Source organism: Molothrus ater, chromosome 3 (genome assembly GCF_012460135.2).
Source record: "Molothrus ater isolate BHLD 08-10-18 breed brown headed cowbird chromosome 3, BPBGC_Mater_1.1, whole genome shotgun sequence".
NCBI lineage: Eukaryota > Metazoa > Chordata > Aves > Passeriformes > Icteridae > Molothrus > Molothrus ater.
The window spans coordinates 22,166,549-22,227,496 of NC_050480.2; the positions used below are offsets into that span (position 1 = coordinate 22,166,549).

General features: G+C 41.3%; 2 protein-coding genes across 3 annotated transcripts; one reads left to right on the forward strand and one right to left on the reverse strand.

The window, feature by feature from the left end:
* Positions 1 to 31,387: 31,387 nt before the first annotated feature.
* Positions 31,388 to 39,272, reverse strand: NENF (neudesin neurotrophic factor). Its single transcript, XM_036379915.2, has 4 exons — positions 38,948 to 39,272; positions 37,736 to 37,796; positions 36,693 to 36,796; positions 31,388 to 36,120 (listed from the first exon to the last, which is right to left on the reverse strand). Exons 1-4 carry the CDS (start codon positions 39,125 to 39,127, stop codon positions 35,944 to 35,946), a joined length of 522 nt encoding a protein of 173 aa, XP_036235808.1. The 5' UTR covers positions 39,128 to 39,272; the 3' UTR covers positions 31,388 to 35,943.
* Positions 39,273 to 41,417: 2,145 nt separating this feature from the next.
* Positions 41,418 to 60,441, forward strand: PACC1 (proton activated chloride channel 1). Of its 2 annotated transcripts, none has more exons than XM_054514296.1 (8): positions 41,418 to 41,545; positions 45,101 to 45,197; positions 46,802 to 47,011; positions 49,039 to 49,193; positions 50,047 to 50,189; positions 55,335 to 55,479; positions 58,939 to 59,043; positions 59,747 to 60,441. In XM_054514296.1, the coding sequence occupies exons 1-8, from the start codon at positions 41,510 to 41,512 to the stop codon at positions 59,906 to 59,908; spliced, it is 1,053 nt and encodes a 350-aa protein (XP_054370271.1). In that variant the 5' UTR covers positions 41,418 to 41,509; the 3' UTR covers positions 59,909 to 60,441. The 2 variants fall into 2 exon arrangements, with proteins under 2 accessions (XP_054370271.1, XP_036235804.1); XM_036379911.1 differs by having other exon boundaries at positions 41,439 to 41,545; positions 45,038 to 45,197.
* Positions 60,442 to 60,948: the final 507 nt, after the last annotated feature.

Here is a 60,948-nt window from a genome sequence, read left to right on the forward strand (position 1 = left end):
CAGAGTGGGAAGTCCCTACCTGTCTTAAAAAAAAAAAAAAAGCCAAACCAAACCACCAAAAAACCCCAAACTCAAGCTCAAATTTTGTAATAAAATATATGAAATATTCTTATTTTCATAGCAAAGTAGAATTGCTGTCCTTTAGGTATGAACAGAACCATACTGACCTGGCTTCAGTTACTCCTGAGGTACAAAACAATATTATAAAAAATAATAATTTATTTCCTAGATGCAAATAGTATTTGCTTAGTACTTAGGATACTTGCCTATGTGGTACTTTCATTCTAGATTTGTAAGTGTTAGCATTATTATCATTAACGATGTTACATTCCTAATAGATGGAATAAATTGAAATTGTCACCAAAAATATCAATTTGTCATCAAAATATCAGTACTAGAAAGTACATTAAATGTAAACAGAATTTTCATGCTAACATCATTTCCCAGGAGCACAGATGGACTGAAACACTCCTTGCAATGACTAAGCAGTGTTTGGTGAGTAAGGCACTTCCTAAGACCTGAAGAGCAGTTCTAATTGCAATTTCAGACTTGCATTTTGCCACTCTTACACAGTTGTAAGAAAGATTTATATTGGTATTAGATAGCATTTCTTAATGTTTAGCTTTCTAGTTTTCATCATACAGCAGGGGTGAGCAAAAATTAGTCACCCCTGGCTGCAATCTGAGCATCTGTGCCTCAGTCACTGGAGCTGTATCTGTTTTATTTGATTTCTTCCCCTCTGTATTGAGTACATTTTCTTTCCAGACTGCATTGTGATCAATTGCCATTGCGTTTCTTGGATTAACTTGGATTTCTCATCTTTTCTCTTCCCATTTCCTTTTTTCTATTCCAGTAAGTGCTTCAAAGTTTTAAATGTTTAAATAGAGCCTCTTTCCCATAAACCCTGGAATTTGCCAGGATCCCTTCTTACAAGAGAAGCATGGTGTAATGGTGAACAAGCTGAGATGGACATTGCTGTGTTTTTATCCCAGCCGATTTTCTTTTGTGGTCTTAGGCAGGTCTTTAAAATACCTGCCAGGAGAGCTGTGAGGATTAATTGAGCAGACAAAATGCTGTGTAATGCTTAACATTGTCTGACTTTAACAATCAGTGTACATTTAGTGCCAGTCTTGAAAACAAAGTCTGTGATGTTAGTGGGTGAAATTGTTGGATTTGGGGTTTTTTGAGTGATCTTGCCTGTAGAATGACAACAGGATTCTTGACTCCAGCCATACAAATTCATAGTTGCACATACTTCAGGGAAAAATCTGTCATTTCTGTTTCTCCTCGGTAGCTGGTATTTTTTCTAAAATTTCCTACCAGTCTCAGAGAAAAATATTAGTTTGTCTGTCTTTGTGAGGATTCATGTTGAAATGAATTTCAAACTTGTTGCTATCCATAGTTCTGGAATAGAAGATTGAAAAAAACAATATCCAGAAGAAAAATATGCAAAAACTGATTTCTAGAGAAACAAAGCAGTACATAATGTTGTTCATTTTAAATTGTAATCATTTCCACATAAAGGATATTGTAAAAGAAATATTCAAAGTATTGAATTTTTTCAGCTTGTTAATAGTTAGTTAATAGTGACTTCTTAATAGTTAATAGTGACTTCTTAATAGTTAATAGTGACTTCTTTCATAAGAGTTGATTTATCTACATCCTTAGTGTTTATCTTATTTTTATTACTGTGTCAAACTTCTCTGTAATTGCATTATTTTGACTTCATTTTTCTTGAATATGAGTGGCCAGATCTTGCATTGTTTCATTCTGATTAGCACTTTGTATCCTGACACTGCCTTTCCTGGCAACGTCTCACCCAGAATATCCCACTGTTCTTTGTGCCACATCACAGTGATTGCTCACAGTCATCCTCTGATGCACTAATTACAGCCTCTTCTTTCTCCTCGTTTGTAATTTCCAGGTTGTCACAGGAATTCTTACTCTATATGGGTGACCATGCACTTCATCTAATTTCTTTCTGTTTCTGTTAAATGCAGAGTTCTCTGCTCCCCCTTGGTGTGGAATACAGTCTTTCTTTGTGCTAAGAGCTTATCACAAAGCTAGTTTCTCTGCCAAGATCACAAGGGAAAATATTAAATGTGTCTCATGCCAGCTACTTGAGGAATTGCCCTTACAGTTTCTCTCTAGCCTGGTATTGGAATTGTTTGAAAGGCTTTCTCTTTAACCACAGTGTAGAAATATTAAGTGCATATATTCCAAATTTTCCTCTTAACTATATGCATGGATCTTAGATGTTATAAATCACACTGAAGCATAAAAATGGATTGCCTTACAGTAATCAGAGAAGCTTCTGAGAGGTTCTAGATGTTCTTCAGGTATTTGCAAAACAGCTCCACTCAGCCCACTGTGCCAGCACAAAGATTTCCAAGGCAAGCATCACATTTAAGAAAGCATCTCTGCAATTGTTACTCACTTCCAGTCTGCCCCCTGTGTAACCAGGGCTGTGATTTGGAGCTGCCAGGGCTGGCATGTGTTTTTAAGCACCTTTCAGTAGCTGAACAAGCCAGTGTTAGTGACAGAAGTTCAGGTTATGGCATCCATATGCACTCTGAGCTTTATCTAGTCAGGTCTGGAGTACTGCCAAGGGTGAAGCATATGCAACCCCCTTGGACAGCCTGCTCCAAAGCTTGGCTGGTGAACCATGTTCATTCTGAACTCAGGCTTGCCTGAGAATCATCATAATTGTTTGGGTGTGTTGTTGCTTGGGCCTGATGTACTTAAGCTAGCATGTACATTGTTATTTTAAGTATCTGTGCCCCTGTGTCCTGATTTATATGTAAAATACGTAGCCCACACAGAAATTTGACCAAGTTATTGGCTGTGGACTGATAGTGGGGCCTTTTAGTAACTGGATATTTGAGTCTGAGCACATCTTCAGTTCATATTTCCCAAGGCAACCTCCTGCTTATGTTTGGCTCGTGATTTGGGAAATATAAATCAAATTATTTGGCAAACTGTTTTTCTGATGTCATTCACAAATGAAGCAGATGTTTAAATGATCCTGTTTACCTTAATTGTAGTATAAAAGGTGAAGAAGGAACCCCTTTAAAACTAGGCCCTGAACATTTTTTTCTTGAGTTTCAATTGAAGCTGAAGCTTTTGGAAAATTTGTCTCTGATGTCAATGGGAATGAGATGGGGCATGTTTATAGAATAAAGGCATTATGTTGGCTGCTAGTGGTACAATGTGTATGAATAAAAAGGGTTTATCTCACTAAATGTTCAGAGGTTTGCCTGAAATCACTTTCAATATCCTTTCTTGTTCTCTATACAGTAAACTGTGTAATTAGGGAACATGTTATACAGCAAACTCAGTTTAAAAAATTGATTTTTAAAGCATAAAAGAGGCAGTGACTGAAGTGCTGCCAGGCTCTATTGAATACTCACATGTATTATATTGTAAACATAATATGGTTATAGTGTATGTTGTCATAATAATTGGCAATGGTACTGGAGGCAGTCATTGAGTGCTTTGTTCATGTGGTAATAGATGACAAGGGCTACAACATTTGTTGGCAGCAAAGTTGTTTTCCTATCTCTTTCTCTTCGTAAATTGTTTTCAGAATAGTTTTGTGGGTTTTTTTTCAAGCTGACTGTCTTAGGATCCAGATGGCTTTATCTCTTTTTAATGAGATTTGGGATATTTTCCTTACAAGTGGTGTTCACTCAGTGCTGCCACAAAGGATGCATTCTTCATTTTTCTTAAAGCATGGTACTGTGATGTGGGAGGGAAGGCTCAACAGAGACCCACAGCACAGAGGGGTGGATTGAGACTCAGTGGGATCCAGGGCTGAAAGGTAGCCTGAGTCAGGAAAGAACATAAAATGCTAGTCTGGAGGCCAGTAAATGGTTTTAGGTTTGTGGGTAGGAACAGCCTAGTTAGTCTGTATAGGCTTGATTCCATGATCCTAACTCATGCTAGGCATGTTACTGGTGTCCAGCAGGCTGATGTGGGATGGGATGGGATGTATTCCTTGTGAGTGACTAGAAAAACTGCCCTATCCATTTGCAAAGGTTCTGAAGAGGCACTCAGAATAGAGAACAATTGGGAAATTGCCATTTTCCCTGAAGAAACTCCCAGAGGGTTTTTTTCTTCTGTTAATTGCTGGACTTTCATGGGACATTACCCTCTTCAAATTATTTCTTTTAAGATCCAGACCACATGTAACAGGGCTCTGCAGGATCCTTAAAGACAATTTGTGGTGGCATCAGGCATTCACAGTAGGCATTCATTTCAATTGTAAGGGAGTGAATTTCACCTAACACAGATTTAACAGCTGAAAAGGTTGTCTGTGCCAGCATTTCACCTTCCAAATTCAGACTATGAGCCTCAACTTAGCTTCAGATTCTTGTTAAATCTGCACCAACACGCAACCTGTGCATCACTGTGCTTTTACCTCTATGTATATCTTTCACTTTTTGCCAGTTTGAGTCAGCTCTTCCTGACTTTAGTTTCACATGATGTAGTGATGTGCTTCTACCCTTTTCAGGCTCCCATGCCTTCCATCGGACTGTTTAGGTCCCTGTCCTGCTGTCTCTGGGTCATCGTTTTCCGTCTCATTTCACACTGTGCACCACTCACTGTCTCAAAGCCCATTTGTGTCTTGTCTCCATTCACAGTGTCTTTGGACTTCCAGCTGCAGAATGTTCCACCTGCATGTATCTCTACTTCTGCCAGCAGGACAAGAGTTGCAAAACAATCAGTTCTACAAGGATGTCTTGTTCCCACAAACAGACACAACTTGATTATGTCTCGTACTGATGTGTGGGTTTTGGCTTTCTCTGTTGTCTACGCGGGCATTCTGGATCTGTAAAGCTGCTGCCAAAAATCTGAACCTAAGGCAGGGATTGTCTAAAGCTCTCACTCAATCCATAGCAATATCTCAACAATTTCCACTTAGAAAGCACACAAATTAACACTGTCATGTTTTCTCAACATTGTAAAGATTTTATTTAGTGGAGTCTGATGAAATGGTAGCATTTTTTTCTTACTGATATGTAGCAACAAGTGCATGTGTAAATTCTATTTCACAGTGGATTCTCATCTCAGGTATAATCATTGCAAACCACAGTTGTCCCAAGTCTTTTCTCATCAATATTCTGATTGTTTGTTGTGTGACTAATCTGGATTTAAAAACAATATTTACTCATAAAGAATTACTGATTAGGACATGCCAACAGGTCCTCTCCCTACACCAGTGCTGTGCACAGTAAAAGGCATGCATTGGCTGCATGGGATCAGCACAGAATCAGAACAGGAGCGTTTTCACAGCACACAAGGGAGCTGAAAATTGTTTTTCAAAACCACAATGAACTTTTCTTGGTGTACTTTACACCTTGTGAAGGGAAATCTTCATGCAACCATGCTCAGTACTGTAATTGGGACTGATTTAGTTTGTACTTTAACCAACAAAAAAGTCCTGATATCTGCACAATTTTCTTTTACTCTTGTCCAGCCTGTTGCTTTAGCAGTCAAGCTTTACAAACCATGAAAAATCTTACAGGTAGGGCTGTACTTACCCACACCTCTTAGTCTGGGGGAAATGGCAGAATCTGATAGAGAGGTTTCTGTACTGGAGTAACCAGAACATGGGTGTGTTTATATCCTCTGCATTGGAAAATTCAGAAAAGGGTAGTTTTGCCATTCCTGAGATTCTAAGGTGATATGCTTGAAAGCACACAACAACCTAGCATAGGAAAATCGCCTCTCCAGGTGTTTTCAGCTTTATCAAACCTTATAGCAAAGAAGGAAAGGAGAGCACAGCCACAGTTTTTCCTTGATGAGTCATCTTATTATTACAATTCTCCCATTTGATAGTATTATTTGCAAAGAGGCTTGAAGCTTTTGTTTTCTTCAAAGTGGCACTGTTTATTAGAAAACTGAAATATCATGCATTGCCTTGTATGTGTACATCTTACATGAGAGATCATGTAAGCTGCTGCTTCTTGCACATGGATAAATTCACACCTGTCTTGTTCTGGAGGCTTCTCAAAGAAAGGTGCAGAGTTTGTGAGCATGAATTTGGAGTCATGCTATACTCTTCGTCCTTTATAGTACCCTACCCTTTACATGAGTGCCGTGGAAAATGTTGGCTGTCATCCTTTAAACAGCACAATGTTTGCATTTCCCTTGATCATCATCTCAGGGCAAAGTTCAGTAGGTTGAGGAAGTCTTGTTTAAGTGCAATTGATCTAAAAATATATCAAAAGGAAGGCTACTGTATATGAACAAATCATGGAGAGGCTTTATATAGGCTTCATGATATCTGTAAATACCTAAAAGAAGGAAGCAGCAGCCTATGACATGGTTATTTCTGGAAAGGAGGAAGATCTGACTGTTATTATTAGACCATATACAGAGCCAAGCAGTTGCTCCTGAAGAAACTGTGGAATTAAGAATCCCAAAATTAGAACCATTTTCATAGGGTTGTGAACACTCTGCTCCAGATCTTGCTGCTGCAAATTGATTGCAAATCACATATTAATGTCAATGGGATCAGGCTTAGGATTTCCACTTCCCTCCACCTGCACCCTTTTAACAAAACCCTTACCTTTCCAGGGAATACCTGTTCTGAAAGGAGCCTGAAGACCTGATAATCTTTAGTGAATTGTGGCAGATCTCTACAAAGAATATTCCAAAATCAGTGGTGTGTTTATGTCAGCTCAATTCTTCAGATAAAGAGAGGAAAATATATTTACAGTATCTGCATGGGGAAAAAAAAGCTAGAAAAAACTACTAGGTCAGTTTGCTCTCTGTGTCACAGGTCATTATTACCAGTTACCTCTGTAAAGATTATTTTATGTTCAACTGTGGTGCTAAGCAGGCAAATACACCCTGACCTACAACACTCAAAAACGTGTCCAGCCTTGAACTGAAGAGGCCATTGAGATTTCCCATGGTAATTTCAGCTATAAATAACTTCTTGTTTAACAGGCCATGTTTCTACATGAACTTTGTGTTTACACTAAGTAACCATTAGGAACCAGCATTTTCTGTTCTATTAAGTCAAGCTAGTTAATAATGTTAACATATGAGTCTTTTCTTCAAATATGTCACTGTTAAGAGATTTTAATCTTCAAATAATTTTGTCTGATTTTTTTATGTTTAAATTCTATTTTGAAAGCATTCTTTCTCAACTGTGCAACTTGCTGTGGTGATTCACAGCACATTTCACCAGTGAAAAAGCTAGTATTGCTTTTTGTTTATACATACAAGGAATGTATTAAGACTGGTTTTTGGTTTGGATTTTTTAGCTACAATGTCAGCTGTTTGTCACCTGTAATTCTTGGTACTTTTCATACCATGTGTTTTCCAGGGAGAAGACTTGGAAGTTGCGGAACTTTTATTTCTATTCCCCTTGCAGTTTGCTGTATTAAGACATGTTTAATTAGAACTGGCTTAGTTTATGAAGTGCTTCAAATTATTCTGCATTAAGATCTTCATCTTTCATCCTCAGTCTTATTGATCTCACAAACCTTGTTATCATGGATGCATATATTTATTTTCTTCTCATGAAAGCCCTGAAGTTTATGTTGCAAGTCTCCATTCATTATTACTTTGTTAGATCTTTCAGTTTTCAGTTCATTTAATACATTTTACTGATAGTGTTGTGCCAATAGTCATAATGAGAATGTCATACACTATTAAGTCAAGTGCTCTCCACAGATACATTGCAAATGTACAATTACTTTCATCATCCAAATACTTGTCTCATCAAACAATGCAATGACTTGTTTTACAAGATCTGTTTGCCACAAAACTGGGTTCACTGGGATGATATTAATTATATTCCATCACTTCCATTCTTCATTAAATTTGTAACAGCTTTATTACCTGGAAGGAAGGTCAGACTCACTGTCCATTAGCTCTGAGTCATCCTGCTGGCCTCTGTTGTTATTGGCACAACATTAGCACTTTTTCAGTCAAATGGGATTTCCCTGGAATGCCTCAATTTAGTAAAATAAACATGATTAGCTCTCAAGTCTTCTCTGTCTTAGCTTTTAGGTGTGAGGTAGATTAATTGGCTGACTTTAAAATGTTGATTTCTAATGCATGTTGGATAACATCCTGCTTGGTTACCAGGGGACTGGAAAATAGTTTAAATTCATCATGTGACAGAAGAACAGCTGTCCAAATATGGAATAAAAATATTTCTAAATATGTCTGTCTCTTCTATTCTGCATCACTTTTAAAAGTTTTATCAATTCCATCTGGCAAAGGTTTTCTATAGCTGCTAGAGTATTGTAGTCTTGATAAGTTTGAGGGGTTTTTAATTCTTCATGTTACATTGGTGATGTCAGCTGTGGACTTTCTGCTGATGTCTCTAACTTACTGATATTTTCCCCATTGTAACTTCTAACTCATAGGGATTATTACGAACTTCTGCTTGCACTTGAATTGTGAAAGAAACCAGCATTTTTAGGCAAAATTATCCTTCCCTTGACTGTGGAATTACAAATTCATGACCTTCCTAAGATTGATTTAAAAAACTTCTCACTTCTGACTTTCAATTCAATTGCAGCCATAATTTTAATTACTGTGATAGGATTCTGAACTTGCAGGCTACTGACAACTGCAGCACATATATCACTCTCATGTCTTTATGCAACAGTGTCTCCCTCATCTCATCTACTCATTATACATTGTTAGTGTGGTTTGTTGGGGTTTTTAGCACTTAAATCACATTTTAGCATTTAAATCACATTTTACATCATTGTGCAGTGTTCACTAATAATAATGGCATCATTCTCTTGCATTGGTGGTAATTTCATGATCTCTGGTTCATTACCTCTTCCAATTTCAGTATGTAAAGGACCAAAAAGGTCATATTTTAACCCTCTGCCATGCTAGTTCAAGTTTGTCAGAGCCTGAGCACATACTGAGTTTGCTTTCTTGCCAGCTTCCTCAGGTGTTGCTGCTGTAACATCCTCCTGCCTACTCCAGCTTATCTCCAATCAACAGAGGTAAACACTTGCACTGTCCCCTTTTTGAGTTTTTCTGAGAGGTAAGGTTACCACAGGGAATGGATTTCCATAAAATCCCTGTTTAAGAGGTCTTCCCAAGTCATGCACTTGTTTGTTATCCATATGATCATATTTACTCTGAGGATAATGTCATCTGTTCCAGAAGTGATGCTGCAAAAGTGAGATTTCAGATACATTTCATCACAACATTGTTCTCTATGCAAAATTTTCACCAGCATATCTCCCACAGTAGAATACCATGAATGTATAATCTGTGATTCTATCAGCAGAAGGCAAAACTAATTCTTTTTTTCCCCTAATAGTCTTGTACAGCAGACCCTCATTTTAGTTTAGTGCATTTTGACTCTGTGGTTCAGAGTCCCACATGGCTGGAGGATGTGTCAGCATTTTGGTCCACACCAGTGTATATTTTTCTTCCTTTAGAATAGCATGTTGTAAATTAAAAGGGATGATATAAAGGGTGTTGAGGGAGCTATAGATCTGCTCGTTTGTAAGTGATGCTAAAGGCTGCTCCTAGGAGTAAAGCACACTGCATGTTTTACAGTGAGAATTCAAATTTAGTCAGCATTCTGAAACAATAGCTGTTCAGAGGTGATAAAGCAAAAATGTGGCTTGGGCATGCCTCCTTACTTTTGTATTTTAAATCAAATGCTTTCCCAGGGCAGGGCCCTTAGCACAGTTCTCCCCTCTGACTTCCTCTTTCCTTCCTGAAATATAATAATCACTATAGGTTCTCCTGTCTCCTGTACTCCCAGGAAAAACTGTTCCTTAATGCACATACATTGCAATTAAACCTCTTAAACATCATTTTAGTAATAATTATTTTAGGGATATTCCTGATTAACCTGCCAATAAGCACAGACTAGGAGGAAACTATAAGTAAATAATGACTTCTTGCAGTATGTTTTCCTATCCAGAATAATAATAGATAATGAGCAGAGGGAAAGACAGTGGGCAAAATTCTTTCATGGGCTTTCAGTCTGGTTTCTAACTAAGAGAGGAGAGGAAAAAAAAAACCAAGCAGAATTAGGATGTACAAGGGCTTTTAAATGCAGGCTTTTATTTTTCTAATTCTTATCTATTTTATACTCTGTTAAAGTGATCATCTTACACATACTTAATCTCGTGTTCTCCAGTGATAGAGACAAAAATCTCAATGATGCCTGAGTGTCACACATTTAGCCTGTGACCTTAATGTCATTTGTCCAGATCACGTTGCTAAGGGAATCTTTAGGGTCCTGTCAGTACATAAGGACACTTCTTCTGAATGAAGATCATGGAAGGAGTTTCTGTGATAAACCAGTACAGTCCTACTGCAGGAGCAGTGTTAAGTTGGACATGATAAATGCAGAAAAAGTCCTAAGAGTCCCAGTGGCTGAGCCACAGAGTCTTTCTGAGTCTTTCTGAATCCAGACTTGTTTGGATGTTTTGAAAGAGAAAATGAAATTGTCACGTGCTTGCTGATTACATAGTGACTTAATTGTTTGAAACTCGTGTGTTTGGGAGTCTGCAGCTGGGAAATCCCCAGCATGTGACTGGTACAGCTGTGTTTGGTAGTGTGGTTAAACTTCACTGCAGGCCTGAGTATTTCACCACATTGCATCTTCTACCTGCCTTAGAAGATGCAGTGTGGTGAAATGTTGCAGCATTCCAATAACTGCCAAACATTCCTGGTCTTTCAGAATCTGCATCAGGGTTTGACCATCTGAGCTGCTTGAACTGTGCTAATCTTGTGTGGATAAAGCTATGGGGAAAGAGTCCCTAGTGAGGCAAAGGCAAATTTCTCATTAAGGGTGAGCACATTCTCTTTCAGTCATCTGCATTTGTGCTACACTGCCAGAAGATATAAATCAACAGTTAGGAAAAGGGGAACTTCTGCACTTCTGCTTTTCTTCAAGCTATTTTTGTGCTTATCCATGCCCATCTTGTTCCTGTGTTTCATCCTCCTGTGGCATCTTGTCAGCAGTGGATGTGGTGTGTTGTTTGGGATGGGAGCTCTTTGTTACTTATGGTACAGTGCCAAGAATAAAGAGACAAAATCCCTTATGGGGTTCAGAAGACTTTTTTCAATACAAATCCAATATCCACTATTGGTTCCCTGGCTGACTTGTTTTGACCCACTGTGTTGTGGCACTGGGTGGTGCAAACTGCCACCACATTCCCATGGGAAAAGGGAGATGCTGCACTGTGGCTCTGAAGTGACCTCTCAGAGGCCTGCAAGACAGGCTTCTAGCTACTTCCTTGGAAATTTGGATCATTAACCACTGTAAACCATCCTGTGGTGACTTCAGCTGATCAGTAGTCAGCCTTTTCCACACTTCTGCCACTCCCTGCAGGTTTCCTAACACTCCGTGGGCTCCTCTGTCTCTCCCAGAGAGGAACTCATAGCACAACCTGGCAGCAACCAGCAAGGAACCACCTCTTCTGGAGCTTGGGGCATCAATTATGTGGTCCCTAGAACTATCTATTGAATGGTCCCAAGAACACTGTGCTCCCTGACCAGAGGAAGCTACTAAGAAATAACTGATCTGATTTAGGAGAAAAAAAAATTTAAAAAATCAGTGAGGCACCAGGTAACAAAGTCTTACATACTGTGAGAAAAATGCACAATTTTTCCATTGTTTACAGAATATTTGCAGGATGGTGTCCCTTGAAAATATATTTAGCCTTTGCTTCTCAGATTTACCACATATTTCTTTCACATGTGGGATGTCCAGGCAGAATCCAGCAGGGCTCTGATATTTCTCCTCTCTCTCAACTCTGCCAGTTTGGGGTTTGGAGAATAATGCCACTTTAATCTTTTTGCCAAAGCTTTGCATAAAATTTAAAATACATTTTCCTCTTGGTGTGTATCATCTTGTGTTTCTAGAGACCAGATAAGGGCTTTTTCTCTGATATTAATGAATTATTTCAAAATGCCTAATGGAATGAGATATTGCCAGTAGCTTCCTGAAAGGATTTTGTTTGTGTTTAATTTTATGCCTGAGATTTTTCATATGTGGTGGCAAAAACATCTGTGATGCAATACTGTAGCACATTAACTTTGCCTACTCTAATTCTCAGTATAAGTTGTGTTTGTTGATAAAGTTCAATCTTGGTGCTCAGGGTTGCTTGTTACCAGCTTTACACTGTAAGGGGCAGAAAGGAAAGGTGTGCATATATGTGTTGTTACTGTTAAAATATAGAACAAGATTATCTGCAAATTGGTATATTATTTCTATGAAATTGTTTATTTTTATAGTATTTTTCAAAAAACTTATCCCTTTGTGAGGCCTTTAGGTATTCTCTGCCTTTACTTCTTTCATAACAAAGAGCAACCTCTGCTTTAGTGGATCTGGTGAAGTAGTCAAAGGGTAGCAGGAGATGACAGAAATGTTTGAGAAATGCAGAGCCTGGAGTAAGGATTAGCTCAATAGCAAAAAAATAATGAGATAAGCTATTATTATTCCCCCAGTTTGTTGGTTCCTGGTTTCCATATGTTATTAATATTCCTCTGTATTTTGTTTGAGGAAGTAGTCAGATGAAAGGTCACAACTGTTTTATGAAAGTGGGTGAATCATTTACTGAGTCACTGTGTACAGGCAGTGAATGCTCCATGTATTTGTGACTGTGCATTCCTCTATTAGTTTGCCATCTGTTCTGTGGAAACCTAAATTACTAGAGATGAAGAGGGCTGCAAATCACTTAAACAGAAATGGTGTTGCAATATAACTTGATGGACTTGGACAGGAAATTGCATAGTTCATTTAAATCACACGCTCAGTGAAAATTTAGGCTGCTTTCTCCCATGAATATTTGAGATAAAAGTGAAATGAGCAGGTATTTACTAGGCAGAAGTAGGATGCACAGTCATGCCCAGTGCTTTGGTCATGGGGTGGAGAATGTGCTCGCTTCAGACTTTTGTGATCATATGCAAGGGCTGTATCTTAAACATGTGTTGCCTCCCCAGATTCACACTAAAAACCCCAGTTGGGCTTGGGGTCAGGGTCTCTGTGACAGCTCATGTGACCCAGAACAGCAGTTTTGCTCTTGCTTTCCCATCACTGGCACTGGAGATGGGGAAATTCCCACAGCTGAGATTGGACAAAGACAGAGAGGGAAAAATCACATTGCAGACAAAAATTCAGAGGAAAAATAATCACCAAAGATTGCAATCAGGATGATGGAAGGGTCTGGGTTAGTTTTGTTTGCTTTTTCTCTAAGATTGTCCAGGGGCAAAGTTGACACATTTTTAAATGCCACATCTGCTCAGTCATTTGGCAAACACGCCCACTTCTGTTACCACCAAATGATATAACGTGGTGGGATGGAGGCAGCCTCACGTGCTTCGCCACAGCCTGGTGGGTCACTTGACAGGATGAGGAACACAATATGATAATCAGGGTATCTTATCTTTCTTTTTTTTCCCCCTCCAGCAGAGACAATTTCATGCTGGTGGGAAGGTGCTGTGCTGGCAGTTGTGGGAAGTGACACGCTGTCCCCGAGCAGGCACCGCACACGTGGTCACACCGCGCTGATCCCGTGTGTGTGCGACACTGCACACTTCCCTCATCCTCCTGGAACAACAGCCTCATTGCCACATGGAAAAACAACCTTTAGGGCTGAAAAAGTACATCAGGCCAGCTCAGGTGTTTGGCCTTTGTTACCACACCTTCTTGACAAGACTGGCAAAACTTTAAAACTGGAGAATTCCCTATAATTTGAGCCAGAGCAGACAAGAATCCATTTTACCAATACTGATGGAAATGAAGGCCCATCTGCTGGAGGTACTACCTTTTAATTGAGGCAACAACTATAATTCTCACAAATCATTTAGTACAAAGCTTTAAAACTGCCTAATATGGCTGCAGGTGCAGCTGTGATATGGGCAGGGGGCTGCATGGGTATTACTCAGCCATACTCAGCCATCCATGGCTGAGTACTGCTGCAAGGAGTGAAGTAAAGGGAGAAACAGTCCTGCTAGAAATGGAAGTGAATCTGCTGCAAACTACTTGGAATCCCAATGCAAATCTAGGATCCTGTCTAGGAAAGTACTGCTGACCTTTTGTACAGGACTCAAGCAATTGAAAGCTAAGCAATTTCATTGATACATTTCTGGAGTGAGGCCTGAGTTTCTTCTAAATGACAACTTTAATTACAGCTCCTCTGCTCTGACCTTTAGTTGGCTTTATGTAGGCATCCAGGCTTGCAAGTTGTACATTGTACAAAGGCACTTCGAGTTTGGTTTTCTCTTACTACACCTACAAGTGGAATGCCAGTCTGATGCACTCAGAAATGAAAATAAACACTGAGCAGAGCAAGCAGAAGCACTGTGGTACATGAGGATTCAGTATAATTTCACTTGTCTAATGCCATCCTGAAGATTGATTTTTTTTTTTTAACAGAAATCAGTCTAAATAAATGTATTTTTCAGTCTTTTCAAGTGATAAAGGATTAATTTATGTGGTACTGAGAACATTTTGTAACTCTTACGGTGCACATCTTTGGAATTACCTTACAACCATGTATTGAATATTGCTTCATTCTAGCAGCTGCTGTGTTTTCTACAGCTAAATGAAGGCTTTAAAGCCTGATTGGAAATATGAACTGACAAAACGGTGAAGAGAGAGAACGTCTTTGTAAAATATCTGTAACTATTTACCTTCAAATGTACAGGTATTATGCAATATAGGATCATAAATGTTTTATGCCCTCTTGATAGACATGGAGCTTATATCTTTTTGAGATCAAAATGTACAACATGCAAGGGGAAAACTAGAACTGCTGATTCTCCCTAAGTCTTTTATTTTTTTACAATTATTTGTATAAAATCTCCTTTCCTATGACCATTTTAAGCTGTTTCATGTGTGACTGTATGCAAGGGGAAGAACCAGCTGGGCTAAAGAGATGTGTTTGTGTGTTTAAATATTCCATCATTAACTAGCACCTAGTGAAGTGCTTTCCTGAGATCAGGAGGTTTTACTGATGCCCTTTATTTCTTGTAATTGTATGTTAAAGAAATGCTACTGTGTTGTAAAAGATACTTAAGCATGTCATCAGTTCTGGGAATAATTAGCAGAGGCTACTTGAATATTTGAACAAATTGTACTGATGGGCAATATTAAGTCATCTTGATGGGGAAGCACGTATGCAGAAGGAGCTGGGATTGAGAACTTAAACAGAAAAACCACAGAGTGAGTAGGAAGCTTATCTTGGGTAAGAGTAAAGAAAAGCTGAGCAAGAGCTCCCAGAGCAGCATCCTGCTTTACCCGCTGGGGGCACATTCAGCTGTCTGATTTGTTTGATCCTCGCACAGCTGGGAAAGATCTGACCCTGTAAAAGGCTTGTTAGTTTTATCTTGAAACTAGAGCTGATAAATAAATTGGGAGGAAAAAAAAAAAAAACAAGCAAAGAGTAAAGTCAGTTGTTGTTTCTGCCTTCTCTCTGTGGGAGATTTCTCACCCTTCAGCTTGAGTGCAAGTGGTCAAGGAGGCTGAGTACCTGGAGCTGGCACAGCTGAAGCTGTGGTGTGGAGCACAGCCTGGAAACAGTGTCAGACACCTCCTGAGAGCAGTCAGGAGGATGGATGGAAAGTCCCTGTGCTTTCAGCAGCAGAGCCACTACTCTGGAAGGGTAGTGGGAAGAGTCCCACTCCTTCCCATTCCTCTGCTGTGGCAAAGGCTGATCCAGGAACCTTTGCAGCTGTGCTGTGAGTGATGGGCTGAAAAGCCCAGTGAACAAGGTGGAAGTGGAATGCTTTGAAATTAAAAATTAATGCCAGCTATTAAAACTAACAGTTAAAACTAATTATTATTTGTGAACCTAATTAAAGCTGCACTATTTTGGAGTTCAGCTCTATACCAGTATCTTTTAACTGGAAAAACCACCTGAGTTTTGGCAAGGCACTCAGGTTAAAATGTTCACAGCTGAGTAGTTTGACTGGTGCCAAAGTCAAATGTGTTTCCTCAGTGATTAATGATCAGGCTCAGCCTCCATGAGAATGTGGTTTCACAAGCCCTTCTTTCTTTCTCACAGTAGTGTCCTCTGCGTGTCACTCATTCCTGCCTGCTGCCACCATCACCTAATATTCACTTGTGCCAGTGTAACAGCTGGTGGGACTGCACAGTGAGTTAGATGGGGATGCTAATTAATTCTTTCTAAAAACCTTTTCTGGGGGAAGGAGAAGGGGTAGGAGAGGTTAATTTTCCTCAATACTGTTCAACGTGTGCCTGTACCAGCAGCTGTCCTGGCACAGGTTAGGTTGTGATGTAAGGTGAGAATAAATTAGAGGGACCAAGTTGTTAAAGCCAGCACTGTTACTGAGAAGTTTGTGAAAATACACATTGTTTTTGTGCAAAACAGCAGGAAAGAGGATATAACCAACTCTTCTGGGAATTTCTGGGTTACATGTGGTTATTTTGCTCAGAACAGAAACTTAGCTCAGAGTGCCTATGGATCCCCATTCAGATCTCTTTTTTCTGTAGCAGACTGAACAGAAACCACCTTGCTTCTAAATTCTGGAAGAGCAGGCTGAGCTGGAATGGAATGGATGTGACTTTATTCACTGGTAGAGAAGAAAATAACCCCTAACCAACCTGAATTTTTCTGTATGGTACTGTTGATCTTTGGTGTAGTTATCTCATGTCCCTTGTTCCCTGGGCACTGCTGCTACAGGAGACAGTGCCAGTGGCCTGTGGTGCTGTATAGATGTGTGTCCCTTCCAGGCACTGGTCTCAAATCTGCTTTTTTTGTGCTGTAAATCAGCCATCCTGGACTGTGTTCTTCACTGCACAGCCTGTAACTCCTTGCGTGGGTAAATCACAACTTTCCCTGAACTTTAGTTCCCTCTGGTATAGAGGTTCCTCACCTTCCTTTTTCCAGGTGTAGTACAGTAACATTTTGCTCTTTATCCAATGGTTTCTACTAAGAGTTCTCACAATGAAGTGTGCACCTCCTCATTTCTTACACAGAAAAATAGATATAGGTGATGGTAGCAGTGGAATACAATCACAGCCTGCTTTCCATCAGGGTGTGCAATAGTTAAATTGCTGTCCTGGCTTCAGGCCACTGCTCAAGTAATCTGCATTTTAACCATTCCTTTTGGCAGCTTGATTTGCTTATTTTTGTGTTTTGTGTATCATGTTTCGTGGTATGTGAATCCAACCAAGTCCTGCTGTGTACCTGCAGGCATCTTTCACTGCATACCTGAGACCACACTCACCCATATCACTTCTGTTTTCCCAGTCCCAAGTTGTTCCTGTGCTGTTGCTGCTGGAGCACACAGTGCTGTCCCTATGCAATGCAGATGGATACCTGCCCAACCCCTGGGATGTGTGAAGCTCCCTTCACCTGGGATCTCAAGAAACAGCCTCAGAGTCAGAAATCAAGAGGAACCTGCATCTTCAGTGACGTGATTCAGAACCTAAGGGGGATCAGGGTTGTGCCATGTGACACAATGAGAAGCTAATGATATTAAAGAATAAAGAACAGTAATTATGCCCTTCTATTGTAATTCTATTATAAAAACTCATCGATGCCTTCAGTTCTGAGTATGAGCTGTTAACTGGTCAATTGTCAGAAGCCTTTCTCCAGATTTTATTCAGTTCTCAGGTGGGCAGTTTTCCCATCTGCTTTGGCCTGAGAAGAGGACCAGGAGGGAGTTTTTAGAGTCTGTGCCACGCAGCAGCATCAGGAGCCTCCAGGACTCCTCTGTAAGCCCCAGGCTGGCAAAGCAGCAAATCCAGCTCTGCCTGACCCTCACAGCCAAGGTGGCTGTGTTTATGTGGATGTCCCAGTAAACCAGCAATCCTTCTGGGCCTAGTATTTTGTATCAAGAAAGGTCGATGTTCTCTGCTCCTCACTTGCCTTCAGGAAGCCCTTTACGTGGAGTTTGCCGGGTTCCCACACCGGATGGCACGCAGGGTGTCCCGGCCGGCCGGCAAGGCAGCGTTTCCCTGAGGAAGGTTGTGTTCTGCCGGTTGTGTTTCCCTGCCGGAGGCTGTGCTTGTTTCCCTGCTGGGTTGTGTTCTGCCGGTTGTGTTTCCCTGCCGGAGGCTGTGCTTGTTTCCCTGCTGGGTTGTGTTCTGCCGCCTTCTCGCGGTCACCGAGTGCTCGCAGCCTTCGCTCCGAGGCAGGCATTGCCCTCAGCCCTGCCCTCAGCGCTGCTCACGCCTTAATGCCGCCCCTGAAGGGCCGTGCTGCTCTCTGGAATTGTTGCTGAAAGTAATAAAAGCATTTAGGAAGAAAGTCTAGAGGAGAGCAAAGATGCTCAGAGGGCTGGAGCACCTTTCCCGTGCTGAGAGAGACATGGCTGTTCAGCCTGGAGAAGGGAAGGCTCCAGGGAAATCTCATTGTGCCCTCAGGAGCTTAGAGGGAGCCAGTACAAAACAGGGAGAGGAACTTTTTACTCGGGCAAGGATGAACAGTTTTATACTGACACAGGAGGGACTTAGAATAGATATTAGGATAAAGTTCTTTAGTGAGGCACTGGGACAGGTTGCCCAGAGAAGCTGTGGATGCTCCATCCCTGGAAGTGTTCAAGGCCAGGTTGGATGGGGCTGCGAGCAAGCAGGGCAGCATCCCTGCCTGGGACAGGGGATTTGACATTAGATGATCTCAAAGGTCCCATCCCAAACCATTTTATGATTCTATGATAAGTTCTTAACAGAGGAGGTTTGTAACAAAGCTGATTTGAACTTGGCTAAAATAATTCAGTTTCAGGTTTATTTGTGATAAACAAGTACTAGGACACTCCTAAACCCTATGCTCCTAACTATCCAAGCTATCCTCTCAGCAGCCCTAGGAGGATGAATGGGACTCAACCAAAATATTGCTAAAATAATTCAATTTCCGGTTTAGCTGGCTGTCTCAGCAATCATTTTGTTGTTTCTTGAAGTCAAATGGAGGAAAATTTGTTGGAAAAGTACAAAACATTAGGTCAAGGGATCTGAGTTATTGCTCTGTTTCAGCTGTAAAGTGTTGATGAAACTTTGGATGTAGCTTTTTTCCTGCCATTTTCTGTATGGAGAATGGAGTGACAATAACAGCTCCTTTATCACAGTGTTTGATTGAAACAAGGTCCTCAGTGCAAAGATTATCTGGTACATTTCCCAATAGAATAGGACCCAAGTTCTTTCAGAGAATCCTATCTCAGCAGTTGTATTTTTTTAAATTCTTGTACAAAATCAGGGTGACTTCATGCCATATATAGATCACCATTTTGAAGTTTTTCGGTAAATTCTTACTGGAAAGCAAAAAAAAAAACTAGGGAAAAATATTTACTTTCCATTTAAGCATATAAGAATATGTTTTTCAGTTTGTTTAGACCCAAGTGACTAAATAATTGATTATTAATCAGTTGTTGATTTAACCTTTAAATTAAAAAAATCTTTTGCAATAACTAGAAGGTAATAATAATTTCATTACTGTCTGGTATCCATTCAGCTGTAGTGACGTACAGATGAAAATTCAAGTACCCTCCTGATAATTAATAACTCTTCTTATAGAAGAAAATACACATGCTTTTTTCTGCACTCGTCCAAAGGAGTAAGTATAGAAATAAAGAAGTTCATAAGTATTGTTTCCAGCCAGTTTTTTCTGCAACAGAGCAGTAATCTGAGGGACTTTATATCTCCAGAGTACAGCAATTAGGGACGACTTAATGATTTTCATGAGTAAAGACAGATGAGGTGTCTCTGGCTTTGTCTCTCTTTTCAGAGGCAGTTCAGCACTCAGCAGATAGACAACTTTGGTTCATTAGAGTGTAACAACTGGGCAGCAAATTTAGCACTGATCAAAGCTGATTGGAGGGGTGGCAGATTGATGTAAATGGGCTGGAGCTCAGTGTGTTGCAAAGTGTTGCTATAAAATCATCCATGATGGATTTGCTGTGGAGGAAATGGCATGAATGCCATGGCTGTGACTGCCCAGACAAAGCACATCCTTCTGTGCCTGTGCCCCAGCAGAGAGCTGCTGCCTGCAGGGCTGGCTCGCTTGGCCTGGGACATCCAGGGTTTGGGCCACTGAAGAGTTGCTTGGACTTCTGTCACCTCATATTTTCTGAAAAATGCCCTTGCCCGGGATTTCTCTCCTGGGAAGCTGAGAAGCCTCAGAGAAAAAGGAAAATAATATTATCTCATTTGCTTCTCCTCTGTTTTGCTGCTTTGGAATGTGGTTGGAGATTGTTTATCCAACATGTGAATTGTTTTTACTTAATGACCAATCACTGTCAGGCTGTGTCAAGGCTCTGGAGAGAGTCATGAGTTTTTCTTTACTATCTTTTACCCTTCTGTCTGTAACCTTTCTCTATTCTTTAGTATAGCATAGTATAGCATTCTTTAATATAATATAGTAGCATAAAATAAGAAATTAGCCTTCTAAGAACATGGAGTCAGATTCATTATTCCTCCCTCCATCCAGGGGACCCTGAATATACCACAGACTTCAATACACTCTTCTTCAATACACTTAAGTGTGGTGCCCCACCCTTAAGAGTAAGGAAGCACCCAAGATTCATAAATGCTAGTGGGCAAAAGGAATGACAAAAGTGAGAGGGTCTGCAAACAACCAGAAAGCTTTATTAGTGAATTGCAGACTTGGCAGGGAAATTGGTCTGTTGGTCCCTGACCTACTGTATAAGCACATGGTGTGGGTTTGGGATAAAGGGCTGGGGTGAAAGGGAAGACAGGAAGGAAGAGATTAATTAAAGAGAGAAAAGGAGACAGAAGAGATCACCAGTCCTGGTTTCAGCATTGACTTCTCTCTGCTATTAATTACTAATAATTATTGGGTATGTCAGTTTTTTTCATAAGCAGCATATCCTGATAATTTTGGTTCATTCTGTCATATTATCTGGTTTTACCCCATTGACTGATGCACTTTTCTCTTTAAAAGCTCTTTAAACACATCCCTTAACTGTATTCCTAACTCCACATCCTACATTATTGTCATTGAAGTCAGCAATTGCCTGCCTTTAATTCTTCTCTAAATATGGAAGACCTAACCCATTTCCTACTTTTTTCATATACATCTTTCAAGTTTGTAAGGGTCAAGCTTTTTAAAAAAATAATGACTTAACATGTAGCAGTGACAAAGTTGATTTTTCCAAATAAATTACTTCTAAATTAATATTGCTAAAATTTACTAAAAAAATGTAACTCTGTTTCCCTTTTTTTTCTTCATCTTGTCTTCAGATTTTTGAGTTTATAAGCCCTTTTGTGGTGGTTTAGATTTCCAAATAAGCTATATTTTTATGGACAAGAAATAGTTTAGATATGGCAGGGAAGACATGGAATTTTTAATGACAAATACTGTATTTCTACTAGTAAAGTTAATAATTTGTTTCTCCTTGCTCTTACACGAAGATCAAACCACTTAATACTAGGATTTACAACCAATTCTCTGGAATTTTTATCAGTATTAACTGGGAGCTCTACTTACTATGCTGATAAAAATAAGTAGTACAAATAGAGTTAAGGTTAAAGAAAATATTTGAATAGAGTAAAAAATACATGTCTGAATGGGCAAAGCACTGGAATGAGATCCTGGGTTGGCACAGAACATTGTAGCTTCATGCAAGTTAATAGACCTATCCCAATTCACATCTGGAGTTCAGAAACAAAATAATGAAGAAAAAGGGAGAACCAGGGATGGGACTTTGGGAACACAGTGAGAAAGTCTGTAGGTTGCATGAAAAATGCACAGCAGAGATTAAAGTAGCGCTTCAGCCACTGGATATTTTTTCCTCTGTTTCTGTATGTCTGGTAGTTGGTTCACAGATGTTTTCTTGTGCACGCAGAGTCACGGACTGGCTCAGAAGGTGGCGGAGTTGGTCTCCGGGTCTGTTCAGAAGTGCACACATGGAGCAGCCGCTGGATGTCCCTCTTGCTCCGCTTTCCTGCACAAGGAGCACCTTCCAGTGGGACGAACCTGCAGCTGGGAGAGACAAACAGGGCAGTCTGGACGTCCCTCTTGCTCAGCTCTCCTGCACAAGGGATGGTGAGGTGCCAGCAACAGTGACAGATGAGAAATGCGGTTTTCTTCCATTACAAGAGCACTTTTTCCCCACCCCCTTCTTCTCAGCTGCTCTGTGCCACTCTACTAAACCTGGTGCCAATAACTGAAGACTATTTGAAAAAACAAGTTAGAATTTATAATGCCTTTCTCAACAGTTACCATATGTAAGCAAGTTCTCTGTTAGGCTGGATAGAAGAAATTCTCCAGGTAAATGTTCTTTTTTCATACCAGGGGGTTCTGGCCCAGATCAGTTTAGCTGGGACCACCTTCATATAAACAAGAACTGGATTTCCCCTTTCTGGAAGAGTCTGCACTCTCTGCTTTCTCTGTTCTGAAACAGAATTGGGAGATACCTTCAGAACTTCCAATGAAATCTTGCTCTGAAAAAGTGGGCATTAGGAGGGAATTTTGGTTACCTGTGTGAGTCAAGGGTGCAGGATCAGGCTCTTTGTGTTGCTCAGCTGCTGTGTTGGAAAGGCAATGGAAATTATCAGCCCTTGTTTGTTTGAGGCATCAAAATACACGAATGCAGCAAAACTCTTGAGAAGCTCTGTGGAGGCTGAGAAGCTCAGGCTGAGAACCAAAGGGTTCTGCTCTGCTGCCCAGCACAGAGCTCTCAGGGATGGGAACACAGGGAGGTGCCTCAGACAGTGCTTTCAGAAGGACCATGAAGGTGAGTGCAGGGAATTTGTGTTTCAGTGATCTAGCAAGGCTAATATGGGAATTTGGGGTTAGGTTGGAATGTAATAGAGAGCTCAAAGTTTCAAGGTAATGTGATAACTAGATCATTTTTTGCATTCCTCAAAGCTCCACACAATTTTCAGAAAGTTTCACCTGTATATTGTGAAGTGTATGTTTCCTTATATTCACATTATATGTTCAATTCTTTAAGTTAAAAACCAACTTAGATTACAAATTCTGAATGCTAAAAGTCTGATATATTTCAGGATTTTGATGGATTTTTTTTTCCCCCTGTGTATTTTTTCTCAGTATATATGAAAGGAGTTACATAACTTGTGACTTTAGTGGTCGGCCAATATTTGATCTCCTCTAGTTTATTTATGTCAGAAATGTTTACACAAAGTGATCTATCTTTGTGTACATTCTTCGTAATCAAAGGAGGATTAAGCTGAGGTCCTGTTTTCCTGAATGTAGCAGGAAAAAAGACAATAGGAAACAGCTCTTTTGGCAGTAGCCCAAGCCTCTCTCTTCAATCGGGGCTGCACTCAGAAAATCCTTGCTCTATTTCTCTTTTTGTGGTAATTCAGGATCATTCTACAAAGTGTTTCACTGGTTTGGGGTGTTTTCTTACCTACTTTTGTAACATTCCTGACTGGGCCACATAGTTTTGCTAAAGTTACATACACACACTTTTGTGTTTGCATCCACATGGCTCAGATGGTTTTTTTATTTGTTTGTCTTGTGGTTGGTGCTTGGGAGGCAAATACCTATTTGTCTGCATCTTCAGCTATATTTCAAACACATTTTCTTCTCTAGGACTACAGACTGGTTTCATTCCACTCCCATTTCTGCTGGATTTCTCTGAGGCCATTCAGGAAAACAGGCAGGAAAAGACATTTTGGTCTCTCTTATCTCAGACAGTGAAATTTAAGGAATATCAGAAGTGTTGTTTAGCAGTCTAAACTAAGCATTAAGCAGGGGAGGTGCTTATTACCATGTTCTTAAAGTCTGGGGCAGACAAATCTGCATTTTGTATACTGAATATTTAAAAGCCCTTAGTCCTTCTGGATTTTAGCTTTTCCAGGGTTGTATTGAGAGAGATGTTTGCCTAATCCTGACTATGCATAAAAACAATAATCAGAAGTAGTTATTCTGTGCAAGAGCAAAAATGCATGGTTGTTATCTTAGACTGGCAGTGAAACCCCTGGAGAGCTATTTAATTATGTAAATTAGCATGAAATTAGAAAATTATATTTACTTTGAATTTTGGGGGGGGATGTTTGGTTTTTTCCCCTGCAAAACCAAGAATATGCACCATCAAAATACATGGCTTGTTTCTATAGCTAGATTTAGCTAGATTAGCTAGATTTAGCAATTGCTTCAGGTTCATAAGTAGTTATCTCATCTGTATCTTGCAATACTTGTCAAAACTCCCAGTAGTGTGGATGTCTTAATATTCTTCAAAAGGAGAAATGAAGGAAAGGGATAATAATGTACACAGATGTACAGTGAAGTACAGAGCTCTGAAGTGCCAAAGTGTTTTTTTTAAACCAGAAGCAAGTGTCCATTTAAGTCTAGAATTATGGAAGAAAAGTGGATGTGTATTTGTGTTCATAATCAGAGAGGTACTTTTTTGGTGCTTTAAATAAGGTAAAATATGTAGATTTTTGAGCAGCATAGAAAACATGAAAGCTGATAATATATAGGAGGTTGCTGTGGTCTGGGAAAAAGAGGGGGAACTGGATTCCAAAATAGTGAAATTCAGCATAGCTCAGTTGGAGCTCTGTGTTTCTGTTGATGTACACTAGTTGAAAATTGGTTTATGATTTCAAGTTGCATAGAAACAAAGCAAGCAAACAAAAAAGTCCTGCTATGAAAGCATCCATCTAGGAAAACATTTGGGGGAAAAAATGCAGTGAAAACAGCACTCTTTCTAAATTAAATTTACTATTGCATTTAATAAAGTTTCCTGGTAGGGAGTTCCTGAAAAATGTGGACTAAAATGTGAAGCAAACTGTCAATGCTCTTTTAGCTGCCTTGATGGTATATTTACAAGAATACATTTCTTAATTTTTTTTCATTACTTCTAAAGAAAAAATAAATGTTTCATAACCATCTGGAGGAGCATTTGCTATGATTGCTTCCAAAGGGGCAGCTTATGAGTTTCATAAATATCAAAGTTAATAGGCTCCCAGAAACAAGGAAAATTGCCTGTAGGTGATTTTTACTTACACAGAAACAGCTCCTCTCTGAACTGCAGTCTTCTCTAAACTTTCTCTCCAGGCCTGTTGCCTATTACTGAGCTGTCCTGTTCCTACTTCCTTTAGCTGCTTTGAATCAACAGTGGGTAGAGCAATACTTATATGAAATGTACTTGAGGGTGAAACACAATCTCACAAATTACAGAAAATAAACAATGTTAAGTGTAGCTTGTGGCCATAGGCAGATCAGAAGCAGTCTAATGAGAACACACTGGCTTTTTGGAAATGAAACAGCTATGCCACATTGTCATAAAGCCATAGTTAGGGCTGGGTTTGAAGAAGAGAAAGTGGCTTCCAGAAAGAAGTCTGAGAAATAATTTTTTTTTCATGTATTGATTTGCTATTTGGTATGTGGTAGAAGATGCTTCTTTCTTTTGCACCTCCTGATGTTAAGACATTTAATTGATAACTTTTACTAAAAATATAAAATCATTGTTTTCTGCATGAACAGGATGATATGTATATGCCTCATAATGGTCATACTTGGAATAAGAGCTCTTTCCTCTCCTCAAAGGAAAACCTCATCATCATTACACAGCTCACAGAATCATGCTTGGGAAAGGATGTGCACTATGACAAGATGTGCTAGAAATTGGCTCTTCCTGTTTTTTCAGGCTTTGAGTCCTGATGGGCTTTCTGCTGGCAGAGCCTTAAAGTAGCCTGAAGGCAGCAGAGCTGGTTCTACAGAGGCAGCAGGAGGCTGAAACAAGACTGAGCAGTGCTGGTTATTGCATGGGAAGAGGCTGGTGACAGCTACTGGGGCTGTCCCTGTGAGGGCTGAGCTGGTTCCAGCCAGGAAGGGCAGCTGAATTGTGATTTAGTTCACAATATTGGGATGCCCATTAGATACAAATGAAGAGAGCCTTGCTCTATTCTTCTTTACTGTTCCATGTTCTGCTAATTTCATTTTATGTGTGGACAGCTGTTCATCTTGTTAGATATTTGGATTTCACATTCCTCATGTTTCCTAAATGCTTTGTTGGTGGGGAAGAAACATTCATAAAGTTGTGGCAAGTTTCAGAAGTCTGGTATCAGAAGTTTTACGTAGGACCTTTTATAGAAACCTTTATTTTTGAAAGCTAACTCAGGAACAACATTGTTGCTGTTAGCACCCCTGGGGGACTGGCTCCCTCTAGAAAATAAATGTATGCTTCCCTAGCAAAGATGATGTTGTACTCTTGATTGAAGAGTGAACTTTTAATTCCTTCAACTGCTGTTTTTTAGCAAATCCATCCCTGATTCTCTCTTGCAGGGTGTAGAGTAAAATAAGGAAAAACATTTTTCCTCCTTCAGGCAGCAAGTAAGCCTCTCCCTCCCTCCTTCTGTCTATCCAACTGCAGCTGAACAAAAAACATCACAGGAACTTAAGGGGAGAAATATAATCCAATATCTATTTCTCCTAATCACTATGTACAATATAAAATAATACTTCATTCCCAACAGCTCACTCTATAGCATGTGTTTCTTCTTTCCCCACTTCACTGGTCTGAAATAATTCCTGCTGGTTCTAGCAGGAACCAGCCACACAGTGAGGCTGGCTCTGGACTTCTCTTACTCTGCTGTGGCTGTCAACATCAAAATTTCCATTACCTCTCTCTCCCTTGATTGTGGGGGTCCTTCTCTCCTCTTACTCTCTTTTTATCACTGATTTCTCCCTCCTCCTCATGTCACTCTTTTGTTTTCTTGATTCTCCAAGAGCTTTTCAGTTTGTCCCACACTGGCAGGATGAAGTCCTACTGTTTATGTTGTTCTGCCTGATTGGGAAACTTAGCAACCCTTGGACTTCTCCAAACTGTGTAATTGAATTGTCTAGAGTGTTAATCATCATTGGATTATTCTGACATTCTTTATGCAAAAATATGTACATTAGAATAATAACATAATTACAGAATTTGCTTTTAGCATGAATATATTTCTTCTTAGTGACACTGAAATGATTTACTACTCCCAATATTTATATATTGTTTTGACAGATATGCAGTGGGCTGTGAGTAATTTTAAGGTGGTACAGTTTATTCCATGCTGCTTAAAAGCAAGGATTTCTCCCCTCCCCTTTTACCCCATCACATTTTATTATTAATGGACACATCTGAATTGTCAGCTTTCCCAAAACCTTGGTGTATTGGCTGGAATAATCAGAATAATTGCTTAACCATGTCATCACTAACTAGGAGTACTGAACATGCTCTTGCTTTATCTTTTCCCTAAGTAGTTCTTCTGGTTTGTTTTTTTATTTATCCTGTTAGTTTAAATATAAGAAATGCAAGCCAAAATAGCCAGTAATGTGGAAATGGAGGCTGCCAGCAGCTGTGTGGGCTGAGTAAACTTTTGGCTTTGTCTGGAGGCAGGATGCTAAGGCAGTTCAGCTGGCAGGTTAATGGTGATTGTCATGAATATTAAATGACAGAACCAAAACAAAACTCCCAGAGAAACACTTGTGCACAAATCTTACATAGCAACACAAGCAGCTCAGACAGCTGGCTCTCTGTAGGCTCTCTTGAAAGAAAACAGTGCTGGGGCATATTAGGATGATTTTTATCAACCAGAAAGCCAATCTGTGATGCACTGGTTGAAAGTTAGAGACCTTAATGATTTACAGCTTGAGGCAAAAACCTGTTTTCTGATAGATAAAAAACAGGTAAATTATATCTATGCTGTTCTCCCTTGGATTAAGTGCTTTTTAATATTTTTTGGGGTTTGTGCTGTCTGAAAATGTGTAAACAATTGTGTACCAGCCTTACTGTTCAAGTTTATACCAGCTCTCTGGTGTGCAAGTATAGTCCCACTTTTGCCTCTCTTTTTTTTTTTTTTTTTTTTTTTGATTTGGTTTTTTGTTTTGGTTTGGGTTTTTTCTCTTAAAAAAAAAAAGCCCCAAACAAACAAAAAACCACATTGCAGGGCACAGCATAATGAACTACATTTGAGTTTCTTTCTGTTTTGTGATTTGTCCCAGACAGGGTAAGAACTTGCTATTCAGGGAGTTCCTCCTTTGGCTCCTGTGGTGTAAAGCTACCTGTACCTCCTGCTACATGGAAAAAATTGCAAAAGAATAAAAATTCAAGAAGCCTGGATTTATTTGAAGTAACACTAACTGAGATCTGGGATGATTCCATTAAAAGCACTGCAGTCATGCTGTTTCTAAAAGGATATCTAAAGGTGAGACATTCTCCAGGGCCTAGACAGTAATCTCTGTTATATTTTTAAGCGGGGATCAGATCCTTGTACATACCTCCCTTGACTTTCATGGTTATTTAAATTTATACCAACTTAATATGTGGTTCAGTGATTTCCATACTCCAAAAGGAATGAGCTGAAATAACAGATTTGGTTTCCTCAGATAACTGCATGTTGGCATGATCCATTTTGTGGTGTTATTCTGAGTATAAAAAGATAAAGTAAATCTAAACTATTTTTAGGTGCAATGAGTCAGTCTAAATGAGTTGATGGAAAAAGATAAAAATGAAAGGACAGTCCAGTTAGAGGAAGTTATGGAGAGTAATGCTTTTATATAAACATTCTACAGAATTCATCTGGCTTTCCAAGCTCTGACTATAAATCAAGTGCTTTCCAGTAGCTCATGGAGACCTCTCAGGTCTAGCTGTCTACTTTTAGTTCAATTTCATTGAAAACAGAATTCTTTTTTATATATATATTTAAAGTAGATTTTTAAAAGTATTTTTGTAAATAATTAATGTAGGTATCCCAGTGATTATTATTTGACTACCAGCAGTCTGCACAATGAAAAATACAAGTGGCCAGCAGATTCCCAGCTGTGAAAAAAACACATTCAGTGAGATGATTTTCCAGCTAGTACCAGGAAAAAGCCTGATTTATTTCTGTTGTTCTTAAATCAAACAGCCTAGTGGAGAGGTTTTTTTAAGGGTAACATAAACCAGATACATTTCAAAGACTTAGACTAGCTTATATTTGTGTTTTCACAGTACCATGAGGAATTTACACACACTGCCTCCAACAGGCCTTGCAATAAAATGAGCTGCAGTATTGTAAAAGAATGGTTTGTAACTATTTTTCTTTGTATTAAAGCTTCCCATAAATACATATTACTTGGATCAGCATGGGGTAAACCTCACTCACTTCAGCTGAAAGATGAAGCACCACAAAGTGATACCTCTTTAGAGTGAGGAAAGTAAAGTTAGAGTTCCATAAAGTAGCATTCTTGATGCTATAGCCATCTTGGGTTCCCAGCAGCCCAAATGTCCAGCCAACATTACCTTCCTCAAGAGGCTGGAAGTCACAGCAGGGATAAAAGTCACAAGGAATTCAAGGAAAACAGCAGCTTATTTAGCAACTAGGAAGCCATTAAGGATGGCAAAGCTGTAGTGAAGGTGAGAGCTGCACCCTCATTTCTGTGTCCCAGGTCACCTCTTCACTGGCTAAACTCCAGCCTTCTTTCTTAAACTGCAATGGGCATCATTTAAAGACAAAATGGGGAAAATTGATAAATTATGGACTGAACAGCAGCAGTGTGATTTTCCATGAATCCAAGCACCTGCAAAGTATCAAAGCCAAAGGCATCATATTTTTGGAAAATGAGACTGAGGTTGTCAAGCAAGGAGCCAGCAGTATGAGCTGTTTAATTCAGGCTGATTTCCCCAGAATTGTATCCAAGAGGATGTCACACTTTTCTGTTCTCAAGTTTAACCTTATCTCTGAGAGCATCAGCAAGTTTCACCTCTTCTGAAAGAGCACTCTCCTGTGATTTATTTATAATCTCCTGCTGCTTCTTGTAAGTAGAGTTTCACTCCCCTTCTTTGCTCTGCCTCACATCATTATATTGCACTGGAAGGCTGCTGCTTCACATACAAACCTTTCAGCAGCCTGTTTTCTTCCAGCTGCAAAACATGCTAAGCTCAAAGGAGACCACTCAGAAGAATGGGAAGGAATTTAGGGACAATAATAATATTTAATGTGTAGAATCACAGAGTCTCAGCACTTACCAAACATCCCTGCTGAGCTCATGTTCCTAAAATCCTTTCAAGTTCACTAAAATGAATAGGTTGGTCTTTGCACACATTAATACTGAGAGTTTTTCAGCTATCCCTACAAGCTCATTTCTGCCTATCATTTTTGTTGTGTCAGGGTGTTATTTGTGACCTGGTCAGTTTAAGAAATACATGGAATACAACATGTTTCAAAAGACTGCAAGACTGCTGCTGCCTTTGTCTAAATTGCTAGATCTGTCTGTTGTGTATCTCAGGTGCACCTGCACCTTTGTCTTTGTGTAACATGGAAATACTTCAGAAATGACTTGAAAGTCCTACTGCCCTATTCTTAAAAAGTCTTGCATCTATTTTAAAGTACAGAGCATGGTGAAACAATAAATAAAGAAAAATCCTTGAAATGCCTGATACACTTGCAAGACATGTTACCTAGGAATGTGATCTCAAGTTAAACACGTAATCCCTTTGATTACCACTTTTGCCTTAAGTACACTTAGATGTGCTGCACAGTTCAGAATGAACACTTTGCTTTTTTGTGGAACAATATTTATTCTTGTTAGTAAAGTTTTTAGGAGTTTTGCTCAAACATAGAAATGCATAAAGGGATAAATGTAATTAATAATTTTGAGTTTACCTGGACTTTTATCTGCAGTGTAAAATAAAGGCTATGGAGCCAGAGCCCCCAACAAGGCAAATAACCTTCCTAGGATACTCTTGATCTGCCATGGCTATTTTCAACCAGCTATCAGTTTAATCTATAAAGTTACCCTCCAGGCAGTGAATTGCTTGGTAACTAGTCCTGTGTGTCCAACACAAATGATTTTAGAATCCCTGCAAAGTAGCACAGAACAAGGCATGAGGAAGTTTTCAGTCACCATCTAATTCTGTCTGCCCAAGCTGCCTGAAACAAGTGCTACCTTTAAGGATTTTTTTTCCATTCACAGCTTTTGTTGTCTACAAAAGAAGGGTGAAAGCTCTAAGTTTCAGCTCTACATTCAGACATTCCTACTAGCTTAGGCCTGGCTTGATTCATCTCACGTGTTTGACACTTTGTATGCCTCTATCTGAGTTGTTGTAATCTTTAAAGCCCAGGAGAAGTGGATTAAAATTTTCACAATGCAAGGGTTTAGATTCAAGTCTTTTTCAAGGCTTTATCTGCTGCCTTTGCACAGTATGGGAATATTTCAGCAAAATCTGGAAGGTAAAATATAGACCCTGGGACAGTGATTTCTTTTCCTTTTTCAGACAAGTTTCTTTAAGTAGAGGGAAAATTAGGTCAAATTTTGATTTCTCTTGGGTGGCTTATCTCCAAGATGGCCTGCACCCAGTTTCTTCTAAACTTTTCACTTCTCAGGAGATAATATCTCATGTCAGAATGATAAAAACTCATGTCAAGAAGTACTGCAGAACATGGTAAGCTGAACATTCATCAACAGTACAAACTTTCTGATGGCAAGAGCTATAAATAACTTACAGGAAACATAAAGAAATTGTTTATTCAAGAGTACTTCCTGTGGCTCTGCAGTTCATCCAGGTGCACAAGCTCTATTTTTCACAGAACATTCATCTCTGTTTCTCTTAGTTTGGATTTCTCATCAACAGATTACCCAAGCCAAGATTTAAGTGTAAGTTTTGTAAACAAGTAAATCAGGACTCACACTTTCTACTGAACAGAAAGAAAAAAGCTAAACCAAAAGGTGTTATGTAAAGCCCAACAGATGGATAAAGGTGCAAGTTTACATTGTTATCATTGGCCATATTTGACAGAAGCAAAAATTGGAAGCACTGCTGTCAGACCTGTTCTGCCACATCTACCTTGCCAATATCAATTGTCCCAGTAGCACACTAAGACAAATTCTTATTTCCCACTTATTCTGTTTTCTGGGTTAGGGTTATTTTAGACATGCCAAGGTCAAAATCATGCCTATTAGAGTACTTCTAGCAGTGATGCCCACCTATCATACACCCAGGTGTCTTTGACACTCTGACTGACTACAGAGGGGGAAAAAATCACCTCTTGATATAGCACTGAGTTTTCTACCAAAGCAGACAGACACACTGTACATTAAATTGTCTGAACTGGCACTCACAGACAGAGCTCTGAGTGAAGTGCTACAAATCTAAAAGTTTAGTGTTTTGGGTTTTTTTTGTTTGTTTCAAAGCATTCACAGACAAGCACTAGTTTGTTTGAAAACTGCCATTCTATATACCATGTAAATAGTCTCAGGTTATAGAGTCACGTGTACTTTTATGAATATTACTTATGGGGCACAGATTTGTCATATAAATTGCATGGTTTGTATTTTTTTTTTTCCTGTATAGAGAGGAAAACATTAGGCAAAGGAATAAATGGATGATGGATAACAAAGTGTGTGATTGTCATCACTTATGTCAGTTTTGGGATTTCAAGATATCCAGTGTTCATCTGAAAATAGGCAAATACTAATCAGAGCTGCTTAGCACATCTTCCTGATGTGCAGCTGAATCCTTCTGAATGGCAGTTTTTTCACTCACTGTAGTAGGCAGGTGGGTTTTTCACTTTTTTTCCTTTCAGTTCAACCAGATTAGCTGAAAAATTATCATTAGGCTTCCTAAGGGGATCTTTCTACATCCCTTCCATTTTCTCTTGAGCAAATGCAAATTACATTGAGCCCATTTCAGATAAATATATTCATCTATAAGGGACAGAATACATATGTGAAAGTCATCTAAACCATTTTGTCTTGTTCTATAAGTTCTTGGGAGTCTCACAAAGGAAAACGACAGCAATTTAATACCTTCCCAAACTATCATTAGTTGAATGTATTGCCTCATAGTGGTTTTAGAGCAACAGTAAAAGGAGGTGATTTACAAACTGTTTTGATGCTTCCTCCATTCCAGAGCACAATCCTTAAACAGACAGGCATCCTCTTTTAATTTTTACTGAAACATGGAAGTCTGGCAGGTCTGACAAGTGCAGTCTGAACTGTGATCCTACATTTATTCCTACACTGATGTTGTGATGAACCCACAGTCAGTGGTACCAGCAGACCATAAAGTTAGTAGCCTAAGCTGCAGTTTTCAAAGGATCACAAGGTCTTTTCTGTAGAGGAAAACTAATACAAAACCTGATTTAAGTTAAGACTCATATTTTGGCAAAAGGCTACAAAAAAGTGGTGTCCATATACATATTATGGATAGAAAAGAAATAACTTTATGTCTTATACTAAATTCCTGGAAAAATCTTGGCTGCTCAACCTGCAGGATTCAGAGCCCCTGCATTCCAGAAGGTGGTCTTGGTTAGATTAGGATGCAATAACTAATAACACATTCTTAGGAGGAATTCTCTCCACTGCACTCTCTCCAACTGCAAAAAAAAATAAGGAGAATACTTGGATTTGCATTTCATAAACACTTTACTGAGTTTTTTATGCTTATTCTTGCAGTCCTAATGCTTCAGTTGTTAATAAGAGAAGTCCTTAAAGTAGGGATGATAGAATTTATCCTGTCACAAATCTGTTAGGGTCAAAGTGAGAGACTATTGAAGTGCCAGCTGGGAAACACCATGCATCATCTAGGTAAGGGAGCCCATCTGATAATCCTTAACATTCTAAAGAGTAAACTATTATTAAATACTAAAGGAAGGCAATTCGTGGTGCAGCAATTCATAAAACCTTAGGCTTAAGTTAGCAAGATGGATGTTGGAAGCACACAGCAAAAATAATGATATTTGCAATGCTATCTGGTGTCGCAGACATCTTTCATGAAAAATCCTTTCTTAGGATTTTTCCTTGTGAGAAGCTGCAGTTTCAGTAACCAAAGTAAACAATGGTTATCTGCTGCTGTGGAATGCAACAGGTAGAGCCGTGATTGGTCTCCTGTGGGTGTTTGGATTTCTTGACCACTCATGGCAGAGCTGGCTCTTGCTCTGTCTGAGACACAGATCTTTGTTATTCATTCTTTTCTATTCTTAGCTTAGCTAGCTTCTCAAGAAACCTTTTCCTTTCTATTGCTTTTTAGTATAGTCCTAATGTAACATATATCATAAAATAATAAATCAAGCCTTCTGATCATGGAGTCAACATTCTCATCTCTTCTTCATCCTGAAAACCCTTGTGACCACAGTCACAATCTGGAAGCAGCAAGCAAATTGAAAAGAAATTCTAGACTTTCCAAAGGAGGTGTGGAGTAGGAGGGCTTTGCACAGCTTGCTTGTCTTGAGTTCAATTTATAGATCATGAGGGCACCTGCTTTACTGGAATAATACAGAGGTCAGGGAAATGCAGCTGCCTGAACAAAGCAGCCATAGCTGACAGTTGACTTTTAAGCAAAATCCTTTTCAGGCCATTGGCAAGAAAAACAACCTTAGACATAAAGTAGTGTTGTTGAATTAACACTACAAGAAATACTGTGCTACTATGAATGCATTTTGAAAAAGCAGTCAGTGAAAACGTGTCAAGGATGTGTCCACTTAAAGCCTTATTGTTGTAACACACAGTAATAATAATAATAAATAGTAACACAAAATAATTATTATCTGAAGCAATAGCCATTTCTTAGATGCTGATTTATTTTTTCTGCTCAGAGCACCATCCAACAGTGGGAGGGCCCATGGAGTCCCTCCAGTAAATGAAGTGGTCTAATGGTGAGAAACAAAACAAATCTAGAATAAAATGTGTAAGATTGTGAAAGAATAGGCAAATACATAGAAACAGCTTTTCTAGTTATTCAACTGACAGGCAGTTCCCTGCAAGCTAGAAGGTGGAGAATCATCTTATAAAATATTCCCTTCATAGAAAGTTACCAAAATACTTAAGAATAGAACAACAATACAGAATAATATTTTTATAATATCTGTATTATTAATACAGAATGGGGAGCAGCTGCTTAGGTTTTCCCATATCAATCAAAATGGTGACAGTGACAGAGAAATCCACACGTGGGACAATTCACATTCTACTTAAGTTAGCGAAAGTCAGGGGCTAGCAGCACTTTGTACAGCTCAGGGTTTTACAGTGCTCTTGCTGCTGGAAGGCTGCCAGGGAAATGCCATCAGGGGGGTTTGCTTTCACACTGCAAGATCTGCAGTTTTGTATCAGGTTAAGAGGAAGAGGAACATGGCACTGCACTCTTCATTGAAACAACAGTGGTGAAGCCAGGGTAAGAACAAAGAAAAACTAAGAGACATAAAAAATGAGAGCTGAAATTGTTAATATAAAAATGCTAACAATGTTCACAGGACACTGAGCTGCTATAATAAACCTGTGCTGTAAGAGAATGTGGCATAGTGGGCTATGATTTCCTCTTTTTGTCAGAGAAAGATAGAAGGAAATCATCATAATCTAATATAGATGACATCTTTGATGATTATTTTTAAAAAGTAAAGTGTCGTTTAACCAAACCTAACATAATAGTCTTATTTAAAATGTCACAGTAGTCCTCATGGGGGAAAATAGATTTATTTTTCTCGGTTTACAGCTGTAGGCTTTGCAGAAATACTCCACAGTAACTGCATTTGAGGAGACTGATTTGCTTTATATCCGATATTCTCGAACCCATCAAATATTAAATTCCATAATGCTTTTGAAAATGTTACCCTGTATATAATGTATTGCACCTGTCTGTACTTGTGATACCTACACTCACATGAAGCACAGAGAATTGATGTTAGCTTGTCCAGATAATTAATTTACACTTTTCCAAGGAGTGGGAAACAACTTGGGATTTACAAAAAGACCAGTCATATTTCAACTATTAAAAGCTTTCTTCTTTCTTCTAAGGAATGAAATTTTACATTATACACTTCTTAACAGAGAAATCCTGGCAGAAACAACTTGCAGGTTGTAATAATTCCTGTAATTCCAAGCAACCAGCCCAGGTGTATGACACAACTACAGATCTGTTTGTTTCCTCTATGCTGTGTGTACACACACACTTATTTTCTGAGCAGAGAACTGACTCATGGTAGCTAATTGCAGTAATGAACTCCACAACACAGGGAATTAATTTAGTATTCTGCTGTGCCTCTGTCCAGGCATTTTCTAGGCACCAAAATGTTCCTCAAAACTCATCTTTAATGCTGAAATGTGGCTGATCTTCAGGTTTAAAGTCCAGATTGGGGCTGCCATCCTCATTCAGAATTCGCCGAGAAGTATAGCCAACAATTGGATATTTGGCTTTATAAACATTATTGAAGATGTCATCCAGGGACTTCAGTTCCTCCTCTGTGAGTCCTGTCTGAAGGAAACAGTGAAATGAAAGTCCTGTCTCAAAGAAATTAAAATAAAGATATTTACATGTTGTTGTTTTTTTTTTAATGATTACTGTAAACCTTAGGGTCAGCTTTTGTATTTACACAGCAGAGCATGATGAATAAAATTGATAGCACAGCCTGTAATTGTATTCTTTCCATTCAAATTCAGCCTTGACAAAACTTAAAGGTATTCAGGTCAGACTAGCAACAACCCACCACCAGAACTAGCATTCACTGCCATATCAGGATACACCAAACCAAAAGAAAGGGATTTACTGTCTTTGTGAGCATCTTTTTAAACAGCGGGCAATTTCCATTTTATATGCTTACAGAAGTTGTATTGATTCCAGAAATGAAAAACTTTCTTTTTGAAAACTGTTAGCACCTTTCATGACCCGTAAATATGTTTTATGTATCTAAAGAGAACTAGTGCATTTTGATTTTAAATATGTGAGTCAACTTATAGAAATGCAAACAATTTAAAGTCATCATTCATCATCTTGCATAATAATAAAAATTTGCAAAGTAGAATTAAACTGATGGCCCATTTTCTTACTGTGTCATGTGTAAGATCTGCTGGATCCAGAGACATCTTTGCAACTCCTCTTGTTGAGTCTTTTCCAGCCAAAGCATTGTATGGGGCTCCTTTTCCATAAAATTCTGTCAGATTAAAAAAAAAAATAAAATCCAGTGATGATCTGACAATGTACAGGCTATGTTCAGCTTCTACCCTTCACCAGACTGTGAACTGAATGTCAGTGAATTGAAAGCAACAACTCAAGCCTAAGAATCTTCTTTCCTGAACTGACTTTGGATTTCCTACTTGTTGAGCTTATACAGCTGTTGAACTTCCTACACTGCATTCTTAAAATTTGCCTATTATTTAGGGAGTTGTGCTTTACATTCTCATGAGATGTTTGCAGACCCCAGAATTTGCAAGCTCTGTGTAATTTAGGATTTGAAGATCAGCCAACCCAACGTGTATGCCCAGAAAAGGTTAGTACAAACACAGTAACAAGCCATTGGTTTACTTATGATGACATCAAGGCAAGTGTCTAACACGCTCATGGTCCCTTCAAACTTCTTATTGCAAATCTGGATTAAGTAACAGGAGCTCAAATTAAAACATTTGCAGTTCTCAGGGAGGGCACAAACAGCAATGGGTGTGAGCACCAGCACAGAAGGAAAAGATGCAGCTGCAGCAGTGTTGATATTGTACAGTGGGTACATCCACACTAGGTTTGATCTGCTCAGCTCATGTACCCAGGGCAGTAAAAGTAGCTTCCATGTGGCCTGACCCCACATCTGGCAAGGACTCAGGGAGCTGGGAGGTTCTTCCAGTTTTTATTAGCAATGCCCAAGCTACCTGGACAGTGCTGGCTTGTCTGTCTGCATGTTGTGATCTCAGGCCAGTGTAAGTTCTAGACAAAACCTTAGCAGGGGAGCTGTCAAAGGAGGAAAATCAAGTTTTTTACAAGAGGAAAAAGTATATCTTTTTGTTGCAATTGAACTGCAGGCTTCCAATACACTGGGAATGTCTGAACCAAATGTCTGAATAACATGAAAGCAAAGTAGACAGCAGAGGAGAAGCACACTAACCTTTTCCAGAGGTGACATCAAACACTACTCCCTTCACTGCCAGGTAAATGGGCTGTCCTTCCTGGAGGGAAAGCCATCAATACATCCTCAGCACTTTGGCACAGGCAAAAAGCAGTTCATTTCAGCTGTGAAATCCACAAGCTCTTAGGACCCAAATTCTTTGTTGTATGTTCTTGTTATGCTTTGTTATGCCACCATGCACATTCCCTCTCTTGACATCTCTTGCTTGTGCTTTAAACTGCCCCTAATATTCTTTGAGGGTTCAAACATAAGCAATGAGAATCTTTTTAATCTAAACAGCACAACCAGAGAAGTCCCTTTTGCAAGTCACCTCTTGTCTGCACACTAGTCTGCTTGAAGATTGTCAACTGCATTTTTCTATTCCTAATGCAGATGGATATTGCCCAAAATAAAAGTGTGTGGCCAACAGCATTATTTGATTAAGAAACAAAGATAAATACATAAACACACGTAAATCTGATCTGCTGAGATCTGTTTTACTTAATAAGCCAGTGCTTCTGCTTTGTGTTTTATACATAAGATGTAATTTTAGTCAGACATTGGTTAGTCTCTTCAAAGTTTCTAGAGAAGACCCTGAGAAGGTCAGACAGCAAGTGTTTCAAAAGAGAAGCAGATGTGTATCCATACAGGACTTTATCGTTTTTAGTCTGGAGTTCTGCTGAGCCTTCTCTGAACCACAGGAAGCTAAACACTCCTAAGTTAAAACTGTCTTCTTGTTTTGATAATCTTGGTGGGATTTTGTTGTTGTTGTTGTTTTGGGTTTGGATTTAGGTTTTTTTAAATCTAAGTACATGGTTTAATGAATTACTGAGAGAAAATGAACTTTGGCTCCAACTCGTGGTAATCTGAAATTCTCTGGCAGGAGCACCTTGCCAAGCAGGGAGCGAGCAGAATGGCACACGGCACCCAACTATCTATCGGTGTGCGCAGCATCAGCCTCGGCAGCTGCCAGCCGCACCGGGGCACAGGCTGGAGCGCACGGGTGCCGCAAACCTCTCACAAACCACTGCCCGAGAAACAAGGGCTGCCCAGAACCACAGGGCGGGGATGATGGCGGGGCGGCACGGCAGCAGAGTACGAGAAACCCGAGCTCCGCGGCGGCTCCAGCGCTCGGAGCGCCGGGGAAGGCGGCAGCGCCGGGACCGTGCGGGCCCGGCCCGGCCTCGGCGCAGGGCGGCGGCCCGGCCCTACCTGGTGCCCGTCGTATCTGGCCAGCTCGGGCTCGGTGAAGAGCCGCACGGGGGCCTCGGCCGGCGGCCTGAAGCGCAGCTCGGGCTCGGCGCTGGCGGCCGGCGGCAGCAGGAGCAGCAGGCAGGGCAGCGGCAGCAGCGCCAGGCACGGCAGCGGGCCCCGGGCCGCAGCGCCCGCCATGGCGCGGATCGCGCACCGCCCCCGGCCTGCGGCCCGGGAAGGGAGCGGCGTCCGACCGCAGTTACGGGAACGCCGTGCACAGGGCCCCAGGGCCAGCACGGGGTTTACAACAGTTCTTGAAAAAGAACAACCCCCTCGCACGGCTGAGGGGCGTGGGAGGGCTCAGGCTGCGGAAAAGGAGGCTCGGGGGAAGCTTATGGCGCTTCAGGAGGGCCTGAAGGGAGGCTGCAGCCAAGTGCGGGTCTGCCGCTTCTCACGGTAACCATCGATAGGACAAAGGGAAATAGCATCAGGCTATGCCAGGGAGGTTTAGATTGGGTATTGTTAAAAACGCCAATCACTTGTTTTTAAAATTTTTGAAAGTTTAATAGTAATAAAATGGTTATAAAAATAGTAATACAATTAGAGTAACAATAATTTGGACAACTTGAATATGAGACAATAAATACAAAGAGTTAAGGACGTTAAGGCAGCACGAGCCCGAAAAAGGACACCCGTTAACAGAGGATTAACCCTTAAAAGCAATAGCCCATTGAATATTCATACACTTCATACATGATGCATAAATTTCATTCAAATACAGGATTCTGTCTGGTCATCGTCAACTTCTTCCTCCAAATCCTAACAGCGCCTTCGAGGCGGGAAGAAGTTCATTTCTTCTGATAAGAGGGCCATAAATTCTTCTTCTCTGAAAGATTTAGGTGTCCTGTGGCTGCTATCTCGCTGCGAGTCCTTTCTTTTTGAAAAAAGTATCCTACATAGCATCGTTTCTATTTTAACAATTTTTATAACCTAAAACTATATTTAACATAGTACTTAAGAGAATTAATACAGCATTACTTTCTAACACAACACATATAATATTCATTTTAATATTTGCGAAAAGCCAATCATAAAATACATGCATTTTTCACAGGTATTGGGGAAGATTTATCCACAGAAAGGGTTGTTAGGCACTGGAACAGGCTGCCCCGAGCAGTGGTGGAGTCACCATCGCTGGAGGTGTTTAAAAGAAACATGGATGTAGCACCTAAGGACGTGGTTTAGATATGGACTTGGTGGCACCATAACAGACACCTAATAATAAAAGATTTCTCAATTTTCCTCCTTCTTCCCCTCTTGAAGTTTCTCTGCTGGCTGTTTTCAACGGTTATTCACAAAATCAGTGCACATAGTGCAGGCTTCATCTTTGTGACTTAAAAAACCCAGACATTTTTAGCCTAGGAACAGACTGAATAAACAGGAAATTTTCAGATTACAGTTTTCCCTATGCTATAAATACAGCACGGGGGAACATTCAGGACTGGCAGCAGACTAAGCTGGGTGTTTATCATTCTATGTAGAATTAAGAAAATGAGAACCTTTTTACAGTTCAGATACATATATCACATGCCTCACTGCAGCGCTGACAAGTGAAGATCGGAAGGATTTAAAGCCTGGATGTTTGATCCTCCAGCATCCACTCTTTCTGACTACAGTGCTGTAATTCAAATGTACAATAGGATTGTTATTGTCAAAGGACTTTAAATCTTGGTTTTTAACTTACTAGGCGTGGGCCATAGGCAGAGGGAAATGATCTTCTCAGCAGGGACTCCCTTACAGTGTTGCATCTCAATGTAAAAAAAGTTGCACATGCTTTTTTTTGATGATGCAACGTTAACAATTACTTCTACGCTGGGGAAGGAAAAAAAATAAATAGCTGTGTAAGTGTTTGTGGCCACGTGGCTCGTAAATAAGCCCTTACGTGGTTTTGGCTTTTATTTTCCTGCAGTGCCCCATTGCTGCGGGCACAGCGTGAGTGGGTCACCCCAGGAGTCCTGCAGGAGTTCTGTCTGCTGGTCAAGTACGCCTGGTGTTCTGATAACAGCCTTGAGCAAAAGAAAATAAAAATTAAAATTTAAAAAAAAAAAAAAAAAAGGTAGTATCTTGTGCAGCTTGGGGGGAGCCGGCTTTCCAAGTCTGGAAATTGTATGTTTCATGCTTGTGTTAGCAGAGTTTGCGTTGTGAAGCAGGAAAGTCTCATTTTCCCGTCACTACCTGTCAGGAGGGAGAGCTGTCCCCACAGAGCTGCCCAGGAGCTGCTCAGGCGTGCGCCGAGCAGCCGGAGCGCCCTGCCCGGACTACGCCTCCCGGCAGCCCCGGCAAGGGGCGGGCACCGCCCGGCGACGGGAAGGGAAGGGCCGGCCCGGGCGGCTCGGGGGTCCCGGTGGCGCCTGCGTGGCCCGGCCCGGGCGGGGCAGCTCGGCCCGGCCCGGCTCGGCTCAGCCCGGCTCGGCTCGGCCCGGCTCGGCTCAGCCCAGCTCGGCCCGGCCCGTGGCTGCCCCGCCCCGTGCGGTGCCGGCGGGCGCTGCCTGGCCCCGCGGCGCCGCTGCCGCCGATGCTATGCCAAAGCCAGAGGTGTCCGCATCCTACCAGGAGGTACGGGGGACCGGCAGGGCTGGGGGCTCGGCGGGCGGGGACAGCCGGCGTGTGGCCGTGAGCTCGGCTCGGCGCTGGGGCAGCAGGCGGCAGCTGCAGCCTGCAGAAAGCACCGGGTGGCCCTGGCGCGCACGGTTCCCTGCTTCACCTTTGAACGAGGTTAAAAGAGCGGGCTGTTTCAGCTGCGTGAGGTGGGCACGGCTGGACTCTGTAGCCGGGGTTTGGTGTGCCGGGTGGGAGAAGCGACTCGGGTAGCAGAGCTCCCGCACCCGAAACTGAAGCACGCTTTATCACACTGCCAAAAGCCCGAGGCAGCGCCTGCTCTGCATATCAATGTACAGGCTCAGCAGCCCGGCTTCTTTGCTCGTTCCTATCTCTCCTAGTAGACGCAGGAGCAATTTATGCCAAGCTCAGCAGCGGTAGAGTTACAGCAAAGCACTTTTGTATCTTGCAGGCAAAAGGAATGTAGATATCTTCCTTCCTCTACACGTGACGGGTAGTTCGAGGCTCAGTTTTAATACATTCTAATTTAGTGTGGTACAGTCTGTTTAGTTTCAGCTTCTGGTTTTCTCGCCAGGCTAGGAGGCATTGGAAGATGATGAATCAGCAGATCAGCAAAAGGCCTGTATGAACAAGTTCTCCTTTTATTTAAGGGAGTTTTATCCAGTAGGAAGGTTTTTTAGCCCGTGACTATCAAGATGGGGTTAACTTGTGTGCTTGTACCTAGGGAAGGTGCTTGTGAGAGTTAGTGAATCTGCACTGATGCCTGAAGTGTGGACACGGGCAATGCGTGTTGTGCTTTTACCTTAAGTATAAGCCACCACTAACACTGCTCCCCACGTGTTTGGGTTTATCCCAAACTGTGTCAGGAGTCAAGATAGGATGTGTGTGTAAGTGCAGCACCTGTGTATCCCCTCCTTCTACAGCAGTCTTTGTTGCTTTTGCCCCTGGAAGGAATGCTCAAATGTCTGGAATTGCCTTTTCTGAGCTTCTTTTTGGCCAGTGCTTTTTCTGTGTACAGCACTGAAAAAGAACTGCTGGGACATGGGCAGGTTCCTGTGGTTGTTTCTCCCTCAGCTGTCTGTGCTGAGCCCAGAGGAATGCTGAGTGAAGTTGTGCTTTGTGCCCTTCCTGCCCTTGACATCCTGTGCTGTCTCTGCATCCTACTGCAAGCTCAACCACCCTGCAATCTGTGCTCCTTCTGATTGGCACCATGCTTCACCCCTTTATCAGAAATACCACATGGGAAGGGCTGGCCTGAGAGGGTGAACCTGGCTGGCATGCTCCAGGCTTGCTGTTGGCAGAACCCCCAAATCCAAGGGGAGTGACAAGTGTGAACTGGAATTGGCTGTCCTGCAGTGTCCTGTGCTGGCTTCCCAGTCCCTGGGAGGCTGCAGCAGGGTGTGTGTGTGAGGTGTTGGGCTTGTAGGTCTGTGCTGCCCTGCCTCATAGAGGTCTGTGTGCTGCTCAGAGCACATGGCTGAGCCATGCACAGTGCTGGGATCTTGGTCACCTCAGTTCAGGATCTGCAGTAAAATAGAGCTGGTTTTAGCTGTCTTACACATCAGCTCAACCTGCTTACTGCATCTGAAGCACTCTTAGTAGTCCTGCTCTTGCCTGGCTGTCCTTCTCTGGCTTTATCTGTGGAAAGCTTGTGAAACATCGTGTACAGAGATAAGAAAACATGGTTGCATATTGTTTGGGGTTTTTTTGGTTTGTTTCTAAAGAGTGCTGAAAGTTTGTGTTTTCTGAGCTTACCACAGAATCATTTAGATTGGGAATTACCTCTAAGATGATTTTTCTTCCACTTGTTGAAAAAAAATTGCTGTAGGTCCTCTTGAGAAGATAAGAAATGTTGCTTATTTTGTTCTTTTTTAACCTTGTGTTGAGATCTCCTTGCCATCAGGAATAGAATTCACTTACCCTCCCAATAACCTCAGTCATTGAGGTGCCTTTAGCTGGGAATCAGAGAGGTGTGGGAGTCAGCTGAGGAGCTGCAGTGACTTTGTGACTTAAATTGTTGGATCAGCCTTGGTATCAGCAATGTGCACGAGTATGATTTGAGCTGGGTTCTTAGCTGATTTAGTGTAACTGGTACAAGAGTTCAGCAAGTACTTTCCTTGGGTCAGATTAGCTTATTTTGGGTCAGATAAACAGAACTAGCATGTTTCTACAAAAAGGAGCACTGTTTAATTTTCCCTTATTTTATGGTGATAATTGAAAAAGGTATCTTCAGTTGGACCCCAGTAAGAGTCTTGCACGTGAGATGAGTTTTTAGCCTACAAGTTACCTCTTCACTTCTTGCCTCATGCTATGGGAAATCATGCTTTATTTATGTACTAAGCATTCAAAACCAGCTGGGTAACTGCTTTCATCTTGCTTTGCATGATGGAAATGAATACAGAAATACAGCAGGAAGTGAAGGAGACTTTACGTCAGACTTTGAAGGTGTAAAATGACTGGACTCTTTCCTAATAGGTGCTGATGATGACCTGGTAATGGCATAATGAGGATTTCAGTACTGAATTAAAGCTGGGTGAAATAAAAGCACTCCCTTGTGGATACATTTACGTTTCTGTTGTGTAAGTTAGGGGTGTAGTGTTTAATAGCATTCAGTGCAGCTGCAGCATTAACTGTGCCCCCGTTTTCCTTGAAACAGAAGCAAGGCTAATGTGGTGTGCTGCAAGCTCATGCCTTGGTTTGCATTGTTGTAATCTCTGTGTCAGTTATCACCAGGAAAGAAAGCTTGGAAAACATACAAGAGATACTTTCTATTTATAATGTACAAAGTCTGTAGTGCTCCACAATGTGGTGTGATGTGTATCTGCTGTGACAAGCCTCTGACTCTGACGGAAGTGGCCCAGCAGTTTGAGCCCAGAGCTCTGAATAGCAAAACAAGAAAATATCTGGTCTCTGTTAGTGTTTCAGAAACACTGGAAGACTAATTAGTTGCATAAGCACTAATAGGTAATAATCTGCACAGTGAGATCAAACAAGGAGCAGAAATATAGAGATGCTTGACTGTTGTTTCATAATGACCCCACCACGTGTGGCTGAGACGTGTTTCAGTGCCTTGCCTTAACACCTGTCAAAATGCATCTCCTGCTTTTTGTGCCTCTTTATTAAGAGGTGCTAATGCTCTGTTTGCTGCTATGTGCTGTGGTTTCTTTATGCCTAAAAATATATTCTTCAGTGACAGAATGAAGTTCCTGCTTGTCAGAGAACACACTCCTAATTGTGGGGTTAAAGTGTGTTGGAGCTGCTGGGGAAATAATTACTTTGAACTTGAATGGAAAGGTGATGTTATTGTTGAAGCAGCAGGGTGGAAGTAGGTTAAATTTGTAGCATGCAAGTCACTTAATTTGTGGCTCTAAGTCTACAGAGCTGTGGCTTTTGTCTTGTGAACAAGTGGAACAGATGTTGGGTGCTCTTGGACTGGGGATGTGTTTTTGTGTGTTCGGTTAGTTGGAGCCTCTTTTATTTGTACCATAGAAATTCCAACAATTGCAAGTTGAGAGCATGTTTGGAAATTGAACCACTGTTTTAACTACACAGCTGAGTGAAGATGTGGAGCGAGTATCTGAAAATCCAACAGAGGAGAGAGAAGAAGATATGGAAGTTCATGAAGATTCCAGCTCTGTTATTTTACCAGGTGAGAACTATTGACCCAAAAATTACTGATTTTTAGGGCCTGTTACCCGCTGCAGTGCGTGGCTGTGGTTGTTTTAGTTTTGCTATTTTATTGCACTTCTGAAAGTAAACAAAAACACTAATTTCACTACTTATTTCCCTTACTTCACTAATTTAATTTACTTGTTTTATGTGAATCAGTACTGATGGAAAGCCAAGGAGGTTATCCAAGGACTGATAGGAGAATATTTCTTTGTCAGGAACTGTGCTCAATCAAAACACGTTCAGCACATGTGACTCTGAGATAGCTTAGTGTGTCATCTTCCTTTGTTGTGTCCCACCTCAGTGGCAGTGGGTTGCAGGCAGAGTCTGCACCAGATTTACATGAGCAAGATGCAATGTTGAAGAGATGCTTTAAAATAAATTCTTAGACTGTTCAGGCTGCTTTTGGAGGGCATGGAGCAGTGTGAAATGGGCTTATTGCAGCTCAGGTGTGGGCACTGAGGTTAGCCAGCCTGAAAGGAGCATGGCCTAAATGCCTTGCACCTGTTCAAGTCCTATTTGTTTCAGCAGTGCAGTTGTATGCATATTAATGTGCTAATTGCCTTGGCTGCCATCTCCTGGCATGTAACTTGCCCATGGACATTTGTAAGTGGTTATGTGTGCAATAGGGGTCACTAAAAGGCTCCTGTTTGCTCTGGGAAGGCACAAACACCAAACTGTGGAGTGGGAGAGCAGAGTGTGGCATGGCCTGAGAGGGCCTGACTCATTAGGTGACACCACACAGAACAGTCAGCAGGGTGCATGGCTGCTTATCTCCTTTCTTACATTGAATTTTAACATAAAATTTTGTGTGTTCAGCTGTATGTCACTCATGACAAAACACGATGTGTAACTTGAGTACAGGAACCTTTGCCTTAGAAGTATTGCCAAAAGAAATGGCAAATGCAAGGGGTATGGGTAAAGCAGTGTCTGTGTGTGGGTGACACTACTGAGAAGATCTAAAGAGAGCAAGATTTGAAGGAAAGGAGACTCTGGGAGAGTTGGGTCAGTCTCCTTCTAGCTGTAATTGAAAGAATCCTCCTATGGAAGTTTTTAATGTGCACAGGGATTTATGAACTAGAGGGTAACAAGTATCTAGTGACTTCTACTATGGTGGAGATGCAATGCACAGATCTGAGCATGAGCATTAGAATATCAAATCACTCCACTGATGTCTATGCTGAGTGTGTAAGAATCACTTCAGACTGGAATTGGGGGGGAAAGAGTTTTGGGGTTTTTTTCCCAGAAGCAAAGATTTACCATTAGCAGACTTTCTCGTGAACTTTATTTAAACTTTGTTTCTCAGTTGTCCTTGAATACAAACCTTGTTTCCTGCCTGCAGTGGCCTTAAGCAGAGTGCCAAATTCTGGCATGTGAAAGGAGACACAATCCTAGGTTGATTACACCTCATACTTGAGAAGGAAGTATCTGCCTGGCTGATCATCAAAACTAGAATTAGCTGTGGTTTTTAAAATCAAGCTGAGTTTGAGGCTTACTTTCCTCTCACATGATTGATCTTTAAATGTAAATTCAGCAAAAATATCTGTGTGCTAAAGTCCCAATCCATGTTCTGTTTGGTTCCAGATGGTGAGCTGGGTACCACTACCCCTTCTTTGCGTTTCAGCAAGACCTGCTTAAAGAATGTTTTCTCAGTAATACTCCTGTTTATTTATCTGCTGCTCATGGCTGTAGCTGTGTTCCTTGTCTACCAAACCATCAGTGACTTCAGGGAGAAGCTCAAGCACCCAGTGATGTCTGTCACTTACAAGGAAGTGTCCTTGTATGATGCACCTGGTAAGAATGGTAACAAGTAAAATGGGGTTAAATTCATGTTCTTGTTTTTCTTGGATTGTTTTAAATTTTTGGTGTTCATTCTTCAGAGCCCAGAGTGCATATAATACTTGACCCAGGTCTTTCATTTCCTCACTTTAGATTAAAAGGTTGTATTGGCTTTGCACAGAAATGTAAATGTTGTATGGGAGATTTTTGGGAGCTTTCATGCCAATAACATGAATGGCAGAAGCTGTGGAGAATTATGCAACATTTCATAGATAAGAAGTGTTTTCAAGCTTTAAGATGAGTTCTCTTTTAGGGGACAAAGTGAATTTCTTTTGGAAACATTCCCCAAACTGTATCATTCAAACAGAGTAAGGCATAGGAGTAACACAGGAGCTCAGTGCTGCAGTGGGCAATGAGATGCCATTCACAGTAAAGAGCTGAATTTCTCAAACCAACCACAAAATAACCACAATGCCACTTTCTACTTCCACCCTGCCTTGTTTACAACATGGCATTACATCAGTAGGCAATGAAAGTCTGATGTGACTGCAGGGAACAATGTTGGCACAAAAATGCAGTGTGGCAGCAGAAACTGTTGCAGTTTGCAGGAGGAGTTGCTCCACAGGGGCATTTTTGAGTAGTGAGTTCTGTTCTTATTAATTTTTTTAATTGTCCAGTAGCCATTCATAAGTAGAGCCATGGTAGCAAATGCAGCTCAGTCAGTCATCAGTGAGTTTCCAGTTTAACAACACTTCTGTTTGAAGTGTTACCACATTTTCCAAATACCCACTTCAGTAGTTGTGGTTGAAAGGTATTTTGAGGTGTTGCCATATTGCTGTAGTTGTTTTTCTCTATGGCCAGTTAGCCCAGCTCTGGAAATAGTGCCTTATGTTTGGGCCATATGAATCTGACTGTAAGAGCAAGCAAACTCAAGCTTTTCCCTTTTTTTTCCTCCTCTCCTGTGAGCATTTCATACAGCAGCAGGAAAAAAATAAGCAGATTTTAAATAAGCATAGTAGCATACATATAAATCCAAAAGTATTGTTGGAGATCCCTGCAGATCAGAGAACCTAAATCAATGTAGTCCTTTATTTTATTGCTCTATTAAAATGATGAGATGGCAAGTTGCAAGCCTGGAGCTTTGAAGAAAGGAATAAAGCATTTGATATATGCTGAGTGCTTTGACATCTCACATTTTGGTGGGCAGGTCATTTCAGTTGTAAGTTAATTATATCTAATCAATCATACTCTTTTTTTTTTTAAGTTGGACTAGATTATCTTCCAGCAAACTTGTTTCCAATAATTAATATGGCATAGGTGGTGTAAAAGCATTTTGAGGTTTGGCTCTTGTATTTTGCTGGCCTTCCAAAGCTGAGGTGGCTGAGGTTGCTTGAATGTGCTGTTGGACTGAAACAGGAGGTTTATGGCAAATGTGGGTTTCCATCCAGGTGGAGTAGTTGCCTGCCCTACCCAGTGCTGTAAATAATAAGGGATGGTAGCAGTTAGTGCATGTTTGATGGCTTTGTTTTTTATCATGGTGTCACATTCAGTTAACAGAAGATATTGTATTCTGAAGAGCATCTTTTCACTTCTGTTAGCTCAGCCAGTGATCTTCGATCTGTCATGTATGGGTGTACATTATTTCCAATTAACACTTGATGTGTCAAATGCTAATATCTGAAAACTAAAGGACTACATGTCCCATTTGATCCTCCCTAATATATTTTACAGATTCATCTGGGATTGAGAGGGACTGGTGGATTAGCTGCTGGCTTGTGGGAAACTTGGTAGCTTCTATGAGCCTTGAACTGTTTTAACAGAATATGAGCCCTGATTCTTTTCAATGCGTCATCGGGGTTCTGTCCTGATGCTGTCGGTGTTTTTGTCCTGCTCCAGAAAAATGTGGAAGTGCATGGTTTAATTTGATTGTTTTGTTGCATCTTAAAGACAGCTCAGTATCCTGTGGGATTAAATTCCAGAATGAAAATCGATGTCCTCAGGAAGGAGATTGGTCTTTTCCAATGTTTTTTCTCCCCAAACAGGTATTGCCTTTTACCCAGGCAAGGCTCAGCTGCTCAGCTGCAAACATCATTACTACGATCACATTCCACCTCTGGTAAATCCAGGTCAGCCAGGAGACATTGAATGCACCACTCAGAGGATCAACTACACAGATCCTTTTACTAATCAAACTATGGTAATAACAATATCATAGAACTAAGCTTATTCAGTGTGGGGTTTCTGCTCATAATCTTGTTGGAAAGTAAAAGTATGTCCTACGTGCTGTAAAAAAACTCCTTGCTTCTGGTTTGGATTTTTGTAAACCATCTGTCATTTTGTTTCCAGAGATGTAAAAGACCCCAGTCAGTGTATATATGTGTTATGGAAGATCAGCTGTCCTGTGGGTGTGAGCAGCACAAAACCCTTAATGGGATAAAATAAGTCATTTTTCACAGTGAAGCTCTCACTTCATTCTTCTCCTAAATGAACTGGGAAGCATTTTCCTTGATATGGTAAACCTAGCTCTGATTGAAGGCAGTATCAGTATCCATTAAAGGAGGATAGCTAATCCCTTTTTTTATGTTTGCTGGGAATTCATACATGAATTCCTGCTGGGAATTACATACCATGTTTGTCACACTTGGAAGAATCTTAAATGGGTACCAAGTGCTTCATTACACTGAAATGCTTTGAGCCAGCAAGATGGGTACACTGAGGAGTGATAGTCTGTCTGAAATTGCCCTTAGAAGTGCAGGGAAGCTTGCTTCTTGATAAACAAATGTCCAAAACCCACAAATTACCATATTCAATACTTAAATATTAATATTTAAACACTGAATCTTGGTGTAAATACCTCCTTTTTAAACTAAAAGGAGAGACTGAAGTGGCATTCTTGTTAGGTATTTTAATAGATTGTACTTAGTAGCAGCCAAGAAACTCTGTGTGTGTGTGTGTGTTAGATTTCTACAGAGTATTAGTGCCAGATGGTAAATTAATGAACAGGAAATGAGGATTCCTTTGCTCCTCTCACCATCTCTGTTTGCTTACAGAAGTATGCTTTGGTTGTTCAAGGCCCTCGTGATGTGAAGAAAAGGGAGCTGGTGTTTTTGCAGTTCCATTTAAATGAAACAGACCAAGATTTCAGTGCCATTGATTACCTGCTGTTTTCTTCTTTCCAAGAGTTTGTCAGCAGGTATGTAAAGGGGGGATGAGCCTGGGGCTGCATTGAACTTGCTGTCACAATACTTGTGAAAGCAGGGCATTTTCAGTAAAAACCAGGCAGGCTTTTATGATTTTTTTAAAATGTTTGGACTACGTTGATGCTCTTTCATGTCTTTGTTTACTAATGTGACCTTTAAAAAATGTTTTGAGGGCTTTTTCAGTGACAAAAACTGTTCTTCAGCTGTGCTTTTAAACCATTTGTTGTGCACTTTCTAAAAGCTTGGAGTGTGTGCTGGCTTCCTGCTGTCTGCTGCTGTGGGTGCTCAGGAAGTGTGCTGTGCTGGGCAGTGTGTCAGGAAGTGCACCAAGAACACAAATATTTCTGTACCATTTGGGGGTTTTTAAAGCAATTGCTGTAGAGGTCAGATCCCTAGATTGCTTTCATTGAAAGATTAACTCTGTTTCTTTGTATTACTGGCTATATTTAAGATTCTGCAGAATGATGTGAATTCATATATTGGGTTTTTGAAATTGCTTTGTATTGGTTTGACATTGATTGCTATCATTGGAGTGTCTAATCTACCTTCTAATTTTAACAAGAATGGAATTAATCTTGTCTTGAACTTTCTTGAAAGACCCCCTCTTTCTTCCACCTTTTAAGAATAAATTTCATATTTAACAGTTTAATTTTTGCTTTAATTTGAATTCAAGTTCAGTTCTTCTCTCTGAGATCCAGATTAAAAGTTAGTCAAGAAATATTAGTCATAGTGACAGCTGATAGAAAACCTTAATTTGATAATAGAGGCTCAGTGAAAAAGGGACAGGGGATAGAGGACCTATGCAGAGCAAAATCAGGTGAGGGAGGGAAGAGAACAGATTTTATTGTAGCAAGACTTCCTCAGAGGCTTGGACAGGGTCATACTGATGTTTTTCAGATGGATCAAAGAGTGGAAGTGTTCAGGCATGCTACCTCTGGGTGGCCAAAGACCAGGTAGGTGGAATTGCCTTTTACAAAGCATTTCTGCTTCAGTGAAGACATCCTAAGTCTTTAACTGTTTTCTGTAACTGTACTGAAGCACCTTATAAAATGCTAATGTTCTGGGTGTTTTAGGCATTGATATTTTAAGGTGAGAGAACACCAGTTAAGAGTAGTGGTGTAGAAGGTGCTGCTCATTCCTTATGTTGTTTTTTTCTGGTTTTATGGCTTGTGCTCTGGTAAGAAATGCTTACAGTGAGACCAGTTGCAGCAAGGTTGCTCAGCTCTTTCTGTACTGCCAGGCACCAGCACTGCCTGAGGCCACCCCTGGTGCTGCAGCTGGCTGGGGGCAGGATGAGCAGCTCAGTCTCTACATCCTCAGGCCTTGGCAGCCACAGGGAAATGGGGATGTTTGTTTGGGGATGCATCCTCTGTGCTTGCTTGGGGCAGACAGTAGGAATAGGAGTTGAAACTGGTTTTGAGCTAACCTAGGTGAAGGGTAACGTTGGCAAGGGGATGACGGCCTTAGTGGTAAATGATCTGCATGTCTAGATGGAATAAAGGAAAAGAAGCAGCTGTGGGCAAGAGGCCAGTGCTGTCTTTTCTGCAGCATCCTCCCAAACTTGATACAAATGGTGTGGCTTGTCTTGCTCAGTGCTGTGTTTGCTGTCCTGGCATGAACTGGCTGGGCTCAGGGCAGGTTGGGAGTTTACATTTCTCCTGACTGTGAAGAGTGCATGTGAAGCTGCACTGTGTGTGTGGAGAGCACTCATTCAGTCCAGCTTCCAGCAGAAGAGAAAATAGAAATGGGTTCTTGTTCATCAGCAGATCCTAAATTTAGCTGATGGGAAGTCTGGCTTAAGATATCTGTAGAAAGTGTTGTGTGTCCTTCCATACAGCCTCTGAAAACTTCAATTACTGGCCTCTGTTAACTACCTTTCCTGACAAAGTGTCTCACAGGTTGTGAGGGCCCAGAATAACACTGTGCCCAGCAGTTCATGTACAGTGTTACCAGAGGTGCCACAAGCAAGAAAAAAATGGTAACTTGTACCTTTAAGAGATTTTCTGTGGTGTAGTAAGCACTGAGGACTCGAGCAAGGCCCAGTTGTTTCTGTCAAGGGCTTCATTCTCTGCAGCCCTTCTGTTAAAATTGGATCAGACTCCATGAAACTGGCACTGCTCACTGGTTTTGTCCTGGGCTCCACAGAACACTGCTGCTCTGTGTGCTGTTGTTGGCCTCTGAGCTGCAGGGAGATGCTGCTGCCTTCTTTTCCTTTTTCCTTTTTTTTAAGGTAGTGGCAGCTGCTGTCTGTACCATATTAATTGGAGGGAGGGAAATAATGAGACCCTTGCAAATTACCCAAAATATGTGGCTAGAAATGCAGGTTCCTCTCCTGAACTGTCATTAGGATAATACATGGGGTTTAGAAGAAAATCCTGAATATATTCCTGACAAAACTATTGTTAGTGTAGCATGTCAAATAACTGAAATGATGGATACCAGTGTGAACAGATCAGAGATGATTTCAGGGTCTAAACTGAGCTCAGTGTTCATGTCTCTGATCTGGATTGCTGCATGCAGAGAAATACAACATAGAAGGATTGAGACTTTTGGTACCACACCAGCCTTTGTTAGATGCCATGGCTGTTTGAGAGTTTCCTGCTCTGGGAAACACAAAAGCAATAAACACAGATTGGACTTGAACCACCAGTGGGTTTGGCTCTTGCTGTTGCATTGGAATCTGCTGGTGGCATGTCCTGAACTTCTCTGGCTCTCCTGGGGTGGTCCACACACACTGTGGTAAAGGATCCACTGCAGCACTACAGCCCAGTCCAGAAATAGGTTAGTGACTCCCACAGGTTAAAAAAAAAAAAAAAGGAAAAAGGAAAAAAAATCCCAAACAGCAACAAAAAAAAAAAGAGGTGTAGCCTGTGTGGGTAGTCTGTCTTTGGTGTGAAGAGGGAATTAAAAGAAACTGCCTGGAGAACTGTTTTTCAGCTTAAAATCCCTTTCCTGTCTTGTGTTCACTTGGCTGTGTGTGGTTTTAAAGCTGTGTAATTTGCCCTCTGCTATAATTTGTGCAAAGCTTGTTCCTCTGTGCTGTGCTCCTCCTGTCCACCCCCCCTTTTTTCCCCCTCACTCTGTGGCAGTGGTCTGGATTATGGAGATGCCTCTCAGATCACTTCTCCACAGCTTCTCCCAAGATATTATTAATCCTTCTTTTTCCAGCCTGCAATTACTGTCAGAGGCAGAGCACACTGCTGCTGCCTGCCTGCCATGGAAGTTGTGGCTGTAACGTTCAGCTCTGTGTCATAACTTCCTGCCTCATTTTTCCATCTTGGCTTGGAAAGCTTTTCTAGGATGCTGTATTTAGCCAGCCATTAGGCATATGACTGCCTGGCAGAGTGCTAATTATGTGTGTTCCTCTTGAGTGGCAAAGCGCTCCAGTGCTCCCCTGGGCTGTCCCCTCAGCTGCTGCTCTGCCCACATCCCAGGAGGGGAAGCAGTTGTTGGATTGGGTGTTCCTGTCTCACTGGTTTCCTCTGGTGAGGAGCAGGCAGGCCATGGGCTTTGTCCTTAGGCTCTGCCCACGTCTTTCCTGTGGGACATGGAGAGGTGCCATCTTGTTGGGGTCACTACACAAGCACCTCATGTCAAAATAAGGATATTCCTAATTTCCTAGGACACCCTGGGAACAGCATCTGCCTTGATAGGTAGCAAAGTGTGTTAGTTTTTCTTTCCAATAACCCTTCTCTTTTCTGTGCATGTGCACAGTGGAATTCTGTGTCTGAGTCCATTGCCTGAAGCCCTGACTTGAGAGAATGGCTTTGTCCCATGGACACATGTGTATTCATCTGTTAAGCCTGAGCAGGTGCTGTAGTACAGAGTAGCCATTGCTTTGATATTTATATCAGTGCAGTCCCTTTGGTCCTTGTAGACAAGGCACCTTGGTTTATAGAAAGAAAGGAAACCCTGAGTTTGAAAACTAAGAAAAAAAGACAGGAAAAGTGCAAATCCGATCAGCACTGGGCAAGCTTCCTGATTGGCCTGTTCTGGGACAAGAGCTTGCTTCTTCACCTCTGCTTTTCTCCTTTGCTTCTTTGCATTATTCTCCTGAAAGACCAAAACACACCTTCATCTCCTAAAAGACCTGGTTATGCACACCATCTGCCACAAAAGCAAAGAGCACTCTTTCCCTTCTCCTAGGTAGGTGGATTTAGTCTGGATCAAAACCCTCTCCCTTCTTTTAAGGACCAACATACCCTGGCATATCTCTACAACCTGAAATCTGCCTTAGTAAAAATAGCCTTTAATGGTTCCTGACTTCTCACAGTGGTTTACACCTTCTTCTCAAATGAAACCTTAGTGGAAAAGCAGCTGCAGGGCTGGGCTTATTTCACTGGGATGACATGGAAATGGCTAAAATCACAGTACTGAAGAGCTCCAAGTAAATAGCATGGTTAATTCACTATATCCTGTGCAGCTGGTAGAGAAGAGCTGGAGACCAGATATGCCTTAAAGCTGCCCCTTTACTACTTGCAGCATGAGGGGTGCTGGAAGCCCTAAAGATTTACAGGCACAGTATTAAAAAAACCAAAACCCCAGCCAAAACACATGAAGCAACCCTGCTGTTCTGGGGGCTGCAAATAACTGGGATTGCATATTGGGATAAGAGTTACTGCAGGTGGGAGCCTTACACCAAAGCTTCAGTGCTTTCAAAATAATAGGATTATACTGAATGTCAATTTTGAGGCATTTTAAGCATGTATGCATTGTAACTGGTTTATTTGGCAACCAGAAATGAGGTGAAGCACCCTGTCCTTCCTCTAGGCTCTTCCTGCTGTCCCTTGCTTCCTGACATGGTGATGAGTTGCTTCCTGAGGTCCTGGCTCTGCTCCTTTCTGTCCCAGGGGTGGCTGCTGAGCAGAGCTGAACTCCCTGTGGGGCAGAGCAATCCCTGCAGGCAGGCAGAGCTCCAGGGTTGTAGGGCACCAGGTAAATCCTCTGCAGTTAAGGATGCACCAGTGAAGGGCTGCCATTCATGAAAACATCACTACACACAATGTTCTAGATGTGCTGAGTTTATCAGGTGGAGAATAAAAGGAATTGTGAACGTAGTTTGAAGTACCTGTAGGTCTGACCTTCTGCCTACAGTGCTCAGTTTGGTCAATAAAGTAATGCCTTTTTTTTTCCTTTAGTCCAGAAAAAGCAAAATTCATGAAGGACTGTGAAAGCTCATACTCCAGCTGGAAGTTTTCTGGAGGCTTCCGAACTTGGGTCAAGATGTCCTTGGTCAAAACAAAAGAAGAAGATGGTAGTGAGACTGTTGAATTCAAACAAGAGGTAAAAATAATAAAAAAAAAATAGTAGCACTCATAGTACTCATGATGTTTTGGGAGTTTGGTTTTGTTTCATTGCATCCATGATGCCACTTTGCACTGAGCAGTTTTGGCTCTCATGGCTCACACTGTTTCTCAGGGAGGGATTCTGTAGAAGTGTAAATGTCTTGATGTGGTCTGCTGTTGGTGTGGCCTTGTGGCAGAGCTCAGGAGAACATCTCCTGACAGGGAGGCCAGAAATCCAAGCCTCACTTGGGTTATGACGCCTGTAGTGTAATATTAATTAATTATTAAATAATATTACAACAGCTACCACAGTTCAAGGTGGAATTGTCTAAATAACAGCTAGTGTTGGAAAGAGGTATTGTTGAGGTTGCCACTGATGTTAGGATGAGAGGTAAATGTAAAGCCTTGCATCCTTTGTAGCATTCTTATCTCTGCTTTTTGTTTGAGTTTGGAATTTTTAGCTGTTGAGTGTCTTTAGAAACATGGAGTAACTTCACTTCTTTCATCATTTAAAACTAGAAAATATGCAGGTGGAAGATGCAAACTTATCTGGAGAGGAAATGAGCCTTTCAATCCTGTTCTGTTCACATTAATGCACTGGAAAATAATTATGTTTTGAGTTTGTTTTGCTTCCAGTGTTGGTTGGAAAGGAAGTGTCTCACCAGTGGTGAGAAATGCGAATTTTAAGAGCTGTCCTTTGCAGAGGGTGTCTCTTTCAGAGATTATACTTTCTCTTGGTCCTTGGTACTCTTGGGTTCTGGGGAGAGCAGAATGAAGCAGAGTGTTCAGTTCCATCCCTAGTTCTCACAGTTGGGTGTTACATGGCACAGCCTTAAGGGAACCCAGAGCTGGGACTGTGAGGGGGGCACACTCCTACTCCACTGGAGAAGGACAGGAGGCAAATCCCAGAGTCATGCAAGTGCCAAGTCAATACCTTGGTTTGGAGGAGAGGGAAGAATGCATCAGTCTGCTGCTGCTGCCAGGTAAGCACTGACAGCAGCTGTCTGTCTGTCCTTCATCGCCTACAGCTCTCTATCATTTGCCATTTGGTGCTTACCAAGTATAGGATTTTTGAAAGTCTTCCTTTGTGTGCCCAAGTCTAACGTGTCTCAAAGTGGAAACAAAAGGCTGGCTCAAATTCAGGGGGAAAAGAGCTTTTTGTGACCATAAACATCTATTTAGTTCAGCAGTTATGGACTGGTCATCTGAGTAAGGGAACTGTCGCTGGTTTGGGTTTTCTGTTTGTTTATTTGTTTGTTTTTAATAAAACCTAGGAACCAGGCATCAGATCCCTATTAATAATACAACAGAAATTGAAACAGCTCAGACATAATTTGCACTTGCTTTGTTTGTCAGTACAACATCTGCTCAAATTGCACCAGAAGTCCATTAGCCTTTCAAATCCAAACCTGGGAGCTGGCATACTGCAAAGATGGATACAAGTACCAGGTGTAACAGAGCAGTCACTCATTCTGTTAACTAGCCCAGCAGTCATTCATTTGTATTTTCCTCCTTTCCCATTGCCTTTGTTTTGCCTTGTTACTGTTTGTTTCCTGGTGTGCAGTTTCTTGGAGGAGTGTGGCTGGGACACTGGTACCCTGCAATAAGGAATCAGCTGTGGAAGTGTGGGGCAAGTGTTGGAATCCAAAATGCAGGGGATTCTCACAACTTTGGGCCTGTAAGCCAAAGCTTAGAATTAAACATTGGATTTGATCCGAGACCTTGGAAAAGGCTTCCAAACTTAGGTGCTAGAAGCAAGAATGTGGATTTGTAGTTTAGAGCAGAGGCACATTAAGCTAAGTAGAGGAAAGTTTAGAGTTGTAGGGTACAGTACTGTAGGTTTGTGTGTCAAAACATGACTGGCTAAGAAAGCTTACACTGTAGTATGAGTCCATAAGATGAAATATTTAAGCATTGGGTAAAAAACATAAATATCCTTGTTGGCAGTGTTTTATTGGTTAATAAAAGATCCTGTAACTGGAGGTCTTGTGACCTTCTGATGAACCATGGGGTAAAGATGTGAGCTGAACTCACCCTTCCTGTCTGTGTAGAAGATAAGGAAAATAAATTGCACCATCTAAAGAACTCAGAGGTCCTGTCTCTGACACATTCAAAACTCCTCACAAATCCTCACAGGCAAGTCTGCAGCAAAGGTGTTTGAGCAGAAACCACAAGCTGGGGAAGCTCCATATGCTCTGAGTGGCCATGAACAGTGTTGTAGCTCCTGCTTCTTTCTTGCCTGCAGCCTAAAATCTGTGCAGGGCTGGGGCTGTGGAGAAGACTGAGAGAAACCCTGAGGTATTTGTAAAGAGGCTGCACCATGGTGGATCAGAGGCTTTTGTGGCAGCTCATCCCTCATGCCATGGGAAGCCTTGTAAGGAGGTGAAGAGTGGTCTCCTTAGAGACTTCCAACTCTGCCTGGAAAACTGGGCTCCCAAAACATGGAAAAGGCACGCTCTTCCATCATCTCTCTATTTTTTGTGTCACAAGCCTGATGCATAGTCACAGCGCTGCTGGACTCATTGTTTGCAGTACAGAATTAAACAGGACCAGCAGCAGTACTCCCCTCTGCACACACCAAGATGTAAACACTCCTTTGAGGCTTGGAGAAGTCCTTCCACCACTGTGCTTTCCTGAGGTGCCTGTGTGACAAACTCCTGGGCAGTTTGTGTTGTGTCCTAGGAGCAGGGGGCAGTTCAGACTGGTTGTGTTGGTTACTGCCTGTGTACAAACCCTGTGTGGTTCCCCCCTAGGCTGGGGGCAGCTGGTACCATACAGGTGTTTTCCTGGGCCTGATGTCTTAATATTTTCCTGGTTGTGGTTCTTGAGACTCTGGTTTCATGTGGCTGTAACACAGTCTGGTATCCTAACCCAGTTCCCTGTTGGAATTGTGTTACAGCTCTGCTGGGCAGCATTAGTTTTAAGTGGTGACCTAGTTAATGGGCAGTACTGGGAAGTGTGGCTTTGGTTGTTAACACCTGGGCTTCTTTCCTTCTTTGCTGGAATGTTCTAGTTTATTCCACAACCCATTTTTCAAATAGAAGGAGTCTTCCTGCCACCATTATGTGATTCTGTGGCAAATAAAGCAAATTTAACATTCATTCATGAGTACTTTCCAAATGTTGGATCACTGCAAGTAAATGACTTTTGGAAGTAAATTGTCCCCTCTTGAGAGGCAATGTAGAAATGGTATTGTAGTGTGATACTGAGTGAGAAATAGGAAAATAATATGAGTGTGAGACAGAGGGAGGAAACTGCCCTTGCCATATTTTGGCAGCCCATTGTTCTAGGTAGAGAAAGGCTGCAGTGGAAGACTGGTATTTGGAAGTCTAAATAGTCTGATATCTGGAGGTCTAAATAGTCTGGTATTTTCACCTTCTTACAGGCCTTTTCTGTTGCACAAAAGACTCACTGTACTGCTGAAGAGTAACCTGCACTTTCCTTTCCCTGTCCCCAGACCAGTGTGGTTAACTACATTGACCAGAGAACTAAACCAGGGAGTGACCAGCTGTTCTTTGTGGTGTTTGAATGGAAAGACCCTTTCATACAGACTGTTCAGGACGTGAGTAACCCACCAGTCCCCTCCTGAATCACTGTCTGACTGTGCAGCTCGTGCTCTGTGTGTGCATGCACCTCCTTCTCTTACCTAACCCCAAAAGAACTGCAGACAAGAATGAGGATGCTTCTGAAATTCCAGTGTAGGCTCTTCCTTATGTCCAGTGATGCATTCTGTGTGGAGGTCAGGACCATGTGATGCTGTTCCTTGGGCTGGTGACACTCAGCATTCTGCTTGCAGCTAGAGGTACCATGTGGCTAAGAAAATCCCCCGTGTTCTAGCAAAGGGTAGCTTCAGGGCAGGGCTGAAATCTTTGCTTTAGCAAGTCCATTGGATAATTTGATTTAATGACTTCTTTTTTTATTAATTTACAAGAAACCTAGGCTGAAATAAGAATAATAAAAATAGCCTGGTGTGTTTTATTAATCCATTATTAGAATAAATTCATTAGAATAAAATATGGTACTGTATTTACCCAACAACCAAGGTCCAGGAGCAGCAAAATCTAGAGTGTTGGTGTTTTCTTGCCCAAAACCAGAGTGTGAATGCAGACTGTGTGGGACAGGAGCTGGGCCTTTGCACTCCTGCTGTCCCAGCAGGACCCAGGCCCCTCCCTGGCCTTTAGAGACCACTCCTATTCCCACAGCTCTCACTCCTCTCTACCGGTGTGGAATCAGATGAGGGGACTAATATTTGTCTTCTCTTTCAGATTATCACAGCAAACCCCTGGAACATGATTGCTCTTCTCTGTGGTATCTTTCTGGCCCTGTTTAAGGCAGCAGACTTTGCTAAGTTGAGTGTTAAGTGGATGATCAAGATCCGAAGAAGGCATCTGAAGAGGACTCGGCAAGTAACGAACCACATAAGCTGAGCCTAAGAGTGCTTTTTAACTGTTCATAGCAGGAGGGATAGAAAAGAACTGGAATGAACTGCAATCAGCAATTCAAGCTGAAAACCAGGTATGCTTTCTTCCAGAGAGATGCTGGCTGGAGGAACAGCCTAGTGAACTGGCCTTGGAACTGCAGAAGGCACTAACTCTAGGACAGGTCTAACAAACTCACGCTTTTCCAGTCCAAGTTTAACAAGTTTACCTCCGTGTATGGGGGACCCAGGGGGAAAGGAGGGAACTCAGTAATGTTCAGAAAGCCATCACTGTAGTAAATTGTGAAAAGTGGACAGTGTTTTGAATGTTTCTCCAACAGACCTTTAGTTTCTGCATCAGCTGTGAGCTGCTCCCATAGCAGTCACTGCCCTGATGGTGCTTAGTGGAAGGCAAAGTGCTCTGAAAACATCCTGGCCTCTCTTCTCCAAAGTATACTTTAAACAAAATACACTGGAATTCCATTACATGTCATCTTTAAATCAAAGTACAATGACTTTAATATTAAAAAATACTTCAAGTAATCTATTGTGTGCCTTCTTTGAAAGTATCTGCTCTCAGGCTGGGAAGGAGATTCACAGGAGGCAGGAGTGCTGTGGCCTGAGGAGAAGGTGAAAACCACTGATCAGTCCAGCTCAAAGGAAACTCAAGCAACAGGACAACGTGGGGGGCTGAGCTGGTGGCTGATCTCAAAGTCTCGGGCTGTTGTTTTTCCCTCTTTCTGGCAGTCTTTCCTAAGGAAGTGAAAAACAGTCTTTCATCAGCAGGGCATGGAACTGTGATTCTCTGTTCTGTGGGGAATGCCTGCTCACCAACTGTGCTGGGGTGCTGGTGTCTTTTTCTTCCTTATAAGTCCCTTGTTAGCTGGGATGCCTGACTTGGACGTGTGGAGTCTGCAGGGAGCAGGGCACCACTGTGTGTTTGCTCTGAAGCCTTTGCTGCAAGGAGGCCAACTCAGAGTTTGCTTCTTCCTTCCTCTTCCAGCAGAGTACTCAGAGGAGTAAGTGTATCCAAAGTACCCCCTCACCTTC

What these genes read in the sequence shown, in the direction of transcription:
- NENF (XM_036379915.2), bottom strand. Translation starts at nt 39,127, where the DNA reads ATGGCGGGCGCTGCGGCCCGGGGCCCGCTGCCGTGCCTGGCGCTGCTG. An exon ending in TGATGTCACCTCTGGAAAAG is followed by an intron (nt 36,797 to 37,735) that starts GTTAGTGTGCTT and finishes TTAATCTGACAG; the next exon opens with AATTTTATGGAAAAGGAGCC. An exon ending in CAGATCTTACACATGACACA is followed by an intron (nt 36,121 to 36,692) that starts GTAAGAAAATGG and finishes TGTTTCCTTCAG; the next exon opens with ACAGGACTCACAGAGGAGGA.
- PACC1 (XM_054514296.1), top strand. Translation starts at nt 41,510, where the DNA reads ATGCCAAAGCCAGAGGTGTCCGCATCCTACCAGGAG. An exon ending in TTCCAAGAGTTTGTCAGCAG is followed by an intron (nt 50,190 to 55,334) that starts GTATGTAAAGGG and finishes TTTTTCCTTTAG; the next exon opens with TCCAGAAAAAGCAAAATTCA. An exon ending in CTGTTGAATTCAAACAAGAG is followed by an intron (nt 55,480 to 58,938) that starts GTAAAAATAATA and finishes CCCTGTCCCCAG; the next exon opens with ACCAGTGTGGTTAACTACAT.